Source organism: Liolophura sinensis, chromosome 8, assembly GCF_032854445.1.
Source record: "Liolophura sinensis isolate JHLJ2023 chromosome 8, CUHK_Ljap_v2, whole genome shotgun sequence".
Classification (NCBI taxonomy): Eukaryota; Metazoa; Mollusca; class Polyplacophora; order Chitonida; family Chitonidae; genus Liolophura; species Liolophura sinensis.
In genome coordinates, this window is record NC_088302.1 from 48,869,210 (window position 1) to 48,941,298 (window position 72,089).

At 39.8% G+C, this 72,089-nt stretch overlaps 4 protein-coding genes across 4 annotated transcripts in view; 2 read left to right on the plus strand and 2 right to left on the minus strand.

Annotated features, from left to right (window-relative positions):
• Positions 1-2,468: 2,468 nt before the first annotated feature.
• On the plus strand, positions 2,469-31,527 carry LOC135473824 (putative amine oxidase [copper-containing]). The gene is made up of 3 exons (XM_064753731.1): positions 2,469-2,696; positions 25,299-27,439; positions 30,793-31,527. The coding sequence occupies exons 2-3, from the start codon at positions 25,361-25,363 to the stop codon at positions 31,102-31,104; spliced, it is 2,391 nt and encodes a 796-aa protein (XP_064609801.1). The 5' UTR covers positions 2,469-2,696; positions 25,299-25,360; the 3' UTR covers positions 31,105-31,527.
• Positions 31,528-42,550: 11,023 nt separating this feature from the next.
• On the plus strand, positions 42,551-45,852 carry LOC135473627 (putative amine oxidase [copper-containing]). Its single transcript, XM_064753487.1, has 2 exons — positions 42,551-44,695; positions 45,550-45,852. The coding sequence occupies exons 1-2, from the start codon at positions 42,551-42,553 to the stop codon at positions 45,850-45,852; spliced, it is 2,448 nt and encodes an 815-aa protein (XP_064609557.1).
• Positions 45,853-48,022: 2,170 nt separating this feature from the next.
• LOC135472865 (putative amine oxidase [copper-containing]) lies at positions 48,023-58,455 on the minus strand. The gene is made up of 3 exons (XM_064752572.1): positions 58,347-58,455; positions 51,189-53,286; positions 48,023-50,538 (listed from the first exon to the last, which is right to left on the minus strand). Exons 2-3 carry the CDS (start codon positions 53,274-53,276, stop codon positions 50,236-50,238), a joined length of 2,391 nt encoding a protein of 796 aa, XP_064608642.1. The 5' UTR covers positions 53,277-53,286; positions 58,347-58,455; the 3' UTR covers positions 48,023-50,235.
• A 4,335-nt stretch (positions 58,456-62,790) lies between these two features.
• LOC135473041 (putative amine oxidase [copper-containing]) overlaps positions 62,791-72,089 on the minus strand; it is a 10,464-nt gene continuing 1,165 nt past the window's right edge. Inside the window, exons 2-3 of the mRNA XM_064752821.1 lie at positions 64,169-66,265; positions 62,791-63,395 (exon numbers count right to left, since the gene is read on the minus strand). Coding sequence (XP_064608891.1) covers positions 63,087-63,395; positions 64,169-66,253 — 2,394 coding nt within the window. The 5' untranslated portion in view covers positions 66,254-66,265 and the 3' untranslated portion in view covers positions 62,791-63,086. The remainder of the gene's footprint in view (positions 63,396-64,168; positions 66,266-72,089) is intronic.

Here is a 72,089-nt window from a genome sequence, read left to right on the forward strand (position 1 = left end):
CTTACATATACGATATTGCACATGGAACCGTATGATTATTTAAACGATGTCTCATTTTAGTAAGTACGACGTTAAACCCCAAACACTTACTCACTCATTTTAGTAATTCCCGTTCATACATGTAGTTGTGTTGAAATAATGACTGATATCAGTCTGTCCAATTACGGGGAGACGATGCAGTATATACTCTCCGAGATATCCATCTAACGTTGACATTCGGTACAAGGACAGTACTGCCGTGGATAACGTATCTTTGAGGTATTCATGTAACTTTATTTATTTATCTATTTAATTGGTGTTTTACGCCGTACTCAAGAATATTTCACTTATACGACGGCGGCCAGCATTATGGTGGGTGGAAACCGGGCAGAGCCCGGGGGAAACCCACGACCATCCGCAGGTTGCTGACAAACCTTCCCACTTACGGTCGGAGAGGAAGCCAGCATGAGCTGTTAACCAACTGAGCCACGGAGGCCCCACGAATATTCATGTAACATTGACATTCGGTATAAAGACAGAACTGCCGTGGATAACGTACCCTTGAGGTATCCATGTAATATTGACAGTGGGTAACTTATCGCTTTATGCGACAAAACCGATTCATCTCTTGTGCGTCGTATAACACCAGTTCCGAATGGAATGTGTGAAAAATAACATGTAGGCCTAAATAGTAAATAAAGTTGGTAAGAGAGACGTATGAGAGAAGCAGCCGTCAGTTTTCAGATATGCAGGGAATCTATGCGTCGAAACAGACATTCTTATACCAGCCATCAGCCAATAAGGGTGTCCCAGGTCCATAATCGCAGGGCCACTTTCCAAAACAACGTCTAACACAAACCACAAAAGAACTATAAAAGTATGTAAAGTACGTATATAGGATGGAATCATGCAAAGAGAACAGTCAACAGTTTTCAATGATTTTGGAAAGCCGCAAGGCATGTTCTGGGCGAATGAATGAAATCAGTATTCAACCACGCTAGAATATCAGTTGTCGACAAAAATATGTATCTCGCTTGCGCTTTAATTGCAACTGTTCATGTATCCAAAGTGTTGATCTAATTCAGTACAATAAATACTTTGTTTCTGGCCCCGGGTTAAGGGGAATTAGACACAATCATAAAGCAGAGCGCCAGAGATTCGTATTAACTTACAAGAGAACCCATTGTAAAACTTAAGAAACTTGGAGCCCCGAGGTTAAGCGCAGTTACATGAAGTTACGAGATAACCAGAAATCCTGATCTCTCTGTCCATATTAAGTTTTACACAGCAACAATCTACATCCGGCGAAATGAACAATGTCTTAGCTAGTTGGTAACACATGGTGTGCCATCCTTTTTGTCTTAAAAATCATTAACTTTCTCGATAAGGCCAATTTGACCCAAAGCAATTTTCTGTTAATTTATTGTCTCTGTCCTAGAAGGTGGAGGCAAAACCTCTGGCAGTCCTTATGATTGAATTTTGACCTAGAGGGTGTTATCTAAACGCCTGTAGATTGTAATTATGATGTTATATGAATTTTGCTCTTTTTACCCACTATGCCCACTGTATATACATGTAGCTCCATTTGTTTTCCGAAATACCTGATCGGTGTATCTTGTCTCCGCTACCGCTAATTGATTATACCATTTGTCATATACTCGCTGATCATCGTGATTCAAATGCCTTTTCTTTATGAACACTCTTATGTTTGCATTATTTTCCCCTGTTTTTAGTGCTCCTTATGCTGTCACACAGCCTCAGACATTACTTGTACATTCAACTTAATTTGACTTCTATGCCCACATCACTTAAACAACTGTGTCTCCTGTATATGTACGCATCAATGAGCATTTTTATCCATAGGTGAAAATGACTTAGATGAAAGCAAAATACTAAAACATGTATTGCCTTGCGTCATCTGATGAAGTTGCCACAATACTCTAAATTCTCTGACCTACTGTCCGATGACAGATGGATGGGACGAACAGGCATCGTGGTCAGGGCATTAAGAACTGACCGCCATTCGCTGTGAACGCCAAGAAACCGGTCGATTTGTGATTTACAAAGAACCGTCATGGAGGTCTAAAGAGTGAATACTATTGCCGACCAAGCGAGAAATTGGCCACATGGCGTTTGTCTGTTAACCCCTCAGTGTAGTTTTAGGGTGTCGTAGAAGCCCGACTGCAGACTATGGACAAATCGATCCCAGTTTATACCTACGAACACTAGGCAAGTTTCTCAGCGTGTACAAGCAATGAATGACCTAAGCGAAGGTTAGCCCGAAAGAAGACAGGCGTGGTATACATGCACAGCTTCAACAGGCTCAAGTGCGAGTGTGCCCTGTAGTGACGTGTTTCGACATGCTGTTCCAATAGTACACTGCAGGATTCCCACATCAGAAACCGGCTTCTGCCCGGTCCGACCTCCTCTGCATAGTTCCCCGGCTCAGAACGGAGACGGGAGGCGCAGTGTGAACATTAATATTTTACTACATCCGTGATCCGATCGGAAATAGGAGAGGATAAGCAACCTGCTCAGCGGCAGGACTTGTCGAACACCATGGTACCCTAGCCAGCACTAAAAGGACAGGAATAACACCACGGGCCATATCCTCCACGCGGGGCAGTTCGGTAAACAGCCAGTCTGTGCCGGCATCTCCGCTTCTGTCTGCGCCGGAATCCCGTGTTACAAGGATACGGCTATATGCCAAGCCGCAGGTAAGTACTACCCTGTTTAGTTATCTCAGTACAGTTAACGATATGAGCAGCAGTACCATCTCGAGCAGATCAAAATGGCCTCGGGCATTACCAGTTTACATCTGCATATATATTTTTTTGGCCCTCCCATTTTCTGGGACAGTGTTCTGTTATTATTTGATGAAGCCAGACCAATCCAAAGATAATCAAGGCTGTGCGAACCTGCGTAAGTGATTTTACGATGTTATTAACTCAATAATCACGCATTATTAGTCAACCAAAGAGCACATAGAATTGCTTCGCTCAGATGATGCTCCCTCGTGACAGTTTCTCTCATCACTTCGATGTATTTGTGGTATTTGTGCTTTGTTGATAGTGGACAAAGCGTGACTGAGCTGTTTCATGTATTTCATCGATGTTCGCCCTCCCATTACAAAATGTAACATTATTGAGTAATTTTCAGCATTTATGCCAATACAGTTTATGTTAGCGGGAAGTGGAATGTGTGATTTTTGTTAATGCGAAACGGACTGTTGGACACACGGTTTGCCAGTCCTGTCGCATTAAGTCATCGGGTAGATCCGATTGGTAAAGTGGTCGCGTGCACGGATAAACTGGCTGTGACTTTTCTGATAATGATTGTGGGTAATGAATATAATCCAACCCCACCCCTTCCCTCTCTCTTCTCACGCACGTTTCACACATACGCAAAAGTATGTAATATTGTCAATATGATCTGCCTTAGTCACAGTATTATTGTAATTATGCCATATAGTCTCTTCCCAGGTGACGGCCGCGCTAATACAGACATTACTCAGTGATATTATCACCGTAAGGTTCACTCGCAGAGCAAGGAAATGATCCACATTATGATCTCTTCGTTAAGGTGACGTTCATGGAAGCATGTATCAAGTCAAAGGGTATTAAGTGAACAAGTTCTTTAATATCGTTAAAGAATCTATTTCGCATTTTGTATTAACATTTATCCTCTCCAATGTTAAAAGACCATTTCGCCAAACACTCTGGTGCTTAACCTTAAATACCGATAGCACTGTACTCCATCTTCTTGGGTTGTTTCATTGCCTTAATTGTTTTGCTGCCTTACCCAAACATCGTCTGCAGTAGTCCTCTCTTTCACTCAGGCATCAAGGTCAACATTACTTAGGATATAACCCTGTGGGGGTTTTTTTCCATAACAGTGACGTTTTTTGTCCACCTTGTTAATAAGGACTCGTGTGGCTTATTGGTTGGTAAACTTCCAAACCACAGTACACAGATACTTGCGGAAGGCAACTGTTGGTAACAATTTATAGTTCATAGAAGGCTCCGTGGTAGTCTACGGCATTTGTTTTATGTCCAACTCCATGTCAGCTGTTCATATTTTGAATATGAGGGGGACATTAATTTAGGAGAGTTAATATGAGATTCTATATCTACTTTGCACCAAGAATGCAAACAACGTGTATGACGTTGTTAAAACAATTCACTGTGTCTTTCTGGTACATTACCCGATTTACTTTATCTGTATGTTGCCTCTGTACATATTTTCTAAACTTTAAGTCTCGGAAGTGATATTTAGAATTTTGGCTTTGTAAGGTTCCGGCATTTGTGAAAAAAAATAATTGTATGATGTATGGATTTGTCTGATTTTACACTAGTTACTCTGGCATATGAGTTCGTGTGTAAAGACTGTTGGCGCTCAGAAGTATCGGAATTACTTCTGTCAGCTCATTATCGGTTTTTGATACAGAATGTTCCAAGAGTATAGCTTACCGATAGAGCATCTGTCCCGAGGCTTACCATTCTCGAAATAAGCCACTCGTAGTTTTTTCACGTGAAAACCATAAACGTTCAATTACGTGATTCCCCTGTTGGTCGTTGGGTCATCAATTTCTTGCAAAACCTCTCGCAGGCGGTAATTTGTCGACAGGAATGTTACGTATGTTGAGCCAGTCACCTCGTTTTTTCTATCACGTTACCTACCAAAGCACAATGCTTTGTAATTACAGATGTCTGCCAGCGGTTTATGGGTACTTCTGAGATATTCCCTTTTAAGAAAAAAAAATGCTTATTACATCGAAACACGCACAGAAAATAGAATGGTTTTGATTTTCTGCCATATGACCCTATTTCCATGGGACATAAACTTGTCTGGAAATCAGTATAGTTCACCCAAAGACATTTGGATTACATCATGTCATCCACAGTTTTTGGTGGTAAGCCTTGGTAATAGTTTTCGGTGTCATTTAACCATATTAATGCATACTAAATGTGATCATTGTGTCATGTGGTTACACAATGGTATTGTGGCATACTGATGAGCTGAGTAGCAACTGATTTGTGTACGAGAGATTACTCGTTCCACTGTCATTTCTGAAGTCCATTTCTGTAATCGTTCCTCATCTCCTGATTGCAGTCCGCCATAGTTCGTCAAATTTATGGAGCTGTGCCAGCCATTAATGCCTGTCTGAACATGGATTGATAATGATTTACCGGAGTACATCCGTCCGTTGATGTACGCTAATGAACAAATACGCTTTCTGTCTTTCACAGCGCTCATAACGAAGAAATATACAGCTAAATCTGCTTTATCAAAAAACATAAAGCCATAATCAGAGTCTCAGTTTTTTTTTTTTTTTGAGACATAACTTTCGCGTTCACGTTCGTAACAATCGATTCACCCAATGTGTCTGCCGTAGAGCAACAGGAGATCCATGGTTAAAGTTGTTCAATAGTGCCTCAAATTTCGCCGATACTAGTTACGGAGAAAAGATAAAAACAACATGATTTCAAGCTCTTGGGAAATATATAGATTATTGTATCGTTTTTTTATATACAAATTTTGATGATACTGTTGACATGAATTATAAAAATGAAAAATGACACGTGGTTGGATGGTGTCATATACTTGATGTCGTTTGCGTATCCGCGGATAACACGATACTGAGACTCACCAGCGGATAACAACTTTTAAACCTAAACACGTGAAACGAATGCAACCCTTCGAGGTATCGCAAACACATGAAAATCTGTACTCATCATAAACTAAACACGTGAGTCCTGCTTCAAATCTAATCGATTCCACACATCAGTAGAAAGAAGTTTTTGACATCCAGTGAACAAAAGCATCACGCACGCTATGCTGCATGTTGGAGAGGGTTGGGGAGTGCAGCCAGTGGTATGAACCTTTATGACATTCATTGTGAGGTTGTTACGTTCACCACACAAAGGAGAGCACGTTTCATTGTAATATCACACTGTATACCTTGATCAACATGACATGTCCTATCTCTATCAACTGGGCACTGGGATGCCTTGTCAAAAGTATTACTATCAGTACCGTTAGCTCGCTATCGTCTGTTCTGCTTTAGAGTTGTCCATGGACGATCCATATTATATGTAGCCCCTCCTGACCGCTTTCGCCTACACTGATAGAACGGTGGCCATTGACGACCCATAATAAACGTAGTCCATCCTAACCGCTTTCACTTACTCTGATGTAACGATGCCCATGAACGACCCATAATAAACATAGTCACTGGTAGCCGCTTTCGCCTACTGTGAGATAATGATGACTATAAACGACCCATAATAAACGTAGTCCCTCGTGATCGCTTTCGCCTACTCTGATATAACGATAGCTATGAACGACCCATAATGAACGTAGTCTCTCGTGAACGTTTTCGCCTACTCTGTTATAACGATAGCTATGAACGACCCATAATGAACGTAGTCCATCCTAACCGCTTTCGCCTACTCTGATATAACGATGGTCATTGACGACCCATAATAAACATAGTTTATCGTAAACACTTTCGCTTACTCTGATATAACGATGGCCATGAATGACGCATAATATACGTAGTCACTCGCTACCACCTTCGTCTACATTGATATGACGATAGCCATGAACGACCAATAGTAAACGTAGTCCCTTGTACTTCCTTTCGCCTACACTGATATATGGTAGCTATGGAATACGCATAATTAACGTAGCCCATCCTAACCGCTTTGACCTACAGTGAAATAAGGATGACCATGGAAGACCCATAGAAGTCGTAGTCCGTCGTAACCACTTTCGCAAACACTGATATAACGATGGCTATGAAATATACCTAATAAACGTGGTCCATCGTAATCGCTTTCGCCTACACTGATTTACCGATATCCATGAATGACTCTTAGTAAACGTAGTCCATCGTATGATATTCTGCGTTCAAATGAATAAATGCTTTTGGTTTAACGATATGGCGACGAGGAGTCATTAGATGTGTGTATTTAGGCTGTGTCTTGTGACAAGGCAAGTCCATGCCGCCGAAGTGCCATTCTGCAGTCAGGTTGCTATCTGTTTTAGCCCGGCTTGCTCTGTCTAACATGTGTAATTAAGCGACAAAATCTGAAAGCACTGTATACACTATAATTAATTAATACGCTTTACCACGACTGTGGAGGTTATATATGAAATATCTACATTCGCTTATCCTTCACCATCTCGTCAACAGTACTTTTCTTTTATCCGTTGGGGATTGTTCGTGTGGACCCTAACATCTACCTCTCCTTCAAATCTGCGTGTGCTTTCTTATTAGCGCGGATTCATCGCTAACATCTAAGGTTTCGCTTCTTGTGTACCTTGGGACAATAATAGATTTTCGTTCTTCTGGAAGCGGCAATCATCCCAGCCAGGCCCGCGTCGAGACGATCTATATTCCTGCCAAGTTCCCTGGAGATACGCTATGATTACACGCCCGAATTCTACTGCATAGCAACGATTTACTCTTGTTCATCCGTCAATGCCAGAATACTCCAAGGGTCTGCTAAATCTCGGAGCCATCAGAGAAAACAAGCCGATGATGTGATAAATGTTGCAACTTTTCAGACAAGGGCTTTTTTAGTCAAAGTTCCGAGAAAATCTCATTTCTAGCTAAATGTAAACTTTCCGCCACAGCACTTCATGGGAAATGCAAAGTATTGGATAAGGAACGCTGGATGTGGTCGTTTGTGGATTTATCAGACAAAAGACTTACAGAGTCATATGTGAATCTTTCGATACTGTTAAAGTCTAAATATTCAGTTGGTTTAGATTACCTAACAATCATCCTTCTCATCCTATGTACCCATCAGAATCTTTGTAACGCAGAACTCCATGGTGGTTTCACGCGTTGTATTGTGCACTTTTAACTCATTGCTTCAATATTCATGAAACTAGACCGTGAGTATAACCAAATGAAATCGTGTTGATTTGTTTCACATTTGTTATCATGGTGGGTTCTGTTAACTTACTGACTTTTAGTTCCACTCTGCAGTGGTAAGCCTAAGACTCTGGGGACAAACGGCAGTCACGATGAGGTCGTAGGATAACCTGTACATGGCTACCAGTTAGAGTCCGATTTTATCGATTTGCTGAGCTCTGTGTTCCGATTACCCAAGAGATGGCAAATCCTTGGGGGTTTGCCCGATTTTCTCAAACCATCCCGTTTTTAGGCAGACATGCTAGCCTGATCTCTCTCGGCTTAGATTGAGACCTTCAATAGTAATTGATCGCAAATCCCCTCCGTAAATGTCTCTGTTGGTTATTTGAGTCAGGCTCGTGACATTTGAACGTATAGGCGGAATTTTTCATATTGGCCTTTTTCATGAGGATTTATAAGAAATTAACCGGGCTTAGTTAATGAACGTCTTCAATGACGGGAAAGTTCGTATACAACATATTAGGCCACATACCTAAACTGAAAGCAATAAACCTCGACAGCAGCCCAGTATCCACAAAAGCAACACATCAATTGTTATAAAAGAATATATTCCGGTCTTCGTCAACAATATGTATTTACAGTATTTGTAATTAATTTGGTAAATAACTTGGTGAAAAGGCCATTCTAACGTAAAAAATGTTCGAGAAAACTTAAATGCCATGTCACTGTTTGAAGTCCATAGAAAACATTTGCACAGACTCGTCCAGAGTGATAAAAATTTTGGCCTGAATTTTGCATGTGCATGTGCGGTTTTCGGTGAAAAGCATGCATTTTCCCTCCAAAGAATTCTTGATGAAAGGTTATGTTCCAAATGCGTTCTGTGTCCAGACTAGATGGTAGACATTTCACACAAACTTATGTGATTAAGTGTATATACAAGAAATTCTCCGTGCGTTCGTTCAAACCATACATAAACTTTTCAATCGAATTGCTTAGCATAATCACGCAATTTGTACCTTATGGATGTTGGGTTCATTGCCTTCAGTTTAACGGTGGTCTACATGATTGCACATTGGCAGTATTTCAGACATATTGTGGCGATATGATGTGGAGCAAAATAAATTGTTTGCAATAAATGCCATTGTCTCTTCAGGCTCGGCATATTATACTGCAAACCACTTAAAGCCTCGCAGCCTCTTGATGTTGTCGGATGTCGCTCGTTGCACCTATTGCGGTTGGTTTATTAACCATGCATAATGGTGATCAATCAAATGACTGCATAACGACATTCCATATGGTCCTTCAGGTCTTAATGACGTTGCCCCAAGACCTAGACGTAATTAAGGTAAAAGCTTGAATAAAATTAATGACAGTGCGCAGTGCCAAGAGCCCAGAGCTGTTCAAGTGTGTAGTCAACATACATCTGTATACGGCATTAAAATACACAGCGAATGTTAAAGTGTTAAACTCTTAACAGAGCGTGTCCTTTAAATAACCATTCGTATTATTAGGTTACCATTTCATTCAGCTATGACAAATGACCCTGCAAAGGAGCATCACTGCATGAGAAGAAGATTTTTCGAAAGGACAGAAAAGTAAAAAAGCAGGGACAAGTGGATTCAAGGCTCTCTCTCACTAACGACGGTCTGTCGGCTTAGCATACCCAGTAGCGACTGATGCATGAGTCCTCTACGAGACGCCTAAATCTACTATTCTTTCAGCGAGCTTCAATGTATAAATAATGTTTCTAGGGTAGACCGAACTGGTGGCCAGATTGAATTATACATGGTCAGAGCTGAATTGAAAGAAGTTGACCTTTATCAGCCAGACATCATGACCTTTTTGGTGACAACAATGCATTTCAGGAACCTTTGGAAACCGTAAAGCATGATTTTTTTTTAATATATATCTAATCGACTTATCCAATCGCTGTGGACTCTATAAGCCTTTCAGTTGATAAGATTACCATTGTACTTATCATCTGGTTATCAGTGAAGGATTACAGCTTCCATATTGGAGCATTTATCGCCTAAACAGGTGTTTCAAACGTTTACATAAACACATTATCTCTCGGCTGATACGCTTCAGTGTTTTCTGAATTATCTCTTTTATTCCACGAGAACAACTGTACAGAACAGTGGCGTATTACAGAATACACAAACTTACACTGCTTGCATTTGTACTAGTATTTGATTACTCTTGAACATCTTTTCCGATAGCCTCATATAAAAAGTGTCTTGTTTTGGTCTATGTTTGTTACGTGCAAACTTCTTCAGAAGAAACTTAGTGTCTTGGAACGTTCATCTTTGGTTGACTTGAGCTATATAATAGTCTAGCAGCACCTGGTCATTCTTTTATTGCAACACCATACCTCCGTATAAGACCTATGGAATGAGATCTAAATGAGAGCGGAAAATTGGAACGGATAGTAGGCATAAGCTGATTTATCAGTATAACAATGACGTAGAAGAGTAACGACAGGATGAAAATACAGTCAGCAATGGATCCCCTAGCTGCATTCCTGAGCGGGCTATTGAATTGTGCAGCCAAGCTTGAGAAGTTCATTAAATGGCGTCTTACCCCGAAGTGACCATAATGACCGGCCTTGACCTTTAGGAACAAGTGGTAAGGTGGTTTTGCATTGCGGCCGACTCCAATGTTTCATGTAGTATTTGATCTGTTGTATGTGAACTCTGTTCACTTAAAATTGCAAACGAAGTTCGATAAAGACGTGCGTTTCACACCCCAGTCTCACTCGGTGGGTGAATATCGACGCTTTCCTGTGCACAATATTCACCAGACTAATCTTATTTTTAAGATCTCTTCATTGATTTACTTCGGCGAATTAAACGACATTTAAAGTACAGTTACACGTTCCTCGTTGGAGAAGTTGGCTTGCTTATTATTAGGCCTGTGAAAAACTACCTATTGAGATGAGGAATGTATGCTTTGAAAAAAAATCCATAGCCGTTCAGAATATGCTGAGCGTATGAGATACGCCCTGCAGCAGTAAGCCAATAAAAGCTAAACTGTCAGCTTGCCGATAAATTGCGAATGTTATGAGTTCTGCCTTTATTGCATGATTTTTTCTGATGTCGACATAAAAACTATATTTTACTTTAAAAAAGAAGGCCTGAAATGAAGATGAGTTTGGCGTTCTTATAGGCATTAAATTCACGAAGCCAAAATAGGATGCCACTTCGAAACACCCATGAAAATTAGTGAGGAGAGCAAGCATCAATATGCTAAGATCAAATTTTAGAATCTTGATCCGGTTGAGCCTGTAAAAGTAAAAGCTTATTGTTCCGAATGTTACGTGAAACTTATCAACTGATAAAATTAAAATCCTAAGTAATAGTCTAAGTAACAAAAACAAACACTGACACGACGGCACAAACGAATTAATATAAATGTATTGTGCCGGATAACATCATTCTGTTTTGTTGGGAACTGTTATTTAACAGTGCTGGAATGACGTCGCTTGTTATTCAAAAATGCAGCATAAAATCTCCATTTTATTATTCACGATTAACACGAATGGCAGAGAAAGAAGGGAAAATGATATTTATTTCGGTACCTGTTATTTTGACAAGCGTCATACAAGTGTTCTTTGATATAATTTATAGTGTGTCAACACACCCAGTGATATAAACTAAATTTTGGCACAATGCCAATAACAAAACATTCATTTATGAAAAGTTGAATTTGGAACAAGTAATAGCATTTTGCTGTATATATTTCACACTATACCACCACCGAGATCAGCTGATGACTCTGTAGAGCTTATCCAGACGTGTGTGGTGTCATCAGCTGCTGAATCGCCACCGGCAGTGTAAAGCAGAAACCAGACCTCTCTCGTGAATAAGTAATGGCGATCACCATGGCAGAGCTGGATGAAATAACAACGTTATTAATAATGATTACCGAGCTCACTGATCACCGACATGCCACAATAAATCAAAACCGCCATATGCAATCGAAATGAAAGTCACTGTGTACATCAGTAATGGAGGACTGACATCACTTAATAACTAAAGAAACGCATTTATCACTTATTATTTGCCTGCTTCAAATGCCTCCCGGCAACATAAATAACACGTATATATAGTGTTTGTAGAGTGTTCATAATTAAACCAACAGCAAAATTTTATCAATTTTTTTTCCACACAGATGAATATAAATGTGATATGTACACGTGATATGTACACCCACTGTCATCATGATTACCGTTACAATCTCCGGAATCAGTAAGACACTCACACCGTCATAATGACAACGTTACCAGTACACCCACTGTTATCATGATTACGTTACCAGTGCAGTCACCGTTATAGTGATGACGTTTCCAGTACACTCTCCGGCATCAACATGGCGTTTCTATTACCATCACCATGATTACGTTACCATTACACTCTCTGTCATCAATATGACGTTTCCATTACAATCACTATCATCATGTTTACGTGACAAGTACACTCACGCCGTCTACTCCCGGGTTCACTGTGCTATAACAACACTCATCATATTCCTGCTGACGCTACGAACACATCGTAATCCTGATAAAGCTATAACAATCTATGCGTCGAAACATACATTTGCACACCAGCCGTCAACCATTAAGTACTTTCCAGGTCAATAATTACAAAAGGGAAATTCCCAAAACGACGTATAACACAAACCACCAAAGAACGGAGAAATTTTATGAACTACGAAAATGGAACGGAATCATCCAACGAGAAGCAGTAAACAGTTTTTTTCAATGAAGCGCAAGGTATTTTCTAGGCGGCTGAGTGAAATCAGGATTCAAATCGTGTACCATGGTAGAATATCATTTGTCGACAATAAAATATGTGTCTCAGGTGCGCTTTGATTACAACTTTTCATATATCCAACATGCCGATTTCGTCGACCTCACTGACACCCAACATTGTTGATGGTGACGAGTCCTTTCAAAAACACTCTACAGATGATATGCTAATATGATTCATTGATCCTAATTTCACCACCAAACTTGAAAACTTATGCTTAGTGATTCCGTCGCTTTGTTTAATTTTTATCTAAATGCCATGAACGAATAGGATCAAATTCGGACTAAAGTTTTCCATTGCACAGAGTGTTTTTATCACATGTTCAACATTAAGCGGTCTAGCGGTTGTTTTTATTCGATTATATGCAATGGAATAATACCTTGCAATATTATGATTCCCAGCTCGTCTACAAAAGCTTAGATTTAGTGACACCAGGCTATAGTTAAGCAGTAAAGACAATTTTGATTCAAATTATAACGAATGTGACAGAGGAAATGACCTATATATCAACGTGCAGTCGACTTTCTACATGTATAATGAGGTTGAGATTCTGGATTATGTAGTATGGTGTCGCAGTGATGCTTTATATAGCCCTACTGCCTAGATATCATCATACACACTTCTACGCAGCTGCATCCCCTCTAATTCTTGGTTTTCTGACACCATTTAGGTGTATTATGCATCACAGGCATTAACGAAGGATATCAGCCATAAAAGCTGTACGAAAAAATCTTTACAAACCAGTATAAGAAATACATGCTAGGACAACAAACATGGCAACTGTGGATCCTTTTCTGGATGAGAGAGGCTGTCAAGACAGAATAGAGACAAACGATGGAGTAAATCAATCAGGCTGCAGTCACTGAGTGCTGGGGATGAGAGTTTTAATGATACGGCTGGAATGCCGTGTGACAGATTTGTCAGGCAATTCCAGTTTTAACATGGTATCCACGTTAACCTCTCATAGCCATTTGTGGCTTCGTTATACCAAAATGGCATTTGTATCGTTCTTAAAAAAATAGGTCAACAGTTGAGCTGTAATTGTACATGTTGTACAGTCTGTATGTATACATGAATATAGGCGTATAGGCTATGGTCGTCATAAGACTGGGTTATGTATTAACACAACAAATTCAATCACATTTTTATCTTAAAACGGTGCACATTAAAAATGGACATTGCACTGAACATTTGTGTGTAATCTTCGAGTAATTAATTCCGCTGATGGAAACATGTCTTTCCGCCTCACCACTTTTGTTTCATTTATTTATTTAAAAAATCAAGAGTCTTGGATCAGGTAAAATTGTTTTCAGAAATCATTGGCTAAACCAAATACGGCTACGACTAGCCTGGACAAGTCAACAGTGTTTTAGTGGCATTTAATAAATGTTGATTTGGGGCTAAACCACGGCATACTTCATGATAAAAAAACGAATTTTGTCTGCTCAACATATTTGGGGAAACACGGAAGTTAAATAACTAATTTTCATATGATATTCAGTGTTTATGATTCTCCGACCCGCAGGTTATATCCAACGCTGTCCAGCGTGCCTGGATAGCCCTGGTAGATGTTTCCAAGCCTTATGTAAGACGCAGAGCCTAATTAGTAATAACGGAAATAAAAGAGCTAACGTTCAGTTTAATTATCGATGTAATTAAATGTTATGGTTTGCAATATTATTATTTTTTGCAGCATTTAAGATGACTACATTTAGATGACAGTAGAAAAACAATTTTAGGCGTCAGAGAAACCAATACCCATTCTCAGCTTCTCGACATTCCGGTATTACTGCAGCCATATTGTGGCGGCAGCGTACTATGAACACGTGACCTCTTGGATCAAATACTTATAGTCTTCAGCGGTGACAATCGACCAAGAGAGGTTTGTCTGAAAGTCCATCACAGTTAGGCGGGAATTTCGCCCATAGCTGGTGCATCAAATCGGTCCAAAAATAATGTTTTCATATCATATTTATTTCTGAAATTTTAAAACATATTGGCCTCATATATATAAAGACTACAGCACAGATCCAGAACAAATGACAGCGGTGTGATAATTGACAACTAGCCACACGTATTGCCGGTGAAATTCAGCCTATAGTCAATTTACCTAAGAGTAGGATTTTATTTCAACTGTTCATGCATAAATGTAGAGTTTAGCAACGTATATTCCACCTATCACCAAGGCCCAAGCAGAAATAAGTACAAAATGTAGTGATGTTAGTTGTAACAGATTTAACCTGTGTGCACAGAATTCCATACCTCATGCATATAATGTTGTCAGGTATACGGGCATCTGGGGTGAATAGCGCGGATTGTACGACGGCCGTGGTAACACTGTAGCTAAACCAAAAGGTAATGTAGTGAACAGCATTGAGGTGGCCTTTCTGTCACAGGCATGTCGATTGCGTTCTGTCTGATACAGGCCTTTTTCGCAAAGGACCAAAATCTGCTTTACTGCTTCTTATTCTTTCGGGCGGTGTGGCCAATAGATTTGCTGGATCATCGATTCTTATCAAATTACAATATTTTGGAAACATTCAATCCTTTAACGGAGCAAGGAACTTCTTGTTCTGAAAATTTCAAATTTAGCTTTTCCTGGCCTTCATGAATCCTCAAAGTTCAAAAAAAAATTTGGATGAGATTTTTCTGCTTACTTACACGATGTTTCAGGGTTTACACTTAAAATGGCTGTACTGACCATAAAGCCTTTAACTTTCAAACACATTTGACCATTGGCAAAGCATCTGCTATTCCGGAAAGTCCAGATCAATAAATGCGAGCACTGAGAAGTTCCGCACAACTAGATTTACCGCATAACAGGACCTGTCGGTGCAAGAAATCTAGATATCCTATCCGTCAATTCACATGCTTACCCCAGGCCATTAAATAAATATGGTAAAGAGAAGGAAGAGGGTGGGGTAGATAGGTTGTGTTAGTGACATGAATGATAATGATCAAGACTATGTTATAGCCAGAGATAAAATACAATGTATCAAATAATAATATAAAATGTAAACATTCTTGTTATTCAAGGTCAGTGTAGAATATCGATTGAATACTAATTAATATATTTAACGATTCATTCACGGATACCAAAATTTGGACGGTCCCTACAGATATCCTAGCGATGAAATAGACTGTTCGTCTGTTAACAGACAACGTAATGGTAACAAATCCAGAAGAATTAAAACAAACATAGATAAACATCTATACAAAATCTTCTACTTAAATGTTACAGCGGTAATCTCGTTACATAAATTTGGTTCTATTTCGGCTTTGGTTTCAGTATTTGAATTAAGCAATTGTATACAGCACATGGCACCAGTCTCTACACTTGCAGTTGCGTGTGACATTCGTTCCCATGGCGATCTTGTTTTGTTTTGCTAAACATTGATGTAGATTTATGTACAAATATCAAGAGGCGCTTACAAAAGAGCGCTTAGTACCGGTGACAGAAATCAGTTAATTCCGTGCTGAAGAGGGGAGAATCGGACAAATGCTGGAAACATAAGGGTTTCGAAAATGTACACTTACATTAGTCCCATGGAGTAACGGAAAGAGAAAGATGGCTAATCCATCAATACCAGTGTGCGCCATGGTAATCACGTCCAGCTTATCTTCAAGTTTTGCTTGAACGCCGAAAAAATTTCATGTGGGCCAAAGAAGGACAACAGCCTTCTGCATTCGGAAATTCAGATCAAATCATATCTTTCAAACGTTTTTCCTCGCTCATCTTCCTTTCATTAGTAGGCCAATTAGCAAAGTTGCTGCTAAATTGTTCAACGGCACCCAACGTTGACATTTGATTAGAAGCATTTGGACTATGGAGCAAAAGGCGCTCAGTTGACGGGTTTAAAGACAAATGATAATGCCGCCTTATCATTTTAACAGTGGCAAGTTACAGATTGTATGCAGACTGTTCAAACTATCAATCTTTCCTCATTTGATACAACAACTCACTGTTTGACACTGTTTGATACATACGTAACGGTACTGCGTATCACATACAGTTTTCGTGTTATAGTTTTGCTACAGTACAAATATTACGATTAAATAGAATAGCTCTAACAGTAGATACCTTCAGAGGAATACTAAACACAAAGTTGAGCCCGAAACCATCAGTGAAAGACAGAGCTATCCATTTGGTCAATCTCTATATATTCCTTCCTTTGTTTTAGGATATTTGTCTATTATACAACGTAGAGAATTGTCAAGAACAGGTTAAACTGGCCGAGGCTAATAGCTAAGTATCCGCGCTTTTCCAGTTAGGCTATTAAATACACTCTCGCAGTAAATCCCGCACTTTCACTGTAAAACCCGCACTCTCACTGTAAATGTCGCACTCTCGCTGTAAATTCTGCACTTTCGCCGATTCAGTTCAATTTATTTGCCATTGGGGTTTTATTCGTGGGGCAACATACGTAGCGAGTCGATTGTTTTAGGGAATGAAGGCTTCTGCTATACACTTCACAGGCCTAGTCCCAGATGAATTATTTAAATTAACCCCCATTTGTTCGTAGCTCAGATTGGCTGACCTTTTTGAATATTTTAAGCGTGGTATAGATTTCTTCCGTCCAGTTCACTGCTTGAACTTTCCGATGACGTCTGAGGCGTTGGTATTGAGTTAACAGATGGATTTCCTGATGAACTGACAGTCCTGTATCTCCATATTAACAAACCGTATAACCGTGGAACTGCAATTCTGGACTGTGTGGATATTTGATTAGCTTTGCTGGCCACGTCGACTTTTATTCAATAACCTGGTCTTATCTTGGAGTTGTTAACTTGTCGAATCTTGCCTTTGGCTTTATTAGTTTAAGGCAAAGGGAATTCTGTGTGGACTCCAGATGCCACATTGATTAACTCCGAGAGAGCCAGGCGATCTTATACAAACACACAGACTGCACACTTTACTCGTTGGGAGATCACTTCGCCGATTTCTACGCGCCACGGTTCCACATGGCGGATTTCTAGAAGATATCTTTAGTTTACCCAAGGCTAATTCATTTAGTCACAGCTGAATATCGCAGGGCACAGAAAAACACCAGAGGGTACACGGATATTCAGAACACTGGGCAGATAGTTTATCCGTCATTAACTCAGAGCAGTGTTTCATGTATACGTATTTTGGTGAAAACAATGTCTATCCTTCAGTCAGGAAAAATAACAGTATACACCATCCTTTATACGAGTTTCAATGTTAATCGATGAATTCCAGCTATATGTCTGCCTCTGAAATTCAGACACATTTATATGTCTTTACTTGTAGCAATGTATATGACAGACACGTTTATATGTCTTTACTAGCAGCAGTATATATGACAGACACGTATATATCTCTTTACTTGCAGCAGTGTAAATGACAGACACGTTTATATCTCTTTACTTGCAGCAGTGTATATGACAGACACGTATATATCTCTTTACTTGTAGCAGTGTATATGACAGACACGTATATATCTCTTTACTTGCAGCAGTGTATATGACAGACACGTTTATATCTCTTTACTTGCAGCGGTGTATATGACAGACACGTATATATCTCTTTGCTTGCAGCGTGTATATGACAGACACGTTTATATCTCTTTACTTGCAGCAGTGTATATGACAGACACGTTTATATCTCTTTACTTGCAGCAGTGTATGTGACAATGTCCCTTGCACCATTTCCAGATGACATCATTTTATGCACCTTCTCTTATCACAGCACAGGCACTGGCGCGCCCGCCTGAATTCTGCCAAGCCAAGCGTTACTAGTACACCCACTGTCCTCATGATTACCGTTACAATCTCCGGCATCAGTAAGACCTTTCCAATACAATCACCATCATCATGGTAACGTTACCAGTGCACTTAACACCATTATGAATACGTTACAAGCAAACTCAACATCATCATCATGACATTACCAGTACATTTTCCGGCATCAATATGTCGTTTTCAGTATAACCATCATCATCATGATAACGTTACCAGTACATTCACCATCACCATGGTTACGTTACCAGTACGCTCACGATCATCATCATGGCGTTACTAGTACTCTCACGGTCATAATGACAACGTTATCAGTACACCCACTGTCACCATGATTACGTTACCAGTTGCCAGACAATGTCCATTGCACCATTTCCAGATGATTTCATTTTGAGTGCACCTTCCCACAATACAGGCATTGTCGCGCCCGCCTGAATTCCGTCAAATAATGAATCTTCTCGATAAAGTAAAGAATTGCCTCAGTGTAGCTCCACTGTTTTTTTTGTACTCACCTTGAACCTAAATTAACAAATTTTGTTCATGATTGTGTCACGAATGGGTGACTTTTTTCATGGGTTATATAAAATGGTCGTATTTCATCACAAATATCGCTTGTTTCAATGCGTGGCTCACTGTCTATCTGCAATATTCCAGAAAGACCAGATCAGAATTGGGTTTTTAATGTTCGATGCCCAACAGTAAATTGTCTGCCTTACTGTAATCTTAGCTCTTTAATCTCGCTAGCTACCTCGTAATTCTTTTGAAAGGTCTTTCGGGTAAGGTCGGATGGGATATAATGTGGGTTTCCTTATGGACACATTTGGCTGAATCAGTCATTAGTGCTGTTTTACCTTAAGCTACGTACAATGACCATCGAAGACAGTCATGAGTTTTGTTCAGTGTCATCGTGGCGAGTGACGAAAATTTCGCACTAATCATCCTCTGGAAGGATTAAGGGAACACTGAATGACGCACTGGGCGCGGTCCAGGAAGCGCTTATAGCAATCAGTGATCATTAGACACGGTTCGCTTCCTTGGAGACGAGGGATGAAAGCTCGCTGTGGCAAAGACGTAGAACTGCAAGGCATTTCCAAAGAAAAACGTCTAGAAGTGTCATGTCGATTTGTCCTTCAAATAAATATTGACATTTAGTAGAATATCAGTCGTTATTTTACCTGCTTAATGTTTTGTGCTATGATGTTTTTCAAGTTAACAGAACATGGAACTTATTCCACAGAATTGAAACTATGTTATCTGAGATATTTAGATAAATGTTGGTGTTTCACGATAGACGTATAAATGTAAATGCAAACTTCACTTGTCCGCAGACGGCCAGCTTCATTGATGTTGGAAACGGGAGTATACTGCCAGTCTTTGGCAATAACTGACGAATGTTTCCTCATGTGAGACACTCTTGCCGATTAGCACTTAAACGTCCGAGAGCTGTCAAACGCTTAATGCCACAAGGCCCAGAAAACAATAGAAGCAAGGCAAAATCGTAACTTTCGATGTTTCAGGGCTTGGATTGAACCAGCGCACCATGTATCTGATCGATTAATCACCCTGCCCTTATATCTGACAACGTACCCAGTGGTAAGTGCGTGATGCTACTCTTTAACTGTCCGGTATGCTGAACGCATACCTCAATAAGTGCTAAAGACGCCAAGTGAAATAAACTATGGTTGTTGTTAATTGCTGTTGTCCTCAGTAGCTCGTCACCGAAAGGGCAACACATATAGGTAATGTCATAAATCATAGAGTAGCCTCCTGTCATGATACTGTTATCGCTCTATGGCTCAGACAGGATGCGTACATCGTATTGTAGATGGTTACCTGTGATAAGTACGTTGTGAACACACTACCAACGCTTCCGTGCACACCGCTGTGTATCCCAGCTTTAGCCCATCACCAAAGCTGTGCACAGCATTAAAATCGCCTATCGCCATCGATCGCTTCCAATGTGAATCGGTTAGTACGAGCCGTGCAACATGCTGGATAAATAAATAGTGAGAAGACTATAGTGTTGTCCGTAGCTATGCTGTGGATATAAACACACAGTCTGTCACCAAGCAGATGATGTAGGCCGACAGGCTCTGAGATGCAGCAAAGTTCCAAGTGAGCGTTACTCTTGAGTTAACGGCGTGAAATACTGGTTTTTCCTTTGGTGACAGCTCGCAGTAAGTAAAGTGAAATGGTTTGAATTTGATAAGTGGTCGGTTGTAAGGTGGTGTTGTGTTTCCGTTGATCACTTTTGGTACGCATCATTTGTGATCCTGCGTCTAGTAGGGCAGCTCTAGTTTTCGCTACACTTGTGTTGTCTTAGTGACCATCTTCAAGGGCTTTTCCACTCGTGCTTTTTTTGTTGTTGTTTTCTTGGTGGGAACTGTCAAGTCCTTCCAGCCAGGAAGGACACTAACAGAAAAAAATAAAGCATCCATTTCAGTGGATGAGCTGTATTTGTAAATTGGACCCGACCAATTGAATCAATACAATTGACAGTTTGTAAGAGCTGGTGTCACTCTTCACGAGGAATTCCTTATATGAAGAACAAGATGTCAATATAAGTTGCTGAGGTCGAACCCATATTTGAACTAATATGCGTTATCTTGCGGACATCCTCGGGGTCAGGTCCTTTGCATTGTTTTTGTGATAGAGTTGACTGAATGTGATGACAACACAGTATTGACAGTAATTATAGACCCGTGACATCTAATACATTGTTATATTGTTTTACGTTTTATTTATATAATTCTGCTTAATATGTTATTAAAAAACCCTAACCGAGGTAGAATGACCAAAGATCGTATTTCAGTTGTTACGTATGACCATTTTCCAACTATAACACTGTCGTAGCTGCTCTGGCTTTACTATCTATGCCGTAAGTCTCTTATTGCATTATTGGTGGTATTCTCAAGTCCTGTTACTTCTGCATTGATTTTATGTTTGTCGCTTACAACATTTCAGCAGAATGTCATTTTCAACGCACTTGCCCCTATCACAATGCATGCAGGTTAACAGTCAGTTATAAGGATACCCAACGCATCACATATAGTGTATTATTCCTAGGCCAATGAAGTGGTCTTCTCATCCGCAGGGATTTTAGGCCCGTGTGAGAATGGTGTCAGCCGCGGTTTTCTACATCCTACCGCTAACTTAATCACATTCCTTCAGTTTAATTAATACAAACCAGCTAATTAATTAACTAGCTTTGCATAATGCATACTGTACGCCAAATGTTATTCTAGCGTCTTTTTAGTCGAAGCCCAGTCAGGTTTAATGGTAATTAATGGGTGAAATGTTCCTCCATCATTATTTCTATTAATTTATTTATCTGCTTTGCCTTATACGCCGTACTTAAGAATTTTTATATCATACGACGGTGGGAGGAAATTCACGACCGTCCGCAGGTTGCTGGAAGACCATCTCACATAGAAGTGGAAGATACCATGGGCTGGACTTGAACTCAGAACCACCGCATTGGTGAGAGGCTCCAGAGACATTGGGCCTCAATGGCACGCTAACCTGCTCGGCCACGGAGGTTCCCTAGCTTCCAGTGCTTCTAATACTGTAGGGACCTCTGTGGCTCAGTCGGTTAAAGCGCTAGCGCAGCGTAATGACCCAGGAGTGTCTCACCAATGCGGTCGCTGTGAGCTCAAGTCCAGCTCATGCTGGCTTCCTCTCCGGCCGTACGCGAGAACGTCTGCCAACACCAATCAAATAAATAAATAAATCTAATACTGTAGGTGTGTCGACAGTAAAGTGATAAGCTTTTCTGGGGAACCCTTTAATAGCATGTAAATTCGGTGTTTTCGCTTTAGAAGCCTTTTTACAGCCGAAAAGAATTTGTTTTCAATAATGAATTTTGCTGTCTTCATGTCAATGTTATACAAGGATGAACAATATTTATTCAGACAAACACCAACTATTCTGTTGTGTCCTGGGATCAGTTCCACGTCACTGAGGTACTGCAGATGACGTGTTTCCTGTGACATGTATTCCACCACAGTGCATATGACAAGAAAGGTTTATGTCTTCTTTTTCCATAGGGTTCACATTGCACGACATCAGCATTCAGTGTATTAAATATTAAGTAACAAAATAGCTAATACCAAAACTACATAAATAGCAAATTCCGTTATATGACAGTTCGCGTGTGTAAGCACTATGGCCTGATTGACCACTGGAGCTATGTTATCAAAAACTGAAAATGCGACACTTATAAGCGACGTTGGTGAACCCATCACTTGAATCTCAACTGACAAAACTGTGTGTATTCAGTTACCGGGTCAGAGTTCGTTGCTTTGTCTCGCAGCTTCCGGCTATCCAACATGTACAGTCCGCGTTCTGATTTAACGTGACCATTCTTGTAGTTATACGTCATATTCACCTTCCATTCTTCATGTATTGTGGCGCGCTGGTGTATGTATTGATATCTCCCCAAGTGCGTGGGATCGGCTGTTTACATGATTCAGTGCACAAACCAGCAGACGTTGGAGTAAAGAGGTCACAGTGGTGATAGTAGATACTTCTGTTAATACGTAAGCGTAAAGGAGGCTCGATCAAAAGTTCTCGGTGTTCTCCAACTTCTGTGGCAACCTCACATCACATACATTACAGGACACCTGATGAGCGTCCGCTATGCTGGTATAAGCGTACAGATATATACAGGCGTTACAGTTTATTATAAGTTACTTCTTTGTTAAAGTCTTATTCACAGGTCAAAGTTATTAGGAGACGGTATTAGCGACAGCCCTATAATAAATTTGTATCCTTTGGCGTGACGGCTACTTTGTACATTTTTTCATTCGAATTGCTTGACTGATTGATGTTTATCGATCAATCAAAGTTGTTAGTCAAAGTGATATAACAAAACATCTTTGGATGTTTGATTTAGTGAGTGGAGACTTACAAGCCTGACGGAAAACATATTTGATGTATAGTTTGATTTTCAAAATGCATTTCAATCATGAAGTATCCTAGGGAACTGATGACCAAGTACTGATGGCCACAGTTGCATCATAACCACACAGTAACATTATATTTCCCTATAACAGTATAAGGATGCAATAGTGATGTTCAAACATTCCATTGTCCCGGGCGATGTTGATCAAGACATAACTTTGCAAATTGTTTCAGAATTTGCGCGCAACATCTGTTAACCTTTTTTTAATGCAATGCTAATATGTTTATGTCATATAATGTTAAATTAGTGTAACACACTGACGTTAAAATTAGATTAAAATGTTTTTAATAAAATTTATTAATTTATTGGAATTAGATTAAGCATGTAGGGTATGTTTAAATTAGCCCAGGCTATTCTGTCCCATTAATCTGGCTTCTATAAATAGTGGTATACTTGCTTTTCAAACTTGTTATGACATACGTGAAGCGGTTTGTAGAGAATTCACTGATGGCTAGCTCATTGTCGTCATATAGGCACGGCCAGACGTCACCTGAACGATGTAATTTCCCAACAGTGTCCGAGCAAATAGCCATCTTCCTCACACAAACCCGTGTAATTTGTGGATGTATGCTCTGTGGATAAAACCATGAGCTTGGTCATTAAAACAAATCACATCTACTTGTAGCCCTAAGGAATCATGGGTCACCACTTAATCCTAAGAATAACCGATACATGTACAATGTTGCTTTCACTGAAATGAAACTGTGTACAATGACCATGATGATTAGTTCTATAGAATGGATCACACTGTGTCTCTCGATCATCAGTGGATTGAACAACACGAAAAGAACTGCCCAAATCACAGATCAGGCGGACTGCAGGTGAAGCAATATCTAAAAGACCAGTGCCCAAAGACCAGTGCCCAAAGACCAGTGCTTAAAGACAAGTGCCCAAAGACCAGTTTCCCTAATAAAATTAAAATCACAATCTTTAAAACAATGTATATATCATTTAAGCAGAATATTATTCTGCAAATAGACTTACATGTGTCATATGCGATTCGTCAGCCAAGATAGGAGTTCGTGTGTGTGTAATATGGTATTTATCATGCTTTATACACATTATTGCTGTATGGTCACATGCCTCAAGGCAGACCAGTTGTCACCATGTTTCAACACTTTTTTATATACACGTCATATACCGCGTGTGTATGACACTCGTTAGCATATACAGGGCATCTGAAATACATAAAGTCTAGTTCAGTGATGATCAAATACAAGGCAGATCAAATAAACAGTGATATATTCTGCCTATAGCTCCGTTCGGCTACAACGTTTTGACATCTAGGGTTAAGGATTGTCTTTTTTCTGAAAATTGAGTTCACGTCAGACTTCTTGTTAAGCGTTGTGTTGGAAATTGGGTTGGGATTTTTCGGCAAGGCGTTTCCATTGCGGATTAAGATTGATGAGTAAATATCTGTAGATGAGCCAGTCAAACCATTAATAGAATCCTGTTTTGTGTACAATTCACTAAAAACAAAAAACATCCCAAAATGATTCCAACTGTCTTGACGTATCGAGTCTTGGCGCCGGTTAACATACTGGCTATTAAGAGATACTATGGCAGGTAAAGTGATATTTTGATCATTGCACACCCCTAATGTCAAATTGCTTTACCGCTTCATCTATTTCACTAAGGCTACTTTATCTATATTACCTCCACATTGTTGTTGTTTGGATTCTGTGAGTTACGTTGCTTGGAGCTTCTTTGATTGTGAACATTTTTCTTTATCTGATAGAACGGTTGATTAAAAGTCTGAGTTGTATAGTTTTGTACCGAAAATGTCTGAGTGGTATAGCTTTGTACCGAAATATCTGAGTGGTATAGTTTTGTACTTAAAATGTCTGAGTTACAAGGTTTAGTACTTAATGGTATATCTTATTTCAATGTTATGTCTTTGCAGAAATAATGCACCACTGCTACTAGAGGGTTTAGCTTTCTCAGAGTGACCGCCTAAAGTGCAAGATGACGGAACAAATGGAACAAGATTCCCCGATCGAGAAACGGCGAGACAACACTGTGTTCTTACTGATCGTGATCATGTTTCTGATCGTGGGAATGGTGGTGCTTTGGGTGGTGAAGGATAGCGAGATCTACCGTACCACAGTTCCCGTGTGTACATCAGAACACGTCACAATAGACCTTACCGAACCCAATATACCGTCCATTTTCTCCGATCTTACCCAAAAAGAGATAGACAACGCCATACAGCAACTAGAAGAACATACAGATTTAAATCTCCAAAGCGGACCTAACGTCAGCATTCAGTCCACATACGTATTCACAATCGAGGTGCTCTTGCCGAAAAAGCCGGAAGCTTTGAAATTCTTGGACGACTATAAACACAAACCTGGGCGGTTTGCCAAAGCCGTGGTGTTCCGAGGAAATCTGGCCGAACCCAAAGTGGAGGAGTACGTCATTGGCCCTTTGCAGAATAACTCCAACGATTCTTCACCAGTGATCGTTACTTTGACAAAAACCATCCCTTTTGCTTTTAGACCGTTATCCAGCGTGGAATTACTGGCAATGGAGAAGGTGATACTACCTCTTATCGATTTAAAAGCAGAAAATGTTCTTCTTGAAAGTTTCGGCGCAAAATTCATCAATTGCAGCAAAAGATGTCTCTCGTATTACTATTCACCAGTGTCTACCTCAAACTATGATAAACTAACTCGCAACATTTGGCTGCATGTCACACATTTTATTGAGTACCATTCCCTGCATCCTCTCGAATTCCACCTTCTTGTCAATTTGGACGGTACGAATCCCCAAAATTACCGGATTGTCCAAGTGTCCTATAACGCACAGACTTTCAATTCACTTGAGGACTTTGTTGCAAAATTCGAGAAAGGAATGTTACAGAAAATACATATTCAGTTCCCTGAGGTCAATGAGGATTTATACTCCAGCTTGAACCTTCGAGGGGTTCCATTTCCCAAAGAACCCTCTCGTCGGCCATTTCAACTCGAGCCGGATGGGAAACGGTACAAGATCAGTGGACAGAAGGTTCATTTTATGGAATGGATATACCACTACAGAATGTCAACAACGAATGGGCCAATGTTGTTTGACGTGAGATTTAAACAAAACAGAATTGCGTATGAGATAAGCTTGCAGGAAATAGCTGCCTTGACAATCGGCAAAATACCTTTGCAACAGAACAATAACTTTGAAACGAGTTCTGGGATACTGGGCACGGCCTCCCGAGGGCTTGTCCCCGGTGCAGACTGCCCTGAACACGCTACGTTTTTACCGGCTCGGCATCTTGTCGCCGGATCGAGATCGTCCACGGTGTTTCAGAACGCTTTGTGTCTGTTTGAACAGGAGACTGGCAAACCGCTTCGAAGACACCATTCATTCTCTAAGATGGCTGGTAAATTTTACGGAGGCATGTCAGATGATGTCCTGGTGATGCGGACAATCTTAGCTGTAGCGAACTACGACTATGTCATCGATTTTGTTTTTCATCTCAACGGAGTGTTAGAAGTTAAATTTGTTCACACAGGGTTTGTGTTGGCAAGATACAACTTCAACGGGAATACGTATTCCGGTTTTCAGATTCAAGACAAGATTGCAAGTGACATTCAGTATCATAGTTTAAATTTTAAAATAGATCTAGATATACGTGGGAGGAAGAACTCCTTTTCAACCATTGAGCCTGAGAGTTTATCCAGCGATACCCCTGGGCTTAACGCTTCCAAAGAGGACAGGTTTACCACAGTTATCAAAATATCTGAACAACAGGCCAAGTATGGTTTCAGAGACGAGATGCCAAAGTATCTTTTATTTTACAATGAGAACGAAAAAAACAAGTATGGTTATCCGAGAGCTTATAGACTCCATTTATCTGAAACTGATAAAGCCAGCGTTCCTAAAACAATCGGAAACAAAAATTCTGTGTCTTGGCTCAGTTACAGACTTGCGGTCACCAAATACAAGAGAGCCGAGAGTCGCAGTAGTTCTCCATATTCAGCCTGGGATGCTGTAAAACCTTCAGTCAACTTTGTGTCTTTCGTTAACGACGATGACAACATTAAAAATGAAGTACGTTTTGCAGTAAATATATATTAATAAGACATTTAATGATGAGTTGGGCGTATTTAAACAGTGATGCACTGCCATGCAGCACTGTTTGAAATATGACTTCTTCGAAAACGACCTACATCTATCTCAACGTTTTGTTTGTTTACATGGAATTTAACGTCGTTTTCAACATAATTTCCGTGATATATCGAGGGTGACTGCTTATACACGAAGCAAGCCAGTACCAGTACTAGAGTATTTATAATGGTGCCTCATTTAAAAGTCATGCCAAAGACACAAGATATAACACCTACGCAATAAGTGCATAAGATGACGGAGAAAATGCCGATATTAGCACAGACATTTAAAATGCCGCCTCATTGGAACGCCATGCCGAAGACACCAGATATGACACCCACGCTATCAGTGCATGTTAAGCCTTTGTCTTTATGATAACGGCAGAAGTGCCCGGATTGCCAGATTTAGCACTCTTTATGTTTGACCACACTCAGGATTGAATTCGGCTCTCCTGTTTATGACACAAAGCCTCACAACTTTTAGTAAAGATCTATTTCTAGATGAAAAATAAATACAAAATCGGTTAAAATATATTTTGAAAATTAAATCTGTATTTTGAGAATCACTTAATCTGAGCAATTGCTATTTTGTCATAAACAACTTAACGGCACCAGTCTTCCGGAAATAAGTGGTGCTAAAAAGTGTGGTGAAGAGGAGAATATCGATTCATTGTGGAAAGAAATTCTATACTCAGCATCAATTTGTCACTAGTATTTACATGTTGGTTTGCCCTTTTCGCAACCAGTAAAAATTCGAAACTGTAATCAGTTTAGGCCGCAGGGGCTGTCATCCGGTTTATGTCGGCCGTTTTTTCGCCAGTTTCTTGCTCAAAGTAAACTTTCCAATCGTCTCCAAGTCCAAATTTTCTCAAACTGAGATGAAATGCGGTTTTTTTGACAGTCTTGTCTTTTATTAATAGCCGCTATGAAGCATGAAGTTTCTATCTTACTGAAGCCACTGGTGATGAGAGACAAAAGATGTGTACACAGCACTATCCTGATGCTTTGCTTTGAATTTAATATAGCCCTGCCGTCGCCCCTTGATAATCAGAAATAAAGGTTTTGGCCTCAGACAGCTCCATGGATCATCCGTTTTTCTCGCATTTATCTTACACTTTTTGTGCAAACATCGGACCTTCTTTCTATTGTAAGACATCAGAATTTTGTCGAAGTATCTTACCTTTGGAGCTACATGTTTCATTATTTTGCCTTAGCAAGCATACCTTTCTGCCAGTGCACTCCTCTCTCATTATGCAGAAGGTCAGGGACATTGCAGAAACAACAAGCGAGACAGTCTTAAGGTCACTTGCCTTCTTAGTCCTTTAAAATGCTGACAAAATATATATTTTTAAGCAGGAACAAAACTTGGATTCATTTTTTTGATATTACTTACTTTTATGCTTGCTGTGTTTTGTCAATAATTTACGATTCCCTCTGCTGAGATCAGTCGCAAGTAAACTACAGTCTTTTAATCCTAACTTAAAGAGGCTGAACCAGAGGGGTTTTTTTTAGCAAAAATCCACATTTGCTAATGTAATGAAATTTTCTGTATTTACCAAGAATTGCTCGAATTATTTGTCTTTCATAAATAACGGACTCGTACCAGAACCATGTACAGTGTAAAATTATCCTAAAGTTTGGAAAACTTATAGTGCTGTCCGCTTTACGTATTTTGTGAATATTATTACCGAGTTTGAACGGTAATGTGCAGGGATGAGGCTGGTATTTTGTGAATGGTAACAATATGGGCTATTTTAAATAATAACAAAACTTCGAATGGGTTTAAGCTGATCGATTTTTTGCCAAAAAGCCTCTCTCTTAAAAGACACAGCCGACCCAGCAATCTGCTAAAGCTGGATTCGAACACGTCGACTGATTAGTCAAGAGCCGAATGTCGAGGCAACCCAGAGATTTAACATCCGAGCCAGGGAAGGTCGATAAGCTATGGAAACAAACGTCCTTATTTTTCTGGCAAATTCCAGAGGAAAAAACATATGCAATCATAGCTTTAAGAGGTTTGCAAAATTACACTGTTTAATCGATCTATAACTACTTGTATAACAAATACAATTCAAATATTATCCAAGTATGAATCGGTGGGCGACCACCAGAGATAAGGAAAATGTATAGCTGGCAGACGTGACACCACACGGATTGTCTCTTATACCCGACGCCTTAGCTTTGTTTCGAATTAATCCATCACCATCATTAATGATAGAATTAAAATCTGAAATACTTAACGAGCCTAACGAGCTAACAGTGCAAGCGACAAAGTTTACTGATCTTTGAACCACATGCCATTTCCTGGATGACTTAACCATTCTGACAGTGGTTTTTACACAGATTGCGTTTCAGGGACTTTGAATGTTAGATGGCATGTGCTCCAGCCACGTTCATGTCACCCATGGCTGTTGTATAGAGTGAAGCGACAATACATGGTGCAAGCATTAGTGACACCATATTCTATTAATAGCCTTCACCTGGCTGTTTCAGTGGCTGTAAATGTATCCCTGACATCACTCATTATAGCAGAAATATGACTACAAGCCGATGCCATGAGTTCATTTAGGGTTTATTTAACACATACATTTTTGGTTTTTGTGTTTCCAAACAATATGAAATAACCCTGTTGCGTTTATTAATTTATCGTGGATAGAGGAGTACTACTTTGCTTATGGTATTTCTGTGCTGATTTGAGTGTTTTCTTCGCCTTTCTTCATGAGCTATCAAATCTAACTATTGAGCACACAGGTGAATGAATGAATGAAGAAAAGAAAGTAATGTAGCACTGACTATAAATGTGTACTGATAGATGTTACTTTTTGAGCTCTGATTCACAAAACAATCGTATTTACACTAATTTGATTGCAGCTACCGTGACATGATATGTGCTGAACCTGTACTTACAATTTACATAGCAATTTAGCCAGTAATTTATATCTGATAGCTTGGGTTGCCTCAGTAGACGACAGATTATTTTTTTCAGAAAGTTGTGTTTGATCAAGGTTGCGATGGTTACGTATCACATGTTTGGATTTGTTAGGCATCCTTTCCTCAATGTTTTTTCTCTTCATCTATCAAACCAGACGATATCATATAATTGAAGGCGTGATCTCCAATCAATACTAGAAAAATAAATACTTCTTTATTTGATGTTGACTCTAAACATTTTTGAATTACCATTTTAGGGTATATTTGATTTCTCAATTCCTCCATTAACAAACCCGATCACCTCATAACATGTAAAACAAATCGTATGAGGCACTACTTTAAAATAAATATTTTTTCCATTGACAGGATCTGGTAGCCTGGGTGACCGTGGGGACTTACCACATCCCCCACACAGAGGACCTACCCACCATGGCGACACCGGGGCGTCGTATGGGATTTGCTCTCATACCACACAATTACTTCGCAGAGGACCCGTCCATGTCGTCTAGGAACTCCATCAGGGTAGACATGACAGACAAAGCGGAAACGGGCAATAGAACGGTCAGAGTACAGCGCTACTCCGTACCCAATGACGTCAGATGCGTGGGAAACGCCACCGACTTCTACGACCTAGTCGCCGAAGATAGCCAGCTGTTATTTGTCGGAGACGAAAGTTAACATGGACATAGAGGCATCCAAATTTAAATTTGTGTCAGATGAAAGGCCATACTAGTTTTTATTCTCTTCCATCTCTTTGCTCACGCAAAATATGGCGCAAACAAATTATTTTCTAAGATGGAATGTTTAACCATGTTTCACCATTTCCTTTTTCACACTCCCATGAGCGGTAACGGTGAATGGGAAATCATTAGAACCAGATTACATTCTCTCAACATCTAGATTCAACTAATCCACATAACTCCCAACAGAATTTTGCTGAATTGTTACATATTGAAAATAATCATGAAAAACATGGTAAAATTGGAAGAGTACTAATTGATATTATCTGTACAGGTTTTAGTTTAAGTTGAGACGCCCTATAAATTTCAAACTATCCTTGCATAGTAGTCCACAATAAGAAAAGAAAGAAGCTTCTGGTGAGGTTATTAAGTGGTTAAGAGGAAGAGTCAAATGGATTCGTAATTACCACTTTATCCCATGACATTGCTTGGTACTAAAAACTCAATGCTATATATATATATATATATATATATATATATATATATATATATATATATATATATATATATATATATATATATATATATATATATATATATATGGCAAAGCTATATCGTGGTCGTTAAACGCACAACAAATTGTTTGCCGACTTTCTTTGCATACGGTTGGAAAGTAATTTCCTTCTCACCGTTGCAAGTTCCCACGCATATTTCCATTCGGTTGTCTTGATCCTAAACAGTTTGTTGCATGTTTGCCCAGTTACACCGAGTCACATTCATTTCTAACATGTTTTTATATATTTTGGTGAAGGCAGGCAAATTATGAAAGGGAGCACAACCTCCAGGTAAACTTTTACATGTACAATAAAAGAGACACAACTGGTGAAATAAGGCTCCAAATCACTTGTGTCAGTGATTTCACGGAGTCTAACATCATGGAGGCATGCTCGTTGTGCTTTGTCTTCTAAACAGATGCCCTTTGACATTACTTTTTGAAGTTTTTAAAAAATATTGTGGTTTTGAATGTTTCTTTAAGTAGTCTCTCCGAGCTGTGGAACAAAGAAGCGTGTTATATACTACAATGTTTAGGTGACAATCAAGCCGATCAGTCTTCGACTGGATTACAATTGTCATATCTTTTTGCACTCTTGTAAACTACTAAATAATTCACTTTTGAGCTATGTATTATTCATGGTATAGCTTCGCTAATAAGTGAATTCCGATTCATGGGTTTATTTCTCAAGATCGCGCGTATTTGACCAGATGGGTTGTTTGTGACATTTACTGCAGATAGAATCATATTCTCTGTACATATTATATATTAGATATATTAGGATATACAATACAACATTTTGAGTAATTCTAGACCAGTGATGTCTAAAAAATTGCAATTAACAACACTGCATTTTTTACCTAATTCTGCTTAGGCCATGGTGCTAGGGGGCGTTAAAATTGCAACTGTGTATGCATTTAGATGAGCATTTACAATTAAACCCTACTGAGATAAATTGACAAAAGGCCATATTTCACTGGTTACGTGTGACCATTTGCCAGCTGTCACATTGTCTTTGCTGCTCTGGTTTTACTCTCTATGCTGTACGCCTTTAATTGACACGCCGTCGCTTTTCGTCATAACTTTTTTGTTTCGTTTCATCTTTAAGTCTTTTGCATAAGACATTTGTAAAAATAATTGGTTATTTTATATAAAACCGTGAGAAATATTTGAGCTTACACTACAGATTACTTCGAGAACAGCTTCAAGTGATTCAATTTTGCATGAGACTGATTTATAGGTTTAATATCTGTTCTCTTATGTCGACGAGAACGACGACAAAGTAAGCCAGCATTTTATCGATGTTTTAAAGCGATGTAACCGCTAACTGCATGATATTACATCAATGTGAGGGACTTGGGCCCTACGGTGGAAACACGAAATAATAAGACTTTAGACAGCGGATGGGTAATCTTTGCGACGCTGCTCCATTTTTATGAAGATATGTGTAAATGTCCTGTACTTTAGACATTTTTCAAAGCTAAAATTCCCATCTGTAACGTATATTGATGAATGATAATTCGATCATACTGAGGCGCACAAACAGCTGGCAAAAAACGAACATGATTCATGGGATATCTATTAAATTATTGCAATAAGCTATAGTATTGTCCCTATGCATTATTTATAAGTCAGACGAATTACATTAACGCAATTTTGCTATATAAGCAATTCAGCCACACGGGTGTTTCTTCGGTTTTGAACGTCCATATTTAATAAAGGTGTTGATAACAATGGATGATTGGGAGAGTAGAAGGAACGTGCATAACGATGAAGTCTTATTGTGTCTATGCAGGGCACGTTGACCTCATTATTTGCATGGGACGTACGAAATTTTTGTGTAAGATTTGTTTCGCTATTATTATTATTATTGTTTTATACACATCGCTTCTCTTAATTTTGTAAATATTTAAGACTTATCAGCTGTACTTGACAAAAGAATTACACTTTCAATAAATGTGAAAATTCGTAGAATCGAGAAAAATGCCGAAGAGTTGAAAGGTGTTGAGAGAAATTGTTAGCCAGTGAGAAACTGTTAAGGAGCATTAATTGACTCGTGATATGGCCGAGTGGGTTAAATGATTCCAAAGTTAGCAATTTGGCAATTCCGTTATGTGAACTTGTTCACTTCAACAGAAAATAAAATTCTCCATAACTGCGCTCTATCACAGTTCACGTGGAAAGAAATCTGCCCAAGGCAGATGGTTTATTCCGGGAACTCCGGTTTTCTTCGCTCATAAAACTGGGCGCCATCATTTAAGTGAAAAATGTACGAGTTTGTCCTTAAATAATTAAATCAATTCAGGCTAAAGCATGGCTGAATCCGTTCTTATGTGATGAAAGAACGGCTTAAATGTGATATAAGGCAGCTTGTAATTTTGCATGCAACCAATGTCACAAAACATCAAAATTTGATTGTTATTTTTATAAGAGATCAGCTAAAGTGAGAAAACTAGACCAATGTCTGTAAATTATTGATGAGGCGAAATCTGTGTGCTGCAACAGAAAGCCATTGGACACTAATTAGTTTTCCTCCGCATGCAATATGAACCGCAGTACGGCCAATATATTCTGTTCTTTTTAAATATATAACAGGTTTGATTGTTACAGTTGTACTTTATGCAGAAATTATGTAAATAATGGACTGTTTTTGTTTTGTTTGTTTTTTCACATTGTTAAAATTTTACTATGCTGTTTTACACGGTAAAATGTTGACATTTATGTATTGTTTGTTAAAATTGCTTTACTATTCGGGTTGTAAATTTTACCACATATTAGTGTGCAATGTTCGTTGAGACCTCTTAGGCAGTTAGTTGGAATCATTACCAAAGGGGGATAACCCGCATTGTTGTTTAGCTACAACACAAACTCCTCACGGAGTTGGTATAGCTAATATTATCCACACGTTCATGAGATTTTAGACTCTTCCTACACAAGTGGAATATTCCCGAGCACGGCGCAATACACAAGTAAATGAATAAACCAAACGTAAAATTTCTGGCCTTTCGATTCTTTCCGTTACTTGGATAGGAAAAAAAAATAACTTCAATTATTGTATTTCTCAGGATTCCATTTCCCTAGCTACCATGTTAAGCCATTTTATGTGGATCTCTAAAATACACTAATAGCACTGTTCCTGATTATTTTAAGTAATTCACAGATTCAATACGTATTTATTATAGTAACACTTTGCATGTATTGGACAAAGATGTGCGAATTTGTTAAACATATAAAATACAATAACAAGAAGAATAGTTATTAAATAATGCACGGGAATGTTTGTTGATGCGAATGTTAAGGGTCAAACTGCTAAAGTCAAACTTGGACTACGCCGTAAAAGGTTACTGGTGTGTTTTCAAACTGACATAAATGAAAGTTTGTCGTCGTTAACTGAACGCTACATTGTTCAAGATTTCTGTGGTTGCCATAAAATAATCACGAGGTGACCACGTGCTTGTCGGAAAGGTCGATACACGATGCAGGCATACGTCACAAACTGCTCTAAAATATACAAAAGAATATGGTATTCTTGCACTTTGGATGAACAATATAGTCTTGTGACTTACAGACTGTGATTTTGAAATTCACATTCCTGAGAGGTATTGACAATTAATCCAAAGCCACTTGTTTCCACTTTGTAGATATTTTAACTAGGCATTGTTATATTTTATCAAGTAAATAATAAAGGTATTTGTTTTCAGTCGCATTCATTGTTTCCGGGCTTTTCATCCGTTTCCCAGTTTTTCCAATCTTGGAAGTTTCGTATACCTAGTTCGTAGAGTGAATGGAATACCCCACGGCAAAAGTGGGAAATAACAATCATTTTTTAAACAGAAAGCGTTAATTTATTTATTTGAACTATTTATACTTAAGAATATTTCACTTATACGACGGTGGCCAACATTTTTATGGGAGGAAATCGGGCAGTGCTCGGGAAAACCCAAGACAAACCGTAGGCTACTGGCAGACATTCCCACGTGCGAGCGGAGAGGAAGCCAGTATGAGAAGGACTTGAACTCACAGTGATCGGATTGGTGAGAGATTCCTGGGTCGTTGTACAGCTCTAACAAGCTCACTAATGGGCCACTGAGGCCCCCAAAAGGCGTTGAAACATTAGCGCTATTCGCATTATTCAGAATTTGAAATGACTCTCCTTTCAGAGTAGTACGTCCTATGCTAATCAAAAATCAGAAAACGCTTACTTCTTTTAGCACGAAGAACCATCTGACTGCCAAGAGTAAACAATCTCCTGGTTTAAATCCGCAACCCGATCAACGAGAGCTTGACTTGAGAGTATGACTTTATACAGAGCTGGGGACAGCCCGAGGTGTCAATCCTGTTGAGTATAAACTGCAACGATAAATATGCCTCATGGCATATGTGGGACATCACTATACTACCACACTAACTGATGAAATCTATGCATAAAGGATACAGTGCAGGGAACCAAAGCTGGATACATAAATTAAGAAAAGCCAAAACATGCTTTTCTCAATAATAGTTTTGTCAGACGAATTCCGTCTTCGCACTATGACTGTTATAGTCTATTACTTTTAGGTAGTCGCCCGTATTCAGCTGTCTGTAAAATCAGTCCTACTCGATATCGAAATTTCCTTTAGTCAGTGACAGGTAACAAGACAAGCTCTACTCGTTCTTGCAAAGAAAACAGCAAGGAAAGCATGCAACTTGCTTTTGAATAATTATGACGTCTTCCGAGGCAATGACTTTTTGGTGTCGAAACTTTAACATCATGAATTAGAAAAAGTATTCTGAATGCATTTTCTTCGCAATAATATGGTACTTCATCGAATGATTGACTGAGTAACTGGTTGATTGATTCAGTTTCGCTGCACTAAAAATTATTTTACTTATACGATGGCGGTCACTTATAGGAGTAGAGCAATCCTAGAGTTCCAGGTATAAACCATCGGTTTTGGCAACTTACTCACGAACTTTCACACGTTTGACGTAACGATTACCGCGTGTGAAGACAAGCGGTCCTCAACGAACTTCAGGTCCTACTAATTTAGATGCCATAATAAATGAAAGTGAAATGTATGGTTTTGAACGCGACTAGGTTAAAAAGTCGAATCTGAAGTTTTATTTTGATCGTGTTTCAGTTGATTTCTGTCAGCTTTTTCCTAAGCCCGTTTGCCCTCAGTAATTTGCGTATAGAGACGTAATTTTTAAAGTTAAGACCAATGGTTAGAAAATGTGTTACTGACGACTGTTATCCGTCTTAGACTTCGTCTCAGACGTAAGGAAAAGCCGTCGGCCCAATTTAGTGGCGAACGTTTTTGCTTGCAGGCGTTTTGACCTGATCCTTACTGCCAGACAGACCTGGGATTTCTCAGTGCCCTGTCTTTCAAAATATTGAACAAATAACGTCTGAGACGATGTGCACTTTACAAAAAAGTCTTTTTGTAGTTACAGATGATGATATATAAAGTTTTGAAAGCATTTATTTAAGTCATAGAGTGTAAGTCAGGAGGTTGATGAGTTTTTGTCCCCGCACTCGTCTTTTTCAAACGGTCTGAAGTCAGTGTAAAGGAATATCCTTTATATCGGTTTTATGGGACTTTATGTTCAATAAGGCGAGCTATGCAAAATCTATACCTGTCATTATAGGACTATAGAGACTGAAAACTGTGTACTTGTGACGTTACGCGATCCATACCACTCTGTGTAGGTGAGTTCGGCTGTGTTCGGCCGGCAAGTGCAAAGCGCACTAAAATGCTTTATACGCCACCAAAACAGCTCACATACACACCATTTTTACATCCTTGGTATGAATATATGTAGTTACATGCATTATTAGTGAATTTATCGTTAACAGCATTTTCACTGAAGTACATTTTAAAACTGCACAAACGACCCTACAAGCACCGTCGATTACTTAGTCACCAAGGGCCGTACGGATAATGGGAGCGATGACCGATTGCTTTCATGGATATGCGTTGCCTAATAAAGAATGCCTCATCCAATCACATTACTGGTCACTCGTCTAGTGATTAGTATAAATTAACTAACATCCGAACAAACTACTGCGATCCCAAAACGTGACTATCGATGTTATTAAATTTTCATAGGATACGGTGCACTGTTTCAACTCAATCAGAACGATATAGTAGGTACCTGTGGTCAGCTTAAACTTGCCAAATTAGCCTAAGGCCTCCGGTTTACCCCTGGCGCTCTACTTTCCTCCAGGCAAAATAATGACCGGTCTTTGGTATAAGTGAAATATTATTGATTGTGGCGTTAAAGAAGAACCAAATAAACAAATAGCTGAACAAATAAACTCCAATGTGTTAGGCGGACACCAGAACACGGTACATTCAATGTATTCTGACCTGGTACAAACCATTGACAAAAGTAGCTACTGTGCATACATTCGCTATTTTTGAAAGCTTCGTTTTTTATCGCTCGGTATGTACAAGTGATTAACTGCTGCAGGCATTTACCGATCAGGAAATAAAATTACTAGACATTGTGTAAAACAGGCACACTCAGTCAGGACAAATGCACCGAGCTACAAGTGTATCATTTAGTTTGGAATTATTCCCAAGCTTGCCATGTATTCATGGTCCAATGCACATCACACATGTATGTGTCACATGTTGGATTTAAACTTAAGCTGCGGCTATTTACTGAATTTGATTTGTATTTTCGTCTTACACATATGTCGTTAAGCCGAAGTTAATCATCGCCGTAACTTGACCCTAAATTGGAGTGCGAGAAATATGTACCATACATATATTTCCATGAGACATCATTAAGTGTCTATATGTTTATTTATTTGATTATTTTATACGAAGGCTGCCAGCATGGATGAAACCGGGCACAGTCCGGGGTAACGCAGGTTTCTGACAGACCCCACTTACGAACATCATAAAGTGTCAAGTTATACAGTTATATAGAACAGTCTTGCTTTAACCATATAAACAGATTAAAGAGAAATTATGTAAGTCATTACATACTGAGAACATATTTCTGTCTATATTAAAATAAATTATTCAACGTGGAGGAACAATTTTTTCCTAATTTTCTATGTATTTACATATTTGTTTATTTGATTGGTGTTTAACGCCGTTCTCAAGAATATTTCACTCATGCGACGGCGGCAGGCATTATGGTGGGAGGAAACCGGGCAGAGCCCGGCGGAAACCCACGACCACCCGCAGTTTGCTGGCAGACTTTCTCACCTACGGCTGTACAGGAAGCCAGTCTTACTTTTCTAGGCATGTCAATCTACGGACTTTGTATCTTTCTCGGTTTGTACATACTTCATTTAAAAAATGACAATTTAAAATAACTATACGCAAACGGATTAGGTGATTCACAGAGACTTTGAACTCAACTACAGTGAGCATATATATGCGTTTAGATCAAGTATGAACAATTGGTGACAACTGGACACTTTGCAAAAAAATACCTTTTTAAAAAGTATTGTACAACACGACATTTTGCTTTTAAGGCCACAATCAAGCCTTCGATTCACAATCTTCGATTAGATTGCAGTTGTCATATCCATTTGCATTCTTGTAAACTACCAAATGATTCACTTTTGTGCTATGTATTATTCACGGTATAACTTCGCTATTATGTGAAATTCGAATTCATGTGCTTATTTTTCAAGGTGGCAAATATTTGACTGGATATGTTGTTTGTGATATTTACTGGAGATAGAATCATGTCCTCTGTACATATTATATATTAGGATATACAATACAACATTTTAAGTAATTCTAGATCAGTGACGTCTGATATATTGCACTCAGCATCATCGCGTGTTTTCCTAATTCTATGAAGCCATCTTGCTGGGGGAGGTGAGAGTTTTTACTATTCTGTTTCCGCATTAACATGAACAGTCAGAATAAAACCTTAATTGAAGTCAGTTAAGAAGAGGCCGAATTTCACCTGTCATGTGTGACCATTTGCCAATGATCAAACTGTTCTCGCTGCTCTGGTTTTACTCTCCGTAATCTTAAATAACTTAGGTCTCTGATATTCGATCGTCCGGTCAGCATTTCTTGATTTTATTAGGGACATAGTATGATTTATTTACAACGTGTTTTAGATATATATGTAGTATGTAGGAAAACGAAATCTTACATATCTGGACGAAAAATTCCACGAGTGTGAGCATTTGTGTATATTTTATCACCATTCTTTGGGCATAGTGTTTCGAAGCCGGGTTCAAAACTTGTGAGCTAGAAATCTTGTGTGACCAACCCGAATCTTACCACGCCCTAGTGCGCGCCATTTAACCTCTGGTATTTAACTTTTATAATTTCAATGGCAGAGCAAAAGTTCGAAGCCTTATGTCCTTCGATGGTGTATTTACCGGGGCCAGTGTTTTCTTCTGACTAAAACGGGAAGATTTCATCACGACTTTTGACAGAAGTCACGGTGTATAAATCTACCTACCTTTTGATGGAAGGCGTCAAATCAGCAGAGCGTGACCGGTAAGTAGGGTGCAGAGTACACATCACCAAGGGGCTGGGCCCTCTACTCTGTCATATTCTGGCCCCACTATCACAGTCACACTGGATACTCCAGGTAAATATGACTTGATTATTTCTCTCGTACTTTCGTAAAAGTAGTTTTGTAGAGTGGTAAATTGTTAGTGTCTAATAATATATATTAAAGTCGTGTTATTATACTGACGTATAACCCATATAGGCAGAGAGGCTTCAGAATGCAGTTGGGGATATTTATTCATCCATGTTTACATTAACATATCGATGAGAATAGAGCTAAACACGGTCGTTATTTGCGACTCAAACGTGGGATAGATGCATTTATGTATGTACACTGTAGAGAAGGGGCTAACTTTATTTTTACGGAATAGTCAGTAGGCTATAAAGCTAGTGAGGTCAAAAGGTCATAGTGCTGCCATTTTAAGACGTCCAAGTCGGAGATCAGATACATATCTGTCCTTCACCCCGAAAAACTAACCATACTCTACCCATCGCTACCCACCCACCAACTGTCCCTGCCTTTCTGTACATTTGTGACAGGTGGGGAAAGAGAGCCCCGTTTACATGTTTTTCACGTGGAAGACATGGCAGGACAAAACTTTTAAAGAAATTTTCTTTTTTAGACAGGATGTATATATAATAGACTTGTGATAGATACTTGCTTAATCCTGTACCAGAGCTTGGATTTTAGTAACAAAATCAGTCTTTGTTTCTATCAGAACTCATTCCAGGCATCGAAAGGTACATGTACATGTGCTATAGCTTAGGACTCATACAATAGCAATAGGATATAATCAGTGATAAAGGACACCGAAAAATGACGTTCACGAAAATTTAGCCCTGTCTAGTGCAAACTTTGCTGGAAATGCTTCTGGCAATGTAATTTCACGCCGGTAGTATGCTTAGGTCTTGAGGGTATGCATACCCCGGTAAATGTACAGCAACGATTGTATTTTATTTACTTATTTGATTGGTGTTTTACCCTGTACTCAAAAATACTTTACTTATACGGGGGCGGCCAGCATTATAGTGGCAGGAAACCGGGTAGAGCCCGGGGGGAACCCCATGACCATCCGCTGACAGACCAGCAACAATTGTAAGGCAGACTACTACAGTATTGCTCTAAGAACTTATAGTAAAGTGGACCAGTGTATTCACGAACACAGGTGAAATAGGTCAGTAAATGTATGATCAGTGCGGTTAATCCCAGGCAGTCCTAACACCTTGCTTATCTCTGCCCGGTATTATTACTTGGATACAGTGAATACATGAAAAGCAATTTTCTTACCCACATCATTCGGTATCAAGATTCAATCGCGTAAGTCGCGTCGCTTATCTCAGCAACAACACACAGAGAGCAGACTTGCGGAACGAAATTTCCGTACTGAGAATTATCTGCTTCAGACTTAAAATATATGTCAATGTGATTTCAGGAGCATGTTTTATAGTCGTGATCCTTTACATTTGTTGGCCCTCAGTTACCTCACGTAAGCATCTAAAAATACAGTAAATTATTGTAAATTATACTCTCTGACGTTTCCAATACACGAGCTTACAGTTTTGTCTTATACGATCAAGTAGGTCAATCCGTGCTACCGTATGTACCAAACAAACTCTCTGCATGAAGAAAATTGGTAGAATTTTTAAAGTCATTGTCCATGCTTATTGAATGGTCAAGTAGAATCACGTTGCTTTATTCACGTTCAAACGCGAAACCGTAAACTCGAGCATTGCTATTTAAAAATTATATAGGTACTTTAAATCCGTACATGAACAAGATCATGCTCATAGGTAAACCACTCCATATTAACTCAGTGGGTTTTAAGAGGCGTTTAAATGTTGGCAGAGTAACATTACAGTTTGTATATTTTTTGACGTCCATTCACTAAAACAATGTAAATTTAAACTTGGTTAATATAATGAAATTTTACAAAGTCAGCCAATCAGCAAAAAAAGTTTGCTTCATGTAAGGTTCGAAAAGAAAAGGTCAGGTAGAAAAATGTGGAACGAGTTTTGAGCATAATTATTGAAGACAGATCATTTGAGCTGTAATTGTGGCGTTACAACATGAATTTGACATGCATTCTAGAGGCAAAAGTGACATATTCCTCAGGTAATTAAACATGAAACAAGTTACAGAATAACAAAAATGATTCTGAACACTTTCATTATTTCACACCCAAATCAGCCAAACTCTTATCGTAAAAGAAGTTTGATGGGGGTACAGGTGAGATATTTGTGGAAAGACTATAAAAGGAAGCGAAAAGGCAAGTGGAGACGAAAACATTCTTGGATCAACCTCTGTGTGAAGCTCTTATAATGGAGATAGAAATATGTTTATTGTCATACTAATGGCAACGAGCATGTCATTAAATAGCCACTGTTTTTCTCTCTATACAGACGACGACAAGATGACGTACCGGTATAGGACGGGGGAGAAGGACTACAGCGAATACTGGCGTTTCATGGCCTTACTCCTTCTCCTTATCAGTTTGAGCCTCGGAATCGCTTTGACAGTGATAGCTGTTCTTCTCGCACAAGAGCTGTCTGTACCAAGAAACGTAACGGATATGAGCATATCCACAGAGCCTATTGTTCTTTCAAAATGTGGCCTAAACCTAGATGACATTGACATCAGCGAATCAGTAAACCCAACAGTGTTCTCCGACCTTACTGGGCCAGAGTTCGAATCCATCAACCGCTACTTATTTGATCAGACAGATTTAAATGTGACAAAAATCACAGAGGCTCGTATAGACTCCTCTTATGTACATCTCATTGAATTACTTTTGCCTAACAAAGCAGAAACCTTAAAACATCTTGATGGAAAAACAGATGCACCGAAACGGTGGGCCAAAGTCGTCCTGTTTCGCGGTGATTTAAGTATACCTGAAGTCCAGGAATACAAAGTGGGTCCATTACCAACCCCTACCTCACATCGACTCTTAAACTACACAGGTAGACGTATAAACCCTATACCGTTTAACGTCAGGCCACCTACACTTGTGGAGTTATTACACTTGGAAAAGACAATTTGGGTAGAATTGTTCACGAAATTAGGTTTTATAATATACGAAAGTTTTGGAATCCTGGTAACGGACTGTAAGGACAAATGTCTGAGCTTCTCTTCAGCCCCAGTGTCCACTTCAAATATCGGCTCTATCAAGAGGCAAATATGGGTGGGATTCAACTTCCAAACCGAGTATTACAAGTTACACCCTATAGATCTGCAGGTTCTGTTGCAGCTGGATGGAACGGATCCGAGTAAGTTTAACATGTCGACAGTCTGGTACAACCAGCAGAGTTTCAAGAGTGCTGATGATCTCATCCAAATGTACTCCAATGATTCAATCAGCAAACTAAAAACAAGTTTTCCATCGAATCAGGAGAAGGAGTTTTCCACGATGACTCTTCGCGGAGACATTCTAGAAAAAGAATCCCATCGAGCCCCTCGTCAGTTAGAACCGGACGGTAAACGATACACTGTGAAGCACCAGAAGGTTGGATATCTCGGCTGGTCTTTCCATTACAGAATGTCAACGAGTACCGGACCAATGCTTCTAGACGTACAATATCGTAAAAATAGGATAGCCTACGAAATCAGTCTGCAGGAAATCGTTGTGTTCTATTCGGCATCGAATCCATTAAACCGGTTTAGCGATTTTGTCGATAGCCTTGTCTTATTAGGGTACGCCGCTAAAGCCCTCGTTCCTGGAGGTGATTGCCCACAGCATGCCACTTTTCTTCCCGCCCGACATCAGACCAGCTCAGAACCTACCTCCATTGTATATAAAAATGCCTTCTGCTTATTTGAACAAAGTACAGGCGTCCCTCTTAGGCGTCACCATTCCTACACTTCCTCACATGGTTCATTCTACAGCGGCATGATGGACGATGTTTTGATTTTGAGAACAATTCTAACCATCGGAAACTATGATTACATATTTGATTTTATCTTTCACCAGAATGGCGTATTAGAGGTGAAAGGTATTTCCACCGGATACATCATCACCAGTGTTTATTCGCCCGCAGAGGAGAAATACGGCTTCCGGCTACAAGAACGCGTGCTTGGAAATATTCACCATCACATGTTCAACTTTAAAATAGACATTGATGTCAGTGGGAATGAAAACCGCTTTGAAACTTTAGACATTAATGTTTATGAAGCTGATAACACTGACTGGTCCACTAACCCTGAAACCTCCACCTACCATCAGATAATGTTCAACAGAACTTTGAAGAGCACCGAACTGGAAGCAGCATATACGTTTAACTTCGATGCTCCAAAATACTTGATCTTTCATAACGAAAACTCCACAGACAAATACGGGAATCCAAGGGCGTACAGAATTTCTCTTCTGGGCATGTCAAAGCAGACTTTGCCGATTGGCCGAGGTGCTGAGCCGTCCATATCGTGGTCACGCTACCAGATGGCGGTCACCAAGCGCCATGAGCACGAACAGTCAAGTAGTTCCATGTATGCTGTGTTTGACGCTCTGGATCCTGTGGTGAACTTCCAAGACTTTCTAGATGACAATGAAACAATTGTAGACCAAGTAAGTATAAACCATTCAATTGTAAAAATGTGTAGACGACCACTGTCCATATCAGGTGATATTTTGTCATCTGTTTTATCTGTGTAAACTGTCGCAAGAGACACTGAATTTTCACTGATTGTTTCCAAGATGTGGACAGTGGATATATCGGTTATACGGGTAAATGTAAATTTTACAAATGAGTTCCCGCATGCATCTCCAAGAGTTGAAAAGTTATAGGCGACTTGTGATGAACAGATTCGTAATTCAGTGTAATTCTGAATACTGAAGTCATTTCTTCGATATACGTCGTTCTATGTATCTGTCGTCACGATGGCAGACCAAATTTATTCTACGCTAAATAGATATGTGGCTCTAGTTAACAACTAATAATTAATGAGAGGTGTAAGATCCCTATAATCTTGGAGGAGTGGTCCACTGAATGGAGGTACCTTGATAATACCATCGACCAAGTCTGAAACTAAACCGGTGTCCCGAGAAGCAGTCGCCAGTTTTCAGTGATGCATGAATAACAGTTGACTTTATAGTCGTGAAATGCAATTCAAATTTTAAAATTTTAGGCTATCAATACTTTCGAGTTGGAAAATAAATTTAGGCTTCTCGATCGCTCTTTGGTTGCAACAGTTCATAAAATCACACCGTCGACGTAAGAATTATGGATGTTCATTAGGCCTTATGTCCAGCCTATCTTTCACTGGTTCTTGTTTATTCAAATTATCCGTACCTGCCTCCCCGGTTTTCTGTTTGGTTGACCTTTGTAGAACCCCAAGTGTAATAAATAGCGTAGTGCCATTGGCATTTGTGAAGGCTTTGAAGTTGACCAGTGACAAGGACAATGCTCTCCTCTATTTCAGGATCTCGTTGCTTGGATAACCATGGGCGTCCATCACATCCCACACACTGAAGATCTTCCCGTAACGCCAACTACTGGAGGGCATCTTTCATTCTTCCTCTCGCCATACAACTATTTCCCTGAGGACCCTTCTATGGCCTCTAGAAGTGCCGTTCGTATTGACCTGAGTGGAACCTCTGCGGAGTCTCCGGTGAACATCAGCCGATACGGCTTGGACACGGATATCCGGTGTGTGCCGGAATCCACGGACGCCTATGATGAGGCTATTCGAGAAGACAAGAACCTGCTGTTTTCCGACTTTTGATAAACGAAGTGAAAACTTTTCCAGTTTGTCCCAATATGATTTCTATTTGTAAAATATTCCGATATGAATAACAATGTAGGCCTACGTAAAAAAAAATTTGCAAAGAACCTGATTGCTAAAAATATATCTTACGAATGTCTCAGTGTTTTTTTGTTCTCTCTGCTTGAATTGTTGAGGAGAATTGCAGCACGCATCGGCTATATTCTCTCATGCCAGCAAATTTCACGAGACAGTTTGCTGCGACTTTTTGTATCAAGAATTTCCCTGTAATATGTGTCAAATTATGCGTCCGAAAAGTTGACATTGCTTTAGAAAAGGGCAAGACAAATCTTTTCATTTCCTTCGACTTGATTTCTAATTCCCCTCATCGTTACAATTGTCAGTTTGCGTTTATTTTCCTCTCGGTGTTGTCTCCCCTGTAATAACACCGCGACAGGTTCCAAGGCATGCAAGACAGGGCATTCTGTTATTTTGTCCTGAATTGAAAATCCTAAGGTCACAGTTTACCGTGTGGAGAAGTAAACAAGGTCGCCCTTGCACAATTCCCGTGCATATAGCATCCAAACAACCGGTTAGCAGATATGTAAATTTTTTTAGAAGCATTGTATTATGAATGATATGGAGGAGTTTTGAAGAATGACATCTCATTCCTGGGGTAATAGTACGTCGATGGGTTATTAATATATGACCATATGTGTATTTAAGCCGTTTACGCGTCTCGTGTCTGATGAGGCTTTTCAAAAAGATCCTATTAATGTATATTCATTTATTTATTTATTTGATTGGTGTTTTACTCCGTGCTCATGAATATTTCATTTATACGACGACAGCAAGGCACTATTGTGGGCGGAAACCGGGCAGAGTTCGGATGAAACCCACGAACAGATTGAATTAATAATTTGTATATATATAATACAGAATTAACATTACAGGCGTAGATATAGGCCCATACCTGTAATGGGCCTCGGTGATTGTAAGCGGTCGACGACGCTAGTGTGGTATGTAACTTCAATTTTTTCCCAACGTCAACTATTATGTGTATTGTTTATAGGCCTATACTGGAAAGGGGCAAGGTACACTGTAAGGGCGCACCGTGTTTACGTCACCACTTGTGTGCATAGGTCCGTGGACCTTATTTCAGAATCATGGGACTGTCACAGGCCAAACTTACTTCAGGGGAAGAGTTGATACTTAGACTGATACAACAAATGGAATACCTGTACGGCATTTTATGACGACTACATATTGACCGACACACAATAGTCGGAAATTCAAATTTTATAGGTTTCGTCGAGGTCCATTATCGAGTCTTTTTATAATTGTATTATAATTTTGTTGATTGAATTTCATCATTCGGGAAAATGAGTTTTTCAAAAGTTTTGTTACAAAGCGAATGAAGCGCATTCATTTCATACTCGTGGCTTAAAACAGTTAAACAACAGTTTTCCCAAGACCCCCAGGGTTACTTCGGAAATTAAGTAGCCTATACTGTGATTGTGTTAACGGTGATTGATAACTTTAATTGTTGGGGGTTGAGCAAGATTCAGGGGGCACTAAGCTGGTCCCGTGTTCCTCATCAATGACGTCATTTCCGAAATATTTCCGACCATTTACAGAAAACTATCTTTCTTCGTGTTCCTTAAAGCAATATTTTCCATTTCATACTAGCTTTTTTATATATCCTTTCAGTACAGCAATCTAGTAAGTAAGTTTAATGCTTGACAATGAGAATATCATAAAAGTAAACATCATTAAGTCCTGTCATATGTTATTGCAGACAATGATCACAAGATGCCAATCAACGGTAGAAGGGTGCTGAAAATCCATCCCTCTGTACGTACGTGCATAATTACCCAAAATGGTGGTGTAGGCCAACCAGGCAATGTATCTGTATAGATTTATTTATTTATTTGATTGAAGCTTGACGCCGTACTCAAGAATATTTCACTTATACGACAGGAGCCAGTATTATGGCGGGGGAAACCCAACACCATCCGCAGGTTGTTGGAAGACCTTCCCACGTACGTTTTGTGAGGACGCCAGCATTAGCTGGACTTGAACTCACAGTGACCGCCATGATGAGAGGTTCCTGGATCATAGGTATCTCTATAGAATTGTGCTGTCCTAGTGAGCATAATGAGCTTTATGGTGGCAAGAATTTTCATGTCGTTACATCAGTATCTGATCAATCAAATGCAAGATTGTGCGATTCAAATTTATGGATTTCTTGTGTTATAATAGTTGTCCATCGCTCGTGGTTGTCAAGGCCCACGAACAAAGAAAGCGGTGAAATCTACAAATTCCCTGCTGAAGGCCGAGATTGATCTTCCGCCTGGATTGTCGTCCTCGTGGTTAAGAGTCGCGCTTTCCCATTTCAGATGCATGATTAATGATTCTAATTGCTCTACCGGGCAACTTTAACAATACAGAAAGCTTGTTACGGGCTAAAAATAAGTAATCTTTATACTGTCGTCAGCTTTTGGTCACCGGCGACAGCTTTTTCAACAACTAGTCCTATCAAAATGATCGACAGAAAAGAGTGCCAATCACAATATACGGAACAAAACTGATTCCTATGTAATCTATAACTCGACATAAATCTATGGGCTCAATGAAATCAATAATTATTTGGTTTAAACACCTTTACTTGAAACTAGATGGGAAATCATCGATTGCCAACCTGCTCACAGTGACTGATCGGTTGAAGTTGTTGTGTAACGGGTGTAGTCAATGAAATATGCCAAGGTAAAATATTCGTTACTAACCATCAGCCTTCTGTATGAAGTTAAATGCATAGGATATTTTCCTTTCCCGTCTAATGTTGGTAACTGAAACAAGTTTTCCTCTTACGAACTGTACCGTGAATATATATTTTCATATACATTTATTATGAAGCTAGCTGATAAACAGGTGCCCCTTTTCTCAATGCAATTGTAGGATATGCTGTTAGTTGAAGTAAATAGCGTTGAGCATTCATTGAAAGAATACTGTATTAACTTCTTCAACATATGGCTTGCAATTATAGGAGTCGAACTCGTTTTCGGATTCGATATAACGGTTTACCACTGGACCAATGCGGACAATGCGTGAAAAGCCATAAATATTATGGCGACTGTAGAGTTCCTCTGAACTTCAAAATAATTTTTTTTCTCGATTTATAAAGATATGATTGCGTGAACCCACATCGTTATAGATTACTACGCCCTACCTTGATATCAGATATGTGGAAATGATTTTGGTTTGTATTTTTGTTATGAAAGGAATTCACACATGAAAACAACTGAAAATAGGAAAATCTGCTTTTCTGAAATAAATGACATGACTCCAATTTTTTACACACCTGCTCTTCATTAATTGTACTTCATATTCAAACAAGTTTTATTTGTTTTTCTGGATGTACGAAAATACACCTCACTTCTGCAAGTGGGACGATTTCCTGTCTACCTGCAAGGTGTCCTTCTTGTCTACGTTAAAAGAAAACAAAGCTGCTAACCCATATCAACTCTGAAAAAATGGAAACATTTAAAGCTTCTGTATACACACTTTTTGTGGTTTTTGTGCTAACCAGTAATAGTACACTAAGCAAAGCACAAATACAAATTTATGAGGATGGCCATTTCCGGATAGCTGGACTCTGAAGTCCTCAATGTCTGGACGTAATACTGTATTCCATCAATGACCCCTGTGTAACTGATGAGCACACCCAAATTAGTGGCGTGAGGGTATTCTGCCATCTGATTGGCTAACTTGATATTGCTTCCGTTTCTGTCATTGGAACCTTAGAGTTTCTTAAGGAAAGCCATGCAACAATTAAAACTTGTTACTGAAGCCACTATAGATTCGATGAGAATTTCCAGCATAACTAGCCTGGTCTGAAACTATTCTTATAAATTTAATTAACATAAGTTAATATCCTGCAATACGAAAACCGCTTAATAAAATATAAGCTCCACTAATGATATTTTCAAAATACTCAACTCAGTTATACATTGTCTGACCAGATAAGTGGTGGCAGGCTGGAAAATGAGGGCAACCAGAAGCACATAGCTACATGTAATACTGTATAAGTGTATCGTTACTTTTTCTCTGATATCCCGACTGGCATGACACATGAAAACCGAAATCATTGACGTGTGGATGTGCGAATCATTCCAGTTTCTACAAATCTGGGTTATCGGCCCATTTGTTCACGCCACACCTTTTCCCGCACAGTCGGTGCTCAGGTCTAACGCCCAATGGCCATTGTCGTCTTACAATATATAAAAAATACATCAACGGTTTGCTCACAATATGCCATCGAAACTAGAAGAAAACTACATGTGCACAGCTTAGGCCAGAAAGGTTCCACATTCTTTATCGTCATTTTCTATGCATAAATCGTCTTTACAATTCAAACATTGATGCAGGATCGTCTTTAATTTTTTGATGAACGTTATAGTTTTGTTGAACACATCGAGGTTCTCCACCATATCCATAACGCTCAATCTCCACTGTAGGAGGTGAATTGTCCGAGGCCTGTTTCAACTCCATGTAAACAGCGTTTTTGGAGCCCATTGATGGGTCTTCTGTGAAGTAGTTGTAGGGGAGCAGGAAGAACTGTAGATGTGCCCCCGGCGTAGTTGTAATGGGTAGATCCTCAGTATGAGGAATGTGATGGATGCCCATCGTTATCCAGGCTACAAGATCCTACAACAACAATAGCAATGGCAGATATTATTATTATATATTACAGTAATAAAAGATGAAATAATAACACAACTTTCCATTTCAAAATTGGCCATAAAATATGTGGTCTTGCTGTAACACAGGTGTGTTTTGCATGTTAAGAGAACCCGCTTTATCTTTATAAAATCCTTTTCATTCCTGGCAGACAATAAGCATAAAATATACAACAACAGCATGTTCACAGCCGAACGCGTGGTGCCGAGACAACGTCGCTATGTATATGGTGACGGTTTAGTGGCGTTAGGGGCCTTCATGATCGAGGTGGTTAGCACGCCAGCACGAGGCAATGACCGAGATGTCTCTCACCAATGCGTCGCCCTGAGTTCAAGTCCAGCTCATTCTGGCTTGCTCTCCGGCCTTATGTTGGTCTACCAGCAACATGCGAATGGTCGTGTGCTGGCCGCCGTCGTATAAGTGAAATATCCCTGAGTACGGCACAAAACACCAATCAAATAAATAAATTTCGTGGCGTCAGTATTTCAATAGCCGCAAACTACGGTGAAGGAATACAGTCAGTTTCGTCGCAAAATATAAACGCCCACGTCAGCCTGAAGCTGACAAATATATAGTTAGGTTTATCTATATCTTAACATTCACAAGTTTACACATACCTCGTCTACGATGGACTCATCGTCATCAAGGAAGTCTTGGAAGCGAACTACAGGATCGTGGGCGTCCCAGGCAGCAAACAGAGAACTGCTCTGCTTCTCTACGTCTTTGTACTTGGTAACCGCCATCTGGTATCTGGCCCAGGTAATGGAACTTTCGTGTCCACGATTTTCCGATAGAGTTTGTTTGGACATACCACCAATCGTAATTCGGTACGATCTAGGTACACCATGTTTGGTTTTGAACTTGTCGTTGTTAAACAGCATATATTTTGGTTGATCAAAGTTAAATTTATATGCAGCTGTCTTTTCTGTAGTTCGCACATTACTCTGAAAATAAACTTGTTCGTATGTCTGGGCAGACTTTAATGTTGAAAATTCGTCATTTGGTGCCGATTCTATTTTGAAATCCAAAGTTTCAAATCTGTTTGAGGTGCCCAGTATATCAACATCCACTTTAAAGTTAAATAGGTGATGATGAACATTGCCAACTATGTTGTCGTGAATTTGGAAGCCATACTTATTTTCCGATGGGGAAAAAGCACTGGACACGATGTAACCCGTTGATATAGCTTTGACCTCAACAGCTCCATTCTGGTGAAATATGAAGTCGAAAATGTAGTCGTAATTTGCAACAGTTATAATGGATCTCATGATAAGGACATCATCCATCATTCCTCCGTAGAATGATCCATGGTGTTTCATATATGAATGATGTCTTCGCAAAGGCACGCCTGTAGCTTGCTCAAATATGCAAAAGGCATTTTCATATACTACCGGTTCGGTGGAGTCTTCTGTGAGGTGTCTAGAGGGAATGAAAACGGAGTGCTCTGGACAATCCGTTCCGGGCACTAAAGCCCTAGATGCAATGCCAAGACGAGCCATACTGTCCACGTAATCCGCAAACCTTTGTGCGGGATTACTGCCCGAGTAAAAAACTGCTATTTCCTGCAGACTAATTTCGTACGCAATTCTCTCCCCTTGATACCTTACATCAAACAACATTGGACCTGTTGTAGTAGACATACGATATTCAAACGCCCAGCCCATATACTCAACATGTTGTCCTTTGATCGTATAACGCTTTCCATCCGGCTCAACCTGAATTGGACTTCGCAGAGACTTTGTGGGAAAAGACTTGCCACGTTGATGCAAACTGGAAAAGTCACCAGCTTCCGGAAAAGTAACCTTGAGTTTTTTGACGTCGTTATTGTTATACGCTGACACAAGTTCATCCATGCTATCGAACAATCTTTGGTTGTACCACACTCTTACTAGTTTGTACCCTGAAGAATCCTTGCTGTCTAAGTTAACCATTATCTTGAAATCTAACGGATGTAGAAGGTGATAACCAGCATGTTGGTTGATAGAAAACCAAAAATTTCTTGTCACTTTGCCGAAGTTTGACGTTGACACAGTGGTCGGATAAAATGTCAAACATTTCTTTCCACAATTCGTGAATGTAGCATCAAAACTTTCCAGCAAAAGTTGCCTCCCTTTTTTTTCTACTTCTCCTATGAATATATTCTCATACACAGCACCAAATTCTACAAACGTGATTGGCCTATAAGCAAAAGGCACACAGCCCTTTCCGTTTTTGTACATGATGCTGTGAAATGTTGGAATCGGCAGAGGGCCCACCTCGTATTCTTGAATACAGGGCACAGCTAAATCTCTTCGGAATATTACTACCTTTGCACGGCGCTCTGGGGCTTCCCCTTTCTTATCCAGATGATTTAGCGTAACTGTTTTGTTTGGGATGTTTAACTCCACAAGATATATAAAACTTGTGTTCATTCCTGCCAACGTTGCTTTCGCAAGGTGTAGTTCGTTTTGCTGGTGGAGATAAGACATCACGGAGCGCAGTTCTGCAGTTGTTAGGTCTGAAAACACCCTCGGGTTGTCCTGTTCGCTGATGTCTATGTTTTCATCACCAGAGGCACAATGTGGGATGGCTTTTTCCTCCAGTTCTTTGTGTGAAAGGACCAGAACAACAGCTAGAGCTACTGCCAAACCGACTACCAGAATTCCACAAAGGATACCGCATTCCTTCCAGCAACCGTGCCGACGTTGTGGATACTCGCTAACCATTGTGAATGATCTGTGGAAAAAAACATGACAGTTCATCAAAAGGTATCTTCCTTAATTATCTCATACTTTTGCATTTAAAGCGTTTTTTTTTTTTTTTTTTTTTTTTTTTTTGCCTAGTTTGCTGGTTTCCCCCATCCACAACCTGAATCATATTTTAAGACGTGAATAACAATTGTGCTCAAGACGAAAGAAATAAGCTCTTTTAATGTAAGATTTCTTTACCATATTTACAAATATTTTTCCAGATTTTAAATGTATTTTACTAACCCCATGCTTATTGTTTATTCTATTCATATTAAAGTATATTTGATTGATTTATTTACTTGATTGGTGTTTTAAGCCGTACTCAAGAATATTTCACTTATACTACGGCGACCAACATTATGGTGGGAGGAAACCGGGCACAGCCCAGGAGAAACCCACGACCATCCGCAGGTTGTTGTAAGACCTTCCCACCTACGACCGGAGAGGAAGCGAGCATGAGCTGAACTTGAACTCATAGCGACCGCATTGGTGAGAGACTCCTGGGTCATTACGCTGTGCTAGCGCGCTAACCAACTGAGCCACGGAGGCCCCCTACTAAAGTATAAACGAATGGCTTGTCAATGGTCGTCCTAATCTCATGACTGAATCATCATGAGTGAATCATCATGTCTGAATCATCATGAGTGAATCATCATGAGTGAATCATCACTACTCAGCATCACATTAACAATACTGTATCTATATGGCGCCGCATAAAATTGGATGCCTTAAACATTTAAGACTCATATATTTGTGGCTTCCAACCAACCCACAATCTTTATACATGAAAACTTAATTACTATAAAAATTTTAAGAAATAAACGTTACATATTTACACCTTGGCAAAGTATATAATTTTATTGCACTAAATGTATGTATTTGTTTGATTGGTGTTTTACGTCGTACTCAATAATATTTCACTTATACGACGGCGGCCAGCATTATGGTGGGAAGAAACCGGGCACAGCCCGGAGAAACCCACGACCGTCCGCAGGTTGCTATTCCATTAAAGAAAGTATGCATTCAAAGTGAATTAAACCACATAATGCGGGTACCACTTAGCGTATTATATTGCGATGTAATATTACCAAGTTTTCACGACCGGTGTTCTTTAATGGGCAAATTTGGTCACCTACAGCTGACTGGATCCAACCTGTTTTCATATTATGGATAGCGTGTCTGGCCTTTAGCATGTCTGTTTCAAGTTGAGTACTCTTTAGTGTAGAACATTGCTTATAACAGATTGATCAAAATCAAGCAGCGTAATCTGTTGTCTACATCATTTCTTGCAACAAATCAGTTTAAGAGATGTGTACTCTCGAGAGTAAAATGCTGCGTCTAGCACACTTCCTTCAAGAGGTGTACCCTCTGGTATGGAACATAACAGACCAGTTCCAAGCTGTAAACTCTCTAGAGTGGAGCATTGTTCATGGCAGAATAGTTTCAAGCTGTGTACTCTCCAGCGTAGAACATTGCTTGGAACTAACCAGTTTCAAGCTATATACTCTCAAGTGTAAACCAATGCTTATAACTAACCATTTTCAAGTGTAGAACGTTGCTTATAAAAGACCAGTTTCAAGTTGTGTACTTTCTATTGTGGAAAAGTGAATTCTAAATTGTCCCAGGTGTATCACGTGAATTCTGTAGTAAAGAAGATAACTCTTGTATACCATGTGTGTACTCTGTTAAGGGGGAACGTTGCCTGTCCATAACATTCCGTTTCTCATCCATGTACTAGTATTCTGCAATGGCAAGTCTCCCATTTTGAGTAGAGTGATCAAGTGTAAAATCACTGTACATAAAATATTTAAAATATTTCCTGCACAATACAGAATAAAGACAGCCTGTAATTTAGAGATTTGGAGCTATAGCCTTCCAAGTGACATGTCTGTTCCATGTTATATATTTTTTATTGTGGGAAGTAGTTCGACTGAACTTCTAGCTATGTATAGGGAAACTTGGCTCGGCTATGATTTATCAAGCTCAAGCTTGTTTACTTTGTAATGAGGTGCCCTGTGTGCCTATAAGTTAGTCTTTCAATTGGTCAACTCTGTACATTATGGAAGTCAACATCGGACCTTTCATTGCCCGTCTAATACAGGGCGAGGTAGTGAGGTAACGAAGTTGCAAAGCCAGATAATGAGGTTGCGACGCGAGGTAGCGAGGTGAGTAACGAAGTAGCGAGGTGGAGTTATATCCTTGTCCCGCTGCTTCGCTATCTCACTGCGGCGCAAACTTGCTACCTTGGCCTTTCTAATAAAGGCCTTACAAAGGTTTAGCGAGGCAGCAAGATGTCTTCTACTGGTTTCCATAGTAAATTTATTTATTCATTTGATTGGTGTTTTACGACCTACTCAAGAATATTTCACTTATACGACGCAGTCAGCATTATAGTAGGAGGAAAACGGACAAAATCCACGACCATCCGCAGGTTGTTGGCAGACCTTCCCACGTAAAGTCGGAGGAAGCCAGCACGAGCTGGATTTGAACTCCGCATAGGTAGGAGACTCCTGGGTCATTGCGCCGTGCTGGCTTGCTAGCCCTCCTCGGCCACGGAGGCCCCGCCACAGTAAATGGTTTGCCTATTAAATACTAGTACCAAGCAATGAAGTAAATGGTAAATGGTTCACATGCCGGTTTCCAAGTATGTAATAGGAAAATACGCCGATTTATATAGCTATATACCGGAGAAAATGGCTAATCAGTGGCATGTCTTGTTTGAAGCTTTATAGTCTACTCTGTATCAGAGAAAGTAGCTAGTTCATAAAATGACTGTTTCAAACTGAGTACAGTGGTTTTGTACTCTGTACTGGATAAAGTGGCTCTTTCATAACATGCGTTTTTCAGTTCAAGCTTTGTGCTCCGCTACTAGAGACACTGACTCGCGCATGATATGCCCGGCTGAGGCTTATTTAAGGATCTAACATTACCAGTTTCATGCTGTATATACTTAAGATAGAACTAGGACTTCCTAGCCCCTTCAAGCCTCTAGCAGGAGTGTACTCTGTAATCCAGAACTTGACCCGGCTGTAAAGTAGACGTATCTATCCAAACCTGAGTACTGCTCAGCTATGTAAGGTCTATTTTTCCATCAAGAAGGACTAAGTGCCTTCGATAGCAGGAATGCGTGCGTCTATTTTTGGAGGTTCGAATTGGAACAAATAAATTTTCAGTAATCTATGAACAGAGAGGGCACAGTTTTCCAACGAATCAGCCTTCTGCGCCAAAACATTTTACACGAAACGAGAGCACAAACGTTGAATACAACATTGACGGCTAAACATCGGTGATGTAGATCTGCATGTTTAAATTTAAGCTAATTAACAACACTTGATTCGTGGATATATTTCATCACAAACCCGGACTACCTTAGTGTGTGTGTTAATGTCCTCAGCAAATTCTCTTTTCGTAGAATGGGCAATATGTTGCTTCAGCTCTGCACGCTTCCATTCCACATAACCATCCATACCATTATGTTGCTTCAGCTCTGCACGCTTCCATTCCACATAACCATCCATACCATTATGTTGCTTCAGCTCTGCACACTTCCATTCCACATAACCATCCATACCATTAAGTTGCTTCAGCTCTGCACGCTTCCATTCCGTATAACCATCCATACCATTATGTTGCTTCAGCTCTGCACGCTTCCATTCCACATAACCATCCATACCATTATGTTGCTTCAGCTCTGCACGCTTCCATTCCACATAACCATCCATACCATTATGTTGCTTCAGCTCTGCACACTTCCATTCCACATAACCATCCATACCATTATGTTTCTTGAGGTCTGCACACTTCCATTCCACATAACCATCCATACCATTATGTTTCTTGAGGTCTGCACACTTCCATTCCACATAACCATCCATACCATTATGTTTCTTGAGGTATGCACACTTAAATTCCACATAACCATCCATACCATTATGTTTCTTGAGGTCTGCACACTTTCATTCCACATAACCAGTAACACCATTATGTTGTTCCAGCTCTGAACACTTTTATACCCTATAACCATTCACACCATTATGTTGTTCCAGCTCTGCACACTTCCATTCCACATAACCATCCATACAATTATGTTTCTTGAGGTCTGCACACTTTCATTCCACATAACCATTAACACCATTATGTTGTTCCAGCTCTGCACACTTTTATACCCTATAACCATTCACACCATTATGTTGTTCCAGCTCTGCACACTTTTATACCCTATAACCTTTCACACCATTATGTTTCTTGAGGTCTGTACGCTTCCGTGTTATATAATAATTCACACTATTAAGACGTGTGGAATGTAAAATTTAGCTACACTCTTCAGCTTAAGAATTTTTGGGTACAGGCTCATCTTTTTGTGGTGTAAATAACTACTTTAAATTTATATTAAATTCATGCCGTTAACTATCACGAAATCCGTCATTTTATTTCTACACCAAGAAGTGCAGCTGAAGCTGAGACAGCGTTGACTAGGTTTGGACCAATGGCAGTAAAGGCCGCTATAGGGAATTTTGACGTTTCCAATCATTTTGAATTAGACGTTATAGAACTAGGACATCACAGGTCAGCATGTCGTAGTTACCTATAACGTTCAGTATTTATTTTGACTGCTTTTTAAAAAAAACAGCATATTCATGCATCCGCCTGTTAAAATTCACTGTAGTATATGTGGCTGAGCGTAGAGAAAGAGAAACCAATACTGAGCTGATTATATGTACATTGAGGCTTGGAGATTCTGTGTACATATATCCCACTCAGCGAGAACTGGTGAACACCAAACGAACGATGAGGCGTAAATATATCCTCCCTTGCCTGTTCATTCGCTTGCGTTCTCGTGAATCTTAATACCACGGCATTTTAACACATGTGGCTGCAATTAAAACGGCCATACGTGCCGTGCAGGTTAGTACTCCATGTCAGCCTACTGCTAGCGCCTATGAACACTGCACAGTGACTATATGAACACACTCAAGAAGCACTTGGCATGAAAAGATACCTTTATCCACTTGTAAAGAAACGAAAACAAACTAAAAACAAACTTACCAGCTACAATTCTGGCAAAAGCACGATGATCTTCCACTTCCTCTCTGAATCTTCCGCTTCTCTTGAACAGCCTGATGAGCCAAGGACTGTATGTATTAGTGACGTGTCTTCACGTGCATGTGACGTAGATCATTCTGAACTTTGGGACTACCAATGAAGACATAAATACAGCTTACAGTAGGAGAGTAGCTTTAGTCTGGGGTGTGTTACGGTATGTTCTTTGTGTTGTGTGTATTTTCAGTGAAGAAGCCAACAAGAGCTGTTCAGTTTCACGAAGGGACTGTGCATATTCTCCACTGCCTCACCCAGAGGCCTCACTTAGCTCAGTATTCATGTTCTATTGCCTTCGATTACTGTGGAAACACAACTGGCACGGTAAATGCAGAAGACGTGGTCTTCATCAAAGAGCGTTCTAGAGTGCATTCATTTTCGGTCACATACGTGTAGTAAATTTGCCCACTTGTCAAAAATGTATGCCAGCATTTCCAAACGTTCTGGTTTTGCCACTCCATTCCAAAAACATATATAAAAACCTAGGATGACTATCCTTTTTGAGCCCTTGTTGCTGTAAGTGAAGTTTTTAGTTTTTTATACTTTGAATGGATGTATGTATGGTTGGGATTTCGTGTCGTACGTCACAATTATTCAGTCATTTGTAGACAAAGAGTAATTACGTGAGTGAGTGAATGACTGCATTGGGTTTAACAGGAGCTAAACCAGTAGACAGCTAAAACAGCTAAAAAAGCAGTAAACAGTAGACAGCTGATCAAACTGTGCAGCTCCTCATATGGCAAAAGGGGGCCTCCGTGGCTCAGTAGGTCAGCGCCCTAGCGCAGCGTAATGACCCAGGAGCCTCTCACCAATGCAGTCAATGTGAGCTCAAGTCCAGCTCATGCCGGCTTCCTCTCCGGCCGTACGTGGGAAGGTGTGTTAGCAACCTACAGATGGTCGTGGGTTTCCGCCGGGCTCTGCCCGGTTTCCCCCCACCATAATGCTTGCCGCCGTCGTATAAGTGAAATATTCTTGAGTAAGGTGTCAAACACCAATCAAATAAATAAATAAATCATATGGCAAAAAGGAGCACAAACTAGTGACACCTACGGATTTTGACACGACATAATTTCGTTATTTCGCCTTATTGAACATAAAATGCCATGAACTCTATGGCATTCCTTTACAGTGAAGGGTTTTCTTTCAGGAAAATTCTATTCTGTGAGTTACGTCAGGCCGTTTGAAAAAGACATGCCCTGCCTCAAACTCGTTAAATCTACCGACTGACAGCCCTATTTGACTTTCACTACGGATCTAATAAACGTTCTCAGCGCTTGATGAAGTCCACATTCTATTATCTGTAACCAGGAAAAACAGTCTTATTGTCTCAGACATTGTTGTGTTTAATATTTGGAAGACAGGCCACGAGGAAGTCCGGGAAGTCGTGGGTTTCCCCCGGGCTCTGCCCGGCTACCTCCCACCATAATGCTGGCCGCCGTCGTATAAGTGAAATATTCTTGAGCACGGCGTAAAACACCAATCAAATAAATAAATAAATATAGCTTATTTGGTAACAGGAATCAGTTCAAAACACTTGCCATGCAGCCAAGACGCCTGCCACAAAACCCGCCGCTAAATATATGTGCGTATTGGCTCTGTGCTTAATTACCTTAATCCAAAAGAAGCCTGTTAACATCAAAGAATATGTGTTAATGAGATAAACTGTGCATTTTAACCACACTTCTAACGTTTGACTCAACCATTGATAAAAGTGGCAGTTGAGCTGATTACACGAAGCTGATCGTTTGAAATGCTGACGTTAAAGGTACAGAAAATTGAATTTAGTTCAATTCTCTTTTGTACATACCAAGGTTGTATTTTATATGCCTTCTTGTTATAAAATGCAGTAAAGTTATACCAGTCCAGCATAATACAAGGTCCAAAATCGCAAATTGAAAAACAAAGCTACCGCTTTTCAGTAAGCTTACATTTCTTTCCCTAACAGGCTGAAATGACTTAGTGAGAATTAAAAATTAATAAAAAATAGTTTCTATGCTCTTTGAGGCCACACAGGTTGCATAGGCATACTGTCGCATAACTCATTCCAGTCATTCTTATGGTCATGCCTGTCATATATATTGGAAATCTGCGCGTGGCTTGGGAAAATCTGTCAATAACTTCGCCTTTTTTTCTAATGTCTGGGCCTTGTGTGAGATGGATAACAGTCTTAGGTAACGTATTTTCGAAACATTGGACTTAAGATTTCAAACTAACTCCAATCGGTATTTTTTTTTCGGTACATATTTACCTCGCCTGCACTGTTCACAATGTTCACAGATGCTCTCTTGCTTCGTCATTCACGAGTGTCTATTGAAAATATCGATGACAAACACATGTTTCGGAGTAAAGCCACAAATTTACATAAAACAGGTAACACACAGATGTCTTCTTGCTACGTCATTCAAGAGTGCCTACAGAAAGTATCGATGGCAAACGCGAGTTGCGGGGTAAAGCCACAAACTGATAAAAAACAGTTAACACACATATGTCGTCTTACTACGTCATTCACGAGTGCCTACAGAAATTATCGATGGCAAACGCGAGTTTCGAGGTAAAGCCACAAACTGATAAAAAAAACAGTTAACACACAGGTATCTTCTTGCTACGTCATTCACGAGTGCCTACGGAAATTATCGATGGCACACGCGAGTTTCGGGATAAAGCCACAAACTGATAAAAAACAGTTAACACACAGATGTCGTCTTACTACGTCATTCACGAAAAAACGTAAAAATCTTGTCCGCTGACCTGAAAAGTTCAAGTCTTTCTCTTCATTGCAAGCTTTACCATGTAACCATGTGATTAAACTATCAACTTACAACAACGGGGTAACCTGCGGGTGGTGAAGGGTTTCCCCAGGGCTCTGCCCTGTTTCCTCCCATCATAATGTTGGCCGCCGTTGTATAAACACCAATCAAATAAATAAATACCACTGTGAAGTCAAAATGATCAGGCGTATATTGGAGATACCGCCTTACCAAGGCCGGTAGACTTAAGCCCTTATGACACATATTGCGAATTTAAGTGTTTTATTTAACTCTGTAAAGACCACAGGGGTTGACTGCCCTTATAAGAATTACATGTATTTGAACGGTTTTATTAAGTGTTATTATTTCAACACTCTTCCAATTGCATTAAAAGTGGTAAATTTGTTAAAATTCTTTGTTTTACGGAGCTGATTAACTAACTGTTAATAAAACTGGAATGTGATCACCTTGGAGAGTTTCGATACACTGACATTTAATAAAAGTTGTCATGTAGCTCTTATAAATTACAATAACTCTACGTGATCTTTAGTATATCACTTTAGCTTTAAGAGTGAACCTGTGGATGGTCTCCCTATAAACATAAAAATGATTCCAAAATCAGATAAAATGCATGGCAGCTTCTTTGCAAATATGGTCTTAATAATTTTATACTCAATTTTTTCTTTCAGGAGGAAAAGGTATTTGCTAGCGGAAAAGACGAAATTCTAGTGCAAATATATTTATGAAACAAATGTTACATCCTCATTTATGACATTATTTTGCAAATCTATGCGTCGAAACAGGCATTCCTATACCAGCCGTCAACCAAAAAGGACGTTCCGGGTCAATATTGCAAGGTCAATTCCCAAAACGACGAGACAGTACATGAAGTACGAAAATAGAACGGAATTATACAAACAGAAGCAGTCAACAGTTTTCAGTGATGCAGAAAAGACTTCTGGTGTGTTCTAGACGACTGAGTGAAATCAGCATTCAAATTTTGTACCATACTAAAATATCAGTTTTCGTGGTCCCAAATACTAGTACCCACCGTACAAAATTACTTTCAAGTGTGTGTTTGACTATTGAAGACGCTTACAACATTTAAATGTGAATTTTATGAATTTTTATGTTCTCTCTCAACAGGCTCATGGTCAATAAATCCTCTGTCGGCACAGGCTTTAAGGTTTTTGATACTTACCGGTCGTTTACTCTGCGCACCACAGTTTCCATAGCCCATACACTTGACTCAAGTCCTATAAGTTTAAAATTGTAGAGTACAACACTCCAACACTCACCTTCTTCCACTCACTCCCAGTAAAAATCATTCCACAAAATACAATGAATCGCAGTTTCCCTAACCAACTGATTAGCATCCTAACGCAGTATAATGACCAATGGGCCTTTCACCAATTCTATCGCTGCGAGTTCACGTCCTGCTTTTCCTGGCTTCCGCCCCACAGGCCCAGTTATACGGGCGAAGGAATGCAAGCAATGGATGGATTGTCGTGGGTTTCCCCCCAGGTTATGTCCGTGTTCTTCTGTCCACAATAACCGCTGTTGTCATACGACTGAGGGTAGCGTGGAAAATACCAATCAAATAAATAAATAAATAAATAATTAAATCAATAAATAAATTTAGAATATTACAATTTATGTTTTTTTATTAAAAAATACAAATCTGTTTCTCTTGATACTATGAAAGCACTGAATATACTCGTTGACCAAAAATATTTTCATTTGATTTCACGAAGATACATACATATTCTCTCAGCTCCTCATTGGCAGCAACGCAGAAGGAGCAGTCGTTTCCATTGAAAGCAACAGAAAACACTATTTATTAAGACATGATAAAACACGATATCGCTAATTCATCTGTCGATATCGATATAATATATCGCTAAATGTCAGGAAACAAAAGTGAGGTAAACTCATAAGGCTGTTATCCGGATGTCGAAAACACCAAATCGGGATCTTCTGCCACTTGTTGATCAAATGTGGATTTTTGCGGAACACACTGAGGCTCTCCACCATATCCATAACGGTTAATGTCCACTGTAGGCGCTGAGTTGTCAGAGGCATGTTTCAGCTCCATGTAGATGGCGTTCTTAGAGCCTGATGACGGGTCCTCCGTGAAGTAGTTGTATGGGAGCAGGAAGAACTGTAGTTGTCCTCCCGGTGTCGGTGTAACTGGCAGATCCTCGGTATGAGGGATGTGATGAACGCCCATTGTGATCCAAGCCACAAGATCCTGCAACAAATACAGAATGTAACTTGTCAATTTCAAGCACATGTTCTTGACGTCACTATTGAAAACTGTCACAGCTACAGGTGATCAAAACCACGCCCCTAGCCACACCTACACAAGCCCAATTACTACGCCATTGTGCCGCGCTGGTATGACCTCGGCCGGGGAAATTAACAACAAACAAATAAAAGACAAGTATCTATGTAAAGCGTGTTAAAATCAAGAATATAATCGACGAATGTCAACCTATGCGATACACAATACCCAACTTCAATGCAAGAGCTTTCATTTAACTGATGTAAGGGTGCTGAAAGCCATGGTCAATATTTACCTTGCGCATGGGTGTACTGTGTATGGCTTGAGAAAACTTGAGTGCCCCAAGAAAACCATCGACCTTCAAGATTCACATTATAAGCCCTAACCTGAGATGGATTCGAACATGCAAACTTTATTTATGAAGGGCCTAGAAATTTCAACAGGAAGTGCTTCAGCATCTAATTCAGCAAGGCCATTGCATACAATACCTTAGGTAAATTGACAACAGGCCATATTTCACCGGCTAACGTGCCAACTATCGCATCAGGTAAAATGGAATAAATGCAATGTTCAAAAGTTCCACACGTAAAAGTGAACGCTCAAATTTTGAAGCTTAAATGTAGAGTCCTCTAAACTTGTTGTTTCAAGCCATATAGGAACTGGGTGCTGTGGTTGAAAACATTATTCCACGTTCTATAAAAGCATCAATTATAATGATAATTGGAAATTAGGATACACACCTGGTCGACAATGCTCTCGTCGTTATCAATAAAACTTTGAAATCTATTCACAGGCTGAAAAGCATCCCACATGGCGTAGAGAGAACTGCTTTGCTTCTCTGTGTCTTTGTACTTGGTAACCGCCATCTGGTATCTGGACCAGGTAATGGAGTTTTCGTGTCCGCTGTTTTCAGGCAAGGTTTGCTTCGACATACCATTAATCACCACCCTGTACGACCGTGGGACGCCGTGTTTGGTTGTAAATTGATCATTGTTAAACAGCAAATATTTTGGTTGATCAAAATTAAACTTATAACTGGCCGCCTTTTCTGTACGTCTTGGATTGCTTTGAAAATATATCTGGTTGTAGGTCTGTGCAGAACTTAGTTCTGAATACATCTGGTTTGGAGCCGCTTCCACTTTCAAATCAAGAGTTTCGAATCGGTTTGACGTCCCCAATATATCAACGTCTACCTTAAAGTTAAACATGTGATGATGGACATTGCCAAGAATGTTGTCGTGAATTTGGAAGCCATACTTTTTTTCCGAAGGAGAAAATACACTGGGTAAGATGTAACCTGTGGAGATGGCTTTAACTTCAATAGCTCCATTCTGGTGAAAAATAAAGTCAAAGATATAGTCGTAGTTTGCAGCAGTTAGAATAGTTCTAAGAATGAGCACATCGTCCATCATGCCTCCATAGAACCATCCAGCGTGTTTGCCGTAGGAGTGATGCCTCCTCAGTGGGACTCCTGTGGCTTGTTCAAATATACACAAGGAGTTCTCATAAACGACTGGTTCAGACGATGCCTCCAATACGTGGCGGGAAGGCAGAAATGTCGAGTGATCCGGACAATCCGAGCCTGGGATAAGAGCTTTTGACAAGGAGCCGATCAAAGAAATGCTGTCCACAAAGTCGGCAAATCTGTGTGACGGATTATTCGCCGAGTAGAACACGACTATTTCCTGCAGACTAATTTCGTATGCAATTCTTTCTCCACGATATCTGACATTAAACAACATCGGGCCTGTACTTAGAGCCATCCGGTAGTCAAACGCCCAGCCCATATACTCCACGTGCTGCCCTTTGATTGTGTAACGCTTTCCGTCAGGCTCAACCTGAACTGGACTCCGCAAAGGTTTACTGGGAAAGGGTTCTCCGCGCTGATTTAAAGTCGAAAATGTACTTTCATCTACTTGGGGAAATTTCATAACAATTTTTTCCACTTTATTGTTCTCATAAGCACTGACAAGGTCGTCCATGCTGTTGAACAACTGCTGATTGTACCATACTTTTGTTATTTTGAATTTTGACGGGTCCGTACCGTCTAGATTGACCAAAACCTTAAAGTCCAACGGATGCAAAGCGTAGTACTTTACATCATGATTAATCCAAAACCACATGTTGCGTGTCAATTTGCCGTAGTTCGAGGTGGAGACAGGAGTTATGTAAAAAGTCAAGCATTTTGTGCCGCAATCGATGAAACTGGCGTCAAAACTCTCCAATAAAATTCTTCTACCTTTTTGCTCAATTTCTGCGAAAAATATATACCGACCAAGTCCTTCGTATTCCTTCAACGTAAATGGTCTGTATGTGAAAGGTACTGAATCTTTGCCATTCCTGTAGATGATCGTATGAAAGGTTGGATTGGGCAGAGGACCCACTTCGTATTCCTCGACCCTGGGCACATCCAAATCTCCCCGAAATATCACTACCTTGGCACGGCGTTCCGGAGCATCAGCTTGGTTATCCAGATGATTCAACACGGCTGTTTTGTTCGGGACATTCAACTCAATTAAGTAAATGTAACTACTACTTAGTGTCGCATCTGACAGCTTCACCACGTTCAAGTCGGTTTGTTGGTAGAGATAGGCAACGACAGAGCGCAGTTCTACCGTTGTTAGGTCTGAAAACACGCTCGGATTGTCCTGCTCGCTGATGTCTATATTTTCATCACCAGAAGCACACAATTTCTCCTCAAGTTCCTTGTTTTTAAGGACCACAACAACAGCTAAAGCTACCGCTAAACCAACGACCAAAAGTCCACAAACGACACCACACTCCTTCCAGCGGCCTTTCTGGCGTGGTGGATATTCATTCACCATTGTCGTTGATCTCTGTAATCAAATGAGACACACGAAGGATTAACAGTTAGCAGTTAAGATATTTTCTCAGGGACTGTTGTGCATCCGCAGTTAGAAACTAAATTGAACGCGCAAGGCGTTCTGGCCATTGCATGCACTGTTAGTACAGTGCATTGCAATGTTAGTACAGTTCAACGTAGGATTAACGAAATTAATGTAACAACCCACAGCCTATTGTTGTCAAGGGGAAAAGCGGGGAAAGATGATCCTTGGAGATAATAGGGCGTCAATCTCGTGGGCATGCAAGCCTAGTAACCAGCCATCAGCCTACTCTCCTAAGACAGAGGCCCTTAACAGTCGATCTACACATACGTGCCCTCTGTTGTAAAAACAAATATCAGATACGGTTACCTAGAGACAGCTAATTAACATATCCCGGGAGAACCAGTGGAAAGGAGCGCACTATCTGTCGCAGGCGCCTAAATCATCATTACAATTAATCTAAAGATGAGCTGGTAGTTTCCTGCTACATCTAATCTTTAGAAATAAAATCCATTGTGGAGTGTTCTAAAAGACTTGATCAACAGTTAAGTCCCTTATTCAAGGACTGATTGACCGATGAACTGCTTGAACATGAAAACTGACAGTTGACTCTGGATGGTACATCTGACCTGTCTCTGTTCCTTAACTGCAGAACTCTGGTCTACATAAGTTATAGAATCACGAAACAATCTTAGACTTAAGTCAAACATTAAATCATTAAGTTTGGTTTATTTATTTATTTTCTTTTATTTTGGCTACATTAGCTGAAATTTATATTATTGTAACTGGCCCTGGATTTACGTTGTAAAGCAAGATTTTCACCTAGTTACATAAAAAAAAATAAAATTTTAAAGTCATTTGAAATTTTGACCTAAGGTCTATGAACATCGTTTCGTCATCCCGGAGCCAGGGGCCATATATATCAAACGCCTTAAGACTTAAGTAAAAAATTCAAATACAGCTACAATTAAAATATTTTGCCGTTGGCAGTTTAAAATTGTACACTGATTCTTTACTACGGAACAATGTACCAACCATAATTTCAGCTCTTTCCTGTTCTCATTTTGGCTTTGTAAGCCATTACAATTTATAACTTGTAGGGAGTATTGGACATAACATAACCAGCCCTAAAGTTCGCCGGTTATAACCGTTACAGTACAAGTACCAGACGCCCTAAAATTCGGATTAATCAACAGTATTTTGTCTCCCCTGTACACATGGCGCCAATTTTCATTGTCTCCCACTTGTCTCGGTGTCAAAAATGCCTTCCAAAAAATGGAGATTGTTTCATAGACAACCGATCATGCAGGTACGTTATTGGGTATCAAAAAACTTTTAGGGCAAGTCACGGACGCCTTGGAATGGGGATTAATGTATTTTGTTTCTTCTTTAAGTTTAGTGCCATCTGAAACCGTTTGCAACTTGCCACGGTGTTCAAAAATACCTTCTGAAAAATTGGTAGTTTTTCTAAGTTAACCGACCATACAGGTACATTCGTGGTGGCAAAAAACGTATCGTCTTAGTCGTAGATGCGCACGAATGGGGATTAATCGACACCATTCTTCACGTCTTTAATTGTTATGATATTTTAGACCGTCTGCGACTTGCCACGGGGTCAACCAGGAATTCGAAGTAATGGGCACTTTTTGAAAGATAAGCAACCCTTAATGTATATTTTGTGGGATAGAAAGCATATAGTGCAAGTCCCAGACGCTTTGTCTTAATTTATCATGAAAATTAGTGCCATTTTAGACGGTCTGCAACTTGCCACGGTGTCTAAAATGCCATCTGCAAAGTGGGTATTCTATGCAAGATAACGAATATAATGATACATTCGTGGCGTCAGAAAACTGATAGTGCAAATCGCTGTCGCGCTGAAATGTGAATCAATAGATAGTATTTTGTCTTATCTTTACATTTAAAGCCGTTTTGTACCGCCTGCAACTTGCCAGCGTGTCCAAAATACCTTCTGGAAAATGGATATATTTTTTTAAGTTAACCGAGCATATGGGTATATTTGTGGGGTCAGAAAACTTATAGTGAAAGTCACAGACGCCCTAAAATGGGAATTAATGGACAGTATTTTGTCATAATTAAATTTAGTGCCATTTTAGACCGTTTTCAACTTCCCACGGTGTTAAAAAAACCTTCTGAAAAATGGGTATTTTTTGTAAATTAACCGACCATATCGGTATACTCATGAGATCAGAAAACATTTAGAGAAGAGACCAAATACAGTCGATTAATCCCCATTTAAGAGCGTCTATGGCTTCTGCTAACTTTACCGCGCCAACGTAGTCCTACACTTAAAAGCCCAGTCGTATTGGGTGTTTGTGGGTGGTAGTCGGCTATTGAATGTCTTCACAGCGATTGTTAGAATACAAACAACTTTTCAAACTGCGATGAATCACCAGAATCGCGCTTTCACGAGAAACGTGATCTGACTGAGTCGCGTATGTTTAAATTACAACAGTAACGGGGTTGTTTGAATCGACACCGATTGTAGCTAAGTACTGATATACTTTTACATCTATACCACACAATGTATCTTTTAGTTCCCGATATTATCTCACAAATGCTACAACGACTCTTTGCAGGATTATTACTTTCATTTCGAAATAGGCGGAGTGTTCAAATACTGTGTCTGGCGCGCCATTGTGACATTAAAAACTATCAAGCTGCGGTGGAAATGGTGACTGTGCCCATCCAATGGAGACAGACATCTGCCTCAGGTGGTAATGGTATTATTTTGGGCTAGTGATTATACCCACACAAGGCAGGCAGACCTCTGGCTCAGGTGGTAATGATGTTATTTTGGACTAGTGACTACACCCATTCAAGGCAGACAGACATCTAGCTCGGTTGGTAATGGTGTTATTTTAGGCTAGTGACTATACCCATCCAAGGCAGACAGACACCTGGCTCATGTGGTAATGGTGTTATTTTGGACCAGCGACTAGACCCATCCAAGGCAGACAGACATCTGGCTCAGGTAGTATTGGTGTTATTTTGGACTAGTGAATATACCCACCCAAGACAGACAGACATCTGGCTAATGTGGTCACATTTGCTTTAGACCTGTGACTACACCCACCAAAGGCAGACATACGTCTAGCTGAGGTGTTAGTAGTTACATTTGCTTTAGACCAGTGAGACAGACATCTAGCTCATGTGGTAATGGTGTTATTTTGGACTAGTGAATATACCCACCCTAGGAAGACAGACATCGGGGTGAGGTGGTATTTGTGTTATTTTGGACTAATTCCTCCACCCACCCAAGCCAGACAGACGCCTAGCTGAGGTGGTAGTAGTTACATTTGATTGGACCAGCACTGAGGTAGCAAGGCGAGGTAACGAGGTAATGAGGTAGCAATGTGAAGGGAGACAGCGAACTAGTGACATAATCTCGCTACGTCCTTACCCATGACCTCGCTGCCTGGCGAGGGAGCGAGGCCGAGATGCCGCGAGATAGCAAAGTAACGAGGCAGCGAGGTAGCGAAGTGGGGAGCAGTTAGTGTAATCACTTTAGTGTCAGATTTAGGCATACACCGTACGTAAGTTGGGTTCTTGAGATGGGTTCTTGCACCCGTGTGCCTAATTAAGTATTATATCACTCAACACGACTACGTCACTAAAATTTCAGCGACCGAGAGGGTTAGCGCTCCAATGCGGCGTAATAACCCAAGTGCCTCTCTCCAATGCGGTCTCCGTGAATTCAGACCAGCTCTGAATCCTGTCACCAACCAGTACTGAAATATGACGTTGTCAAGACTAATATGACGGACAACGATGGAAGGGAAAGCGATCACTATGTATACCCCAACAAAAATCCTGTCCCAGGGCCACAGAAGCACAGAAGCACTGACCTAGCTGGGACTATTATGTAATAGATCCAGGGCCTGGCACTTAGAGTGTGTTGATTTCAACCGGGATCACATCCTGCCAGGTTTCTCAAGAAGCCAACTTACACGCGGGGTATGTCTCAGCCTGACACTGAAGTGATTATAATAACTGCTCCCCGACTCTCTACCCTGCAAAGGCTGCGAGATTATGTTAATCTCGCTACCTCGATGTCTCGCATCGCTACCTCACTGCCTCATGGCTACCGCGCTACTTCGTTACCTCACTTCGCCACCTAGTTACAGCTGCCTACCGCTGTATTACAAAGGTCGAGGTAGCAAGATGCTTTCTATCGGCTTCCATACCAGTATGTCATAAAACTAGGAGTGATTTCACACTAAATAGTCACAGAAAAAACATTATATCAGATAAACTTGGTTGCTGCATTACGTTACACAAGATAACTCTTGTCTGAATGTTTCTAGCGAAGTTTTTAAGAGAAATAAAGTCTAATTTGTAATGGGTTTTGACCTGTGTGAAATTGATTTTATAACCAGCGGCAAAACAAAGGAAAAGATCACGTGGTCGGGTACAGGTAGAGCTTTTACACCTGGCCCCAGATACAGGCGGGGCAAGAACAGGTAGGTTGGATAAGCGAGTTTATTTGCCCTGAGCCACGTTACATGACACGTGTAGGCCTACTCTGCCCGGGCATCGCTTGTTCCGCTACTATAACAATGAGCCCCCTAGTAGCATTATGCAGAGCATTCACCAAGCAGCTGCATGCTCACTTAATGATTGTACAAATATGTCAACTTAACTTTTCGCTGGTATCATCGATCTAAGTTATATACTGTAGCTGTAGTCACAGGCGTAGTATCTTTTAGCTGGGACTAATCTCTTGTATTAGTTCCACCTTCTAGTGATCGCTGTCATCTTCAGCACAGATATATGTTTCCAACACTGAAAGAACGACATGAATACTGGATTTTGTGAGACTTCAGGTGTTTTAGCCCATCCAGCTGAGTGTAACGCCAGTCGGGAAAGTGAAGAGTTTACTTTTAGCAGCGAGACCAGTATTATTTGAAACATCGGAGCGAAGCGAATTTGAAAGTACAGCATAGTACTCACAATGTTCAAGTGACGACCGTCTGCCGACGTCCTCTGCTTGAGGTAGTCTGTGTATGACTGGCCTGTGTAGACTATTAAAAATAGGTCAGCGTGTGTTTACAGCCACTCTACCGCGCTGTTACCTGTGGGGCTTGTCCACACATATCATCGAGTGGGTCAAGAAAAACATAGGTTGGTACGTTTACCTCCCTGGATAGTATTACATGCTGTTTATTTAAGCTTGTTATTTAACCATTAAACAAACAGGGATTTAAGCTTGTTTACTAGTTAGGTTTACTTTTATGTGAAATATTGGAATTTTCTTCAGAGATAAAAGAGCTATTTTGCATTATTTATAGATATCGTCCTACTGAATTTCGCTAAAGCTACAATATCAATTAATTTGTTTTGGATTCTAAAGATAAAAGTTAGATTACGTCTGAAATTAAAGGAGAAATAAAAAGGATTTATTTAATCGTTGGCCTCATCAAAAAACAGTAACCATTATTACTTTGTACAAATAAGAAAAGAATAAAGTCACTTCATCAATCACTTCAGACGGAAGAACGAACCTCAAATTGTAAGGTGTGAAATAAAGTTTGGTAGAAAATTGCAAAAAGACATGCTGTAACATAATTAAAATAAAACAGACGTTTTCCCACCTATTGTTACCCATGGTGGTTTTATTTACGATAAGCATACGCTCTGAGCGATTATTTTATCAGTACCTTCGCCTTACACTCCTGATAATAGTATTTCTTTTTTTAAATCATTATTACCTCAGATGAAATATTGGAGGTTCCAGCCAATGTAGACATTGTAAAATATAAACGAAATCGTTAGGCCCAAGTAATGTGAGTCCGAG

Excerpts from the sequence above, each read along its gene's own strand:
- LOC135473824 (XM_064753731.1), top strand. The coding sequence starts at position 25,361 with ATGACGGAACAAATGGAACAAGATTCCCCGATCGAGAAACGGCGAGAC. Across the intron at positions 27,440-30,792 it reads ATGACAACATTAAAAATGAA|GATCTGGTAGCCTGGGTGAC; the intron begins GTACGTTTTGCA and ends TTCCATTGACAG.
- LOC135473627 (XM_064753487.1), top strand. The coding sequence starts at position 42,551 with ATGACGTACCGGTATAGGACGGGGGAGAAGGACTACAGCGAATACTGG. Across the intron at positions 44,696-45,549 it reads ATGAAACAATTGTAGACCAA|GATCTCGTTGCTTGGATAAC; the intron begins GTAAGTATAAAC and ends CCTCTATTTCAG.
- LOC135472865 (XM_064752572.1), bottom strand. The coding sequence starts at position 53,276 with ATGGTTAGCGAGTATCCACAACGTCGGCACGGTTGCTGGAAGGAATGC. Across the intron at positions 50,539-51,188 it reads ATGAGTCCATCGTAGACGAG|GATCTTGTAGCCTGGATAAC; the intron begins GTATGTGTAAAC and ends TTGTTGTTGTAG.